This window comes from Natrix helvetica, assembly GCF_964273705.1.
Source record: "Natrix helvetica genome assembly, chromosome: 1".
NCBI classification, from domain to species: Eukaryota; Metazoa; Chordata; class Lepidosauria; order Squamata; family Natricidae; genus Natrix; species Natrix helvetica.
Genome location: NC_138548.1, coordinates 251,841,409 through 251,913,497, shown reverse-complemented (window position 1 = coordinate 251,913,497; position 72,089 = coordinate 251,841,409). Strand labels below are relative to the sequence as shown.

The following is a 72,089-nucleotide window of genomic DNA, read 5'->3' as shown; positions in this document are numbered from 1 at the left end:
TGTAGACACTTTTAGAATGTTTTCTTTAAAATGTTTATTCATTAATTAATAACTCATTGTGATAATAATAATGGAATAATAATCTCAATTAGTAAAAATAATTTGGATATAAACTGTAAATTGGGACCTGGGGAAAAGGTTTATCAATTTCACTAATACATTTTTGTTTAGATTTTGTTATAAAGATGTAATTTCTCTTGGGCATTTATAAACTTTACTAACAAACTTTTGTTTAGATTTTATTATAAAGATGTAATTTTTCTTGGGTCAGAGGGGAGGAGATGTGATGTAAATGGCAATTTTTTTCTTTTTTCTTTAGATAACTATAATAATAATAATAATAATAATAATAATAATAATAATAATAATAATAATAATAATAATAGTAGTAGTAGTATGTTAATGGATAACGTTTAATGATATTTACATGTCTTGGCATTGGTAAAAGCAATCAGATATAAGCCTTAAATAGTGAGTTGAGGGAAAAAGGGGAATATGCTATAAAAGGGTAATTATTGGAGGTTTATAGGAATAGCTAAGGAATGCCAGTAGGTGGTTGTGTTTTTAAATACAAATGATTCTAGATAAAAGCATGTTTAAATAATTATAGCTAAATGAGAATGATGGTATATTGATGGCAAAATACATAAAGATTTTCAATTTTAAAATGTAAATTAAAAATATGAAGGATGTATAGTAACGCACGAAATTTATTTGGAAACAATCGACATGCTTTCTACAAGATGTAATGAAGGATGTTTTTGTATTTTTTTTTGTTTAATTAAAACAATAAAAAAAATTCCAAAAAAGAGAAGAAGACTAACTGCTGCTCTTCCTTCTATATGTTCTAATAGTAAAGCAGCTGTAATGATCTGAGGTGAATCATTACAGTTGTAGAGAGAGAGATTTTGTAGTAAGGGGCAGAGAGAAAAATTGGACCAAATTCTGGGATTGAAAAAAAAAGGTTTCTGCCCCAGATTACGGAGTAACTTTGGCAACAATTACAGCATATTCAGATGTTAAATCAGAACGGAAAGCAAATGGCTAAGAGAACTTGAAGAGGTTTAGAGAAAGAGGTTCGGAATTGCGGTAACTTTTCTAGGGAGAGAAAGTCACTGAGAAAATTAGAAAAAGTAAAATAAGAACAAAGGAGCTATGACATGAACTCTTCAGCATTGAAAAAGTTTCATCCATGAACTCCAAAACCCAATCTGTGGAAAAATCCAGATTAAAGTACCTAGCCTCTAAATAAACACATATAGTGATACGTGGTCATATCACTCAGAACACTTAAACCAATGTTTCCCTTTTTGTTATTATTATTTTATTAAAAATATTTTTTATTAAAAAAATGCAAAGATTAAAAAAACTAATGCAAACTAAGGAAATATAAAAAAGAAAAAAGTAGAAAGGGCAAAGAGAAAAGAAAAAGGGGGAAGGGAAAATGCATTTTAAAAGAGATAATAAAGAAATATAGAAGGATATGACCCCCCCCCCTTTCATCAATACAAGCACAAACACTATCTTAACACCTTCTCTAATGCTGCAACTAAAAAAAGGTCACCCCAAATCTCATCTTTTATCTATTGGCAAATAATACAGTCGCATTTTGCAGTCAGCAAAAGATACCAGAAATGACAACTCCCTCTCCCTCTCCCTCTCTCTCTCTCCTTCTCTCCCTCTCTCTATCTATCTATAATCCCTTATTATATACCCTTCAAATAATGTCCGACAAAATTTATTTCTTATTATCTCTTTTTCCTCACCTCTCAATTTTAATACCCTAGCTTGTCACTTTCTCTAAGAATACAACAAAAATTCTCTTCTTCCCATATCTTATCTACAACAACTCTTAAAAGCTTCATCATTCAGTCATAGTCAAGAAAAGCTGTTAGGGAGAAAGAATCATACACAGTCTAGCCTTAATCAAATAAACCAACTTTGTAAACATTTATTTTATTTTTAAAAGTCTTGATATTTATCGTTTTAAGTAATGCCTTTTCTTTCTCTCTTTTCCTTTTCTCAGGAATTATTTCATAAATATAATACATCTCTTTGGATTTACTTTGGATTTATAATACATTTACTTTGGAAGCAAGAAATTTGTCCAAGTCACTTTTCTGAATTAAAACATACTTCTCCAAGTCACTCTTTTGGCTTATTATTTGGGTGCCCTTTTTAACTGATAAAACCTCAGTCAATTTTATTTGTTACTCCTATATAACTTCCTTGTCAGTATTATTCTTGCTTCCTGTCAATTTTAAATCTGAATCCAAACCAGCCTCATTGTCTGTTATATTTTCTTCTATCTCTTTTTTAAGACCATTCTTACTGTATGAGACAGTCTAAAAAGTAAGTTCTAGGTATATTGTTATGAAACATCCTTGAATGTTTCCAGAATTAAAATAGTTTTTTTCCCTATTTTAGTGAATCTTTTCCTTTAGTTATAATCTTTAATTTTTTTTAGTTGCTTCAAGTAATGAGCCTTCATAGTTTTCTCTTAGCATGTTTTTCTCTCATCCAGAACATTTCCCCAGTAAAATAGTTCCTGTAGTTTATTTAAAATCATATTAAAATATACATAAAGATATTCTTATTATTTAATACATATTAAAGATATATAATCTTTATATATTTCTAATATGATTTTAAACAAATTACGGGAAATATTCCAATTTTTCTTTTTCAAAGTTTTGTTTCCAGTCAATCTGGACTGGATTGTTAGTCCAGTTAAAAAAATTCCCCAAATCCCCATTTTAATTATGCTTTTTCCACTTATTTCCAAATAAAGAGCTTTTTAAAGGTTTAAACTTGCATAAATCTTTCACTGAGTGTTGGAGGAAAATCACCCAGTATAATAAAACTTGTCATTCTGGAGATTGTTAGTATAAAAAAAAAGAATTTACACAATTCCTGTAAATGTGATTAAGAGGGAAAGTGGGAAATATACCATCATTTTGGGCAAAATTGACTCTCCCAGTTCCCAAGCCTCTAAAATCTACCAGAGGCCACTGTTTTATGTAGGGACCATCTGTAAGGAGTACTCTTGGCAATCCCAAGTCTTCTCTTTTGTCCAGAGAGAAGTTTATAGACCCAATTCCTTCACCAGTTCCATTTTCTGCTGCAATCATGAGCATTGCTAAAAACAAAGCTGTCTTTTAATCCACTATTGCTTCTTCAGAAGTCCTAAAATATTTTTTTCCCAATGTGTGCATGATGGAAGTTGTATGCAACCCATCTGGTTGGGGGAGGTTCTTCCAAAACAGGGCTGTTAAACTCCTGGCCCACGAGCTGGATGCGTCATACGCTGGCCACGCCTGGTTTAGCGAAGGGGGGGGGGGGAGTCCTGATATGTCATGTGATGTTGCCATGATGACGTGAGTTTGACACTCCTGTTCTAAAAGCCAGAAAATATTATTGAAACATACCAAGGTTATTCAGGGTTTATCCACTGAGTTGTCTCTCTGAAGATGCTGCATGTTTTTCTACATCTCCATAAATAGGAGATACAATTTGGTTATTTGGAGACTCTGTGCTACTGGGTGATAAACTGACTCCCTCAGGGGAGTTTCTGATAAGATAATGTTATCCTGGCATTTGAGAGAACAAACATAAATGTGCTGATAGATTATACTACCAACAGCCCCTTTTGTAAAAGCGCAAGTAACGCAAGTGAGAAGAAAGACTCCAGAACAAAAGCTCCCTGGTTAGATCTGCATTCTGGTACCATAAACAAATACCAGAATAAGACACATGAAACCAGGTGGATGGATGCTTTCCCAAAAGATGACTTCCACAGAGATTTGCATTCCAAATAAAACAGTAGTGGAACATTTTATCTCTGTGCTTCTGGCATCCCCGCCATCTGCTTCCAACTTGCTGCTTGTGGGAAGCTCTTGTTCCTACAAATGTTAGGATGATAAGAACCTGAGCGGGAAATTTGACACTTGTGTTTCTTTTTTTATTTTTATTTTAAATTTCAAGTGCTCATTTTATGTGCCTTATAGGTGAGAAATGCAGAAGCTTCATCAGCCTGACACCCCCAGCAGTTCAAGGTAATTATATACTGTCAGTGTTTCAAGTTCTTTCTATATTTATATCTAGCGTTCTGAATCACAGGGGAAAACAATCTTTTCACACACACACACACACACACACACACACACACACAGAAAGAGAGAGACAGGTTTTATGAAACATACATTGCCTTAGAAGGATGTTCAGAATTTTTGCTGAATATCAAATCGGGGCCTGGATGAGACAGTCCTTCATTCTCCATGCAGTCAGTCTACATGTCAGCTTAGAGATAAATCTTAAAGAGGTCCAACCTGGCTTTCTAATTTGGAAGCAGGAAAAGCAATACTCTTCTGCAGGCTGAGTCCAATCCTCATGGCAAATTGATGGCAGAATGCTGATAATTACTGTATCAAACATCTGATGAGTTCCAGATTGGGGAAAGTGGTTATACTCACCCATCCTTAAAATCAATTGCCAGCTCCTCTGAAAAGAAATCAAATTTGATAACCACGTACAGTATGTAGCTCTATTGCTAATTTATAGAAACAAAATATGTCTTTAAAAAGGTCTTGGTGCAATGATTTGTGTGTGTATGTTTATATATGTTACAGGAGTTCTATGGTTGTCCATTGCCGCAGAGATCCTCTATATTATTTTACTCCTGATGGGCATCACTCTCATGTTGATTGAAATCTGTCGTTCCATCAGCGTCCTGGATGGGCTGAAGCTTAATGCATTTGCTGCTATATTCACTGTTTTAGCAGGTAACAGTTTGGTATTGCTTCTGTTGAGAGTTAAAGTAAGCCAAAGGAAGAAATGATGAATAGAAAGAAATTATGTTTTTATACCAGGCATAGAAAGATCAGTTCTTAAGGATGGGAAGAGTTATCTTCTTCTAAGATAAGTAGCTGCTGATACTCAAACTCTCCATATTAAAGGGTGTTTTTGTGTGAGGAAAAAACTGCCACCCATTTCAACAAAGGAACAAAATTTCTGGGAAGTGATCGCTGCAATGACAGTGAAGTCCAAACAAGATGGAGCGCCTGCTTTGAATGGTTCCTAGTTCATCTCCAGTTAGTACAATTCCTCACACACCAAAGGCATCGAGGTGGACGAATTAGTTCTCTACTTGTCATCTTCTGCTTATTTATCTCACCGTAATTTAGCTCTCTTCAAATATGTCTTCCACCCATCCCTTGGGAAATTCACTCAGTACTTTACATGCCCGAGAATCAATTCATCAAGGAGTAATTTGTTGAAACTATGATTGACTGTTACAGGTCTCCTTGGAATGGTGGCTCACATGATGTATACAACCGTATTTCAAATGACGGTAAATTTTGGTCCGGAGGACTGGAGGCCTCAGATGTGGGATTATGGCTGGTCTTACTGGTAAGTTTTGAAGCAAAATGCATCACAAAAAGTTGTGCACGAGTCAAACATTCTGAGGGAGCCATTAACATGATTAAAGCTATTTTTTTAATTTCTTATCTCAATGACAAAGTACTGTAGCCATGTCTGAGAATAGAATCATAGGACCTTGCAGGCTCGCTTCTCAAGTGTATCACACGGGTGCTTAATATTGATGGTGACATCTTAACAGCAACGGGTTGTGCGTGAAGTTCAAAGATGAAAAATATCTTGCCTTTCTCTGAGTACAGAGAGCTCTGTATTAAGCTATCTTTTTCCTATCACTGAGGTTTTGCAAAAGAATGATTCCTTTCTATACATATATTGACTCCAGGAATTTAATCAAGTTGCCCAAAAGAAATACAGTTGTGGAGTAATTGAAGGAGATGAGAAAATGAATCTCCCCTCTGCATAAGCTTTCTTAGTTTAGCAGCCAAGCCAATTAGAGATCTGCTGGAAGGGATATACTTTACAAATATATTCACAACCTATAAAAAGGTGTTAGCTACTCAGTAACCATTCTTCCCCTGCCCTATATACTAGTAAAAATGTGTTTGTGCAGCCATTTTAGTGTTAGGATTTGGATCCTCCCAAAGATTGTCAAAAGAAAGATGACCTTCAATACAATACAATACAATAGTAGAGTTGGAAGGGACCTTGGAGGTCTTCTAGTCCAACCTCCTGCCTAGGCAGGAAACCCTATACCGTTTCAGACAGATGGCTATCCAACATCTTCTTAAAGACTTCCAGTGTTGGGGCATTCACAACTTCTGGAGGCAAGCTGTTCCACTGATTAATTGTTCTAACTGTCAGGAAGTTTCTCCTCAGTTCTAAGTTGCTTCTCTCCTTGATTAGTTTCCACCCATTGCTTCTTGTTCTACCCTCAGGTGCCTTGGAGAATAGTTTGACTCCCTCTTCTTTGTGGCAACCCCTGAGATATTGGAACACTGCTATCATGTCTCCCCTAGTCCTTCTTTCTCTTAAGCTAGACATACCTAGTTCCTGCAACCGTTCTTCATATGTTTTAGTCTCCAGTCCCCTAATCATCTTTGTTGCTCTTCTCTGCAGTCTTTCTAGAGTCTCCACATCTTTTTTACATCGTGGCGACCAGAACTGAATGCAGTATTCCAAGTGTGCCCTTACCAAGGCATTATAAAGTGGTATTAACCAGCCTTAATTGCCTTCAACCAGCCTTAATTGCATTCGGTGGCATTGCTACTGATTGGTGGTTGAAATATCATCAAATCATCTCATTTAATGCATCATTTTTCATTAGTTGGTGGTCCTGTGGTGGATTAAAAAGAAACGCTAACCGAATGACAAAAAAATGTCACTGATGAAGTCTAGTGGCATGTCTACCTTTTCACTGGTGCCATGAACATGTGGAGCATATTTGCTTCTTCCCTCTGGAGAATTTCCCTAGAAATGTTCATGTGTGCTCATTCAGCCTGACTTTAGAAGCAATGATAGATAAAGGCACAAATGTGAAATCACAGTGAGTTTAATTGCAAAACAAGTCTAACAGGATGTTCTTACATGATGGAGAAACGTTTTGAAAGATAGGTTGTTAGAAATAAGTAGAGATTCTTGGGACTGTATAAAAGATCTGTTCAGTCTGAGGGTGGACATGTGTATGACTGTGTCCTGTCATTCCCCCCCCCCTTTTTTTTCCCCTCAAATTGACAGCTTGGCCTGGGTTTCCTTTGCCTGCTGCATGGCTTCCTCCGTGACCACAATGAACAGATACACAAAAACTATTTTGGAATTTAAATATAAACAGAAAAAACTGGAGAGAAGTCTACAAGCTAAATCCAATCCTCCTGTTCCAGAAAAGGCTTGGAAGATGTACGTTGACACCCTCCAGAGAACAACCGAGGACTTCATGCATCCCTTAACAGACATTCACAACCCATCCAGCCCTATGGGATTTGCAGAGTTAAATAATATTCCTGTGGCACATTGTGAAGAATATTGTTAAGAATATTCTTAACAAGGATTGTTGATTTTGTTTTGTATAATGGAAAGTGCCAATGTATGTATGTTGCAATTTTCTTTTGTATGTTAAGAATTTATCTTCTAGTAGAAAGCCATGGTGATGACCTACAAAGGAAACACTTTTAACACGTCTAATTTGAGGTGTTAAATTCTCTTTTGCTTTGACAGCACTAGTTAGTTAGGTAGGGAGAGAGATTGATAGCATAATCCCATACAGGTCTCCTCAGAGGAAAATTCCACTGATTCCAGTGGGATTTACAATTCATTTGCACACCAGGTTGCTCCAGCATGAGAATGTATCAACAACCATTTCTTGAGATCTGCTAATATCAGCTCAATTGACAGCATCCTCTATCCATACCAGCCCATCAGATAGGTAACTTCTGCCTATCTTTCCCTGCTGTGCATCAAAAGCAATGGTTTCCAACTTGTGCTATCAGCTTAATCTGTCAAGTTCATTTCATTGTTGGCACATGGTTCCACTTCTGTTGGCTACCATATACCATTACAGGAACACTTCTTTTCATCTGCTCATTGTTACTGCCTTTCATAACTATTTGTGCCAAGCTACCAATCCACTTCTGAAGGGACCTCAACCAGGGAACTGGGGATTTTTTTGTACTGATTTTATTCATTCCATCAGTGGTCCAGTGAAAACCAACCAATCCATCCTCCCTCCCTCCCACCCTCCCTCCCTCCTCCCTCCCTCCCCCCTCCTCCCTCCCTCCCTCCCTCCCTCTCTCTCTCTCTCTCTCTCTCTCTCTCTCTCTTTCTTTCTTTCTTTCTTTCTTTCTTTCTTTCTTTCTTTCTTTCTTTCTTTCTTTCTATGCAGTGCTTAGAATGCATTTTTGCAGACTGATTCTGCCCACAACCATCAATTCTTGACTAATTAGTAAAAATCAGATTATTTGGAGCAACATGCTGACATTTGGAAACCACTTAAAGAGCGTTGTAAACCACTGGGGAGCTGTATATAAATCTAAGTGCTATTGCTATTGCTCTCTCTCTCTTTCTATATCTCTCTCTTTCTTTTTTCTTTCTTTCTTTTTTCATTTCTTGTCTTTTCTTTTTTGTTCCAGATGTAACAATGAAAAGGCAAATCTTTCTTTTTTTTAATCTTTCTTTTTTAACCAGATTATATTGATAAAACTGTTCCACCAGTTTCATTTCCTAGCCTAGTCATTTGGAAAAAAGTAGTAAAACAGTATTTTTCAATTGTTTAAATTTCTTACTGGTCCGCTGATGGACATACCAGAAGGGCAATGTCTCCATGGAAAACTAATGTTCTATAGATCTCCCTGCTGGAAAAAAGGGGGCTAATGCTTGATTTCTTGACATGGCACAGACGATGAGAAGCAGGAGGGGGCTCATAGTAAGCATGGTTTATATCAGGCACCATTGTGACCAAAGTGGAGGAAACCAGCTTTATTTTTTTATTTTTTAAATCCCACCTTTATTATATTTATAAATAATTCAGGAGGGTGAGCATATCTAATGCTCCTTCCTCCTCCTACTTTCCTCACAACAGCAATCCTGTGAGATAAGTTGAGCAGAGAGAGTGTGACTGGACGAAAGTCATGCAGTTGGCTTTCATTCCTAAAGTGGGCCTTGAACCGAGACTCTTCTGGTTCTTAGCCTGGTGCCTTAACAAATAGACCAAACTGGCTGTTAGACAGTTTATGCATATGAGTCGGGCAGTTTAAGGTTATAATGCAGAAAAGTCCTTGTTTTTCTTTAGTGGGTCTAGCACATTTACAGTTAATTCCTCTCTGCACCATGGCATTCTATCTTGGCCAGGTAATGGCATTATATTGAAAACTTACAACTGTTATATTTGATGTGTATACCAGTGGTAGGATTTTTTTTTAAATACTACTGGTTCTGTGGGCGTGGCTTGGTGGGCGTGGCAGGGGAAGGTTGCTGTAAAATCCCCATTCTCTCCCCACTCCAGGGGAAGGTTACTGAAAAATCTCCATTCCCTCCCAATCAGCTGGGACTCGGGAGGCAGAGAATAGATGGGGTGGGGCCAGTCAGAGATGGTATTTACCGGTTCTCCAAACTACTCAAAATTACCGCTACCAGTTCTCCAGAACTGGTCAGAACCTGCTGAATACCACCTCTGATGTATACCAGTAGCAGGGCCGGATTTTCCTATAGGCTAACTAGGCTTCAGCCTAGGGCCTCAAGATCAAGAGGGGCCTTTTATTTTTATTTATTATCCGTGCCACATTTTTTATAAAGGTTAATACCAATTACAACATGCTTAATTTAATATATTGATATATATATCACAGTAATGATGTATTTTATTATCTCTCATGTAATTTACAAACTTAAAAATGGGAGGTGAAAGGGCCCCATAAGTGGAATAGCCTAGGGCCTCTTTTCATCTAAATCCAGCCCTAACCGATAGTTAATAATATTGAGAAAGTGCTACATATTTCAAAAAGGATAGAAGAGAAAAAGTTATTCTATGATTATTCATACATTTTGATGAAGCTAAATACAGAGCAAAGAAAACTTGTATGTTTTGTTTTGTCTTGTCTTGTTTTGATCTGTCCTTTTTTCCTTAAAACGTCTTTAGGGATTTCAGCTCTGGGTAACCTCAATAGATCTTTGTTATCAGAAGTGAAGTTTTATAATTCAGAATGGAGTTCTACTTCCAAAACCACCACACACTTTTAATAATGCCCAGAGAGGCACTGACAAAAGTTCCCTTCTAGCAAGCAATTAAGAAAACTTTCATATTTTAACTTTCCGGTGCCAAGGGATCCTTTCAGCAGGTAATTATTATCTGGCAAGCAAATCTCACTAACTGGGTTTTATACTTTTGGCTGTAGGCAAAGGTGAAATAAACAAAGGAAGTAATTATGAAGTATTTAACAGCTCAATCTTCTTGATGCCTTTCTTGGCCTTAGATTAAGAGTTCTGTAATTTTTGCTGTGAGTGACAGTTAAAGCAGCCTGTATTATTTGAATAGGAGGACAAAATCCTTAAATCATCAAACTTTACCAAAAATGGCCAAGGCCTTCTTAGCATAAGATAAAACCAGTTACAACTCTTCCTGAGCCAAGTTGCAGGAAGAGTTGTAACTGTAACTGAGCCAAGTTGCAAGACCCTTCCGTTATCAGTGTAAAATTCAGAGAAAACAGTGATTTGACTATAAAGGAAGAGAAAAATCCTATGCCCAGGTTACTTCTCCTTGGGTTTTGGAGAAGAGGTGGAGACAATAAAGGAGAATATTTGTAACTGAAGGTTAAAATAAGGAGTCCTCAGTGCTCTCTGATCTTAGTTGTTTACTTGCAAACGTTTCATTAGCCAAACTAGGCAACATCATGAGTACTAGCTTCAGGAAAGAACCTCTAATGGATTTCAGAACTCAGTAAAGAAAAGCTCATGGTTCGAATCCTACCTATGGATTCCATTTTTCCCATCTTTGCATCAGATGGGGCAAAATACCTCTATTGTATTTTACTCTTACTGCTAGATAACCTCAGATGCCACACTCAGATGCAGTTCCTCAGCCTGGGTCAATAAATGATGTACAGAATGTCAAAGAAACCATTGATCCGCAAGATGCAATAAAAAAAGTTTTATATATTACTCTTAAAAGCCTATTTCTGATATACTGAAATGCATTAAAAATTCCTACTTGTATAATCAGACAGTGTTCTAAATCTAGATGCTGGCCCAAAGGTAGTTTAGAGGAAATATTGTATGTCCCCAGATTTATGAGACAAGTGAAGCAAACTGGCAAACAGATATAATCTGAATTATTGCTTTAAATGGGTTTTACTTTCAAATAAGTATGTATAGAATTAACTAGACTGAGCTTGTAGAAATGTTGGTGAATTTATCATGCCAGATGACAATGAGATGGAAAAGAAGACATCACTGTGAATTCTGCTTGAAAAAGTCGTATCTGTCTGCTTTCAAGGCACAGTGTAAAACTTCTGTAATAAATGTTGGGGGGAAATTGTGCTTGATCTGCAAAATCCCTGCCCCTTATATTCAGTTTCCCATATATTTAGCTGGATCTCTGAAATAATTGGAGGTCCATATTAACCTAAACTGAACTTGGCACTTAAATGCAAATGTTCAAGTTATGATGGGTGTGCTTGAGGATTGAACTTTTTTCATGTCGTCTCCCTGTATCGTCTTTCTTCACTAGTGATGTTTGGTGGAATTTGATTCTTGCTGTGCAATAAAAAAAGCTGCACAATGCCTTGTCCCAATTCTCTGAGCTCTTTTTGCAGTTGGAAATTGGTAGGTGTTTTGCAGTATGGAAACATCGCCCTAAGAATGTATAAATCATGGCTGGGGATATAGGGTAAGACTGAGGTTGGCAAACTATTTTGTGACCTCAGTGTGAGAAAAGATTTGAAGTCTGTGTTCAGAGCTCACACTCATCCATTTCCAAACTGGATTTCCTCTGTATGTATTTTTTTTTCTTTATCAAATAAAGTCCATGAAAGTGAAGAGGATGGATGGATGAATGGATGATTACTAGCTGGATAAATGTCTTGTTTGGTAGAAGTATGTGTTTTTTTCCAAAAGAAGCAAATAAATTCTATTTCTTAATAGGTCTGTAGACAATGTAGTGGAGAGAGTAGCCAGAATTTGTAATGCCCTCCAGAAGTATTGCTAGAGGGAATTTGGGAACTTGTAATCTCATAATACCAACAGGACAGCAACTTAAAAGTGGGTAGGGCAAATCAGCCCTTTTCTAGCCACCACCACCCCCCCCCTCCATTTTTGGTTATTTTCCCTTTTCTACTTTTGATAAAATTCCATATTGCAATAATTTTTGCAATTGGGGAATAATGTTAGCAATCTGCTTCTCTGGATAATACAAATCCTGCAATTAATTCTTGGTTTGCCATGGATGTAGAAATTACGCAGCACAGTGTGTTCTATTCTGAAATCTTTTCAAACCTCGCTACAGGACGGCATGACGTCCCACTGTGCTTAAGAAGTGTGCTAAGCTTCAGTCACCTCCCATTATTGGAGAACTGGGGAAATTCCTATAGATTCGATTCCGTTTTCAGAATTCTTTGTGTGCGCACGTGGGGTGAGAGAAAGGGACTTCGGCTTAAATTATTATCTTTTCACCAGAAATGTCCCATTTCTTGATGCAAACAACTGCAGTGATATTAGGAGGAATAATAAATCAGAATGGAGATGCTAATTTCTTAGAAGGTTGCATATTTATATTCTATCCCATCCATTAAGGACAAAATGTACGTCATATGTTTGTTCAATCTGTTTTTTTTTTCTCCAGTTCTTTTTTTCTTTCTAGTTTTAGTTTATATTAGCAGTAATGTTAATGACCATTTTGCATGAGAAAACATCATGAAACATTTTGTTGTCCCCTCCAACATCATTTCTGCTAGAAGCTGATACTCAGGAGCAAACTTCTTCACCTGCTCAAATTAGAATTCTGGCTACTGTAGAAATGGAAAAACTACTCCCAAGAGCTTGTTCCTGTACCAGTGGAGCAATATTAGGAAACCCGAGACACATACACTTTTTACTTAATCTTCTTTCCTGTCATTTCATAATCATTTTGGCCATTGCACATTTTGTTAATTTCTGAGTACTGCAGCATGTCACTGGAAAAAGAGATACAATTCTTATTTTGCAATGATTTTATTCATATCTTTATATGGCACTTTAGAAAGATAGATGCAAAGGCTATGCACTCAAGATGCTTATAAAACTATAAGCATCTTGAGTGCATAGCCTTTGCATCTATCTCATACAGAAAAACTGCAAAAGATACTAGAAACTAAACTGATGGATAAGTGGATAATTAGTTCAACAAACATACGTTACATTAGCTTCAGCAAGGTGTATGATTAATCTGGTCATCGATTGAAAGAAAAAGAACTAATAAGAACTAAGTCATATATGCCAACAAATAAACCAAAGGACCAGAACATTTTTAAAAAAATGAATAACATGATGGGTTACATTTCTCATCCTTATTAAATCAACTGCTGAATCCAGAAAATGTTGATTAAGTTTCTTAGTCCCTATTTCAGTGTTCTCATGAATTGAAAGAGAGAGAGAAAGGAAAATGGATCTGGGTGACTTACTGTATTGTTGATACCAACCCCAAATTTCTAAGAACCTTTTCCAGCAGGTCTGTGTAGATAAAAATACAGGTAGTCTTCGACTTATGACCACAACTGAGCCAAGAATTTATGCTATTAAGTCAAACATTTGTTAAGTGAGTTTTGCCCCATTTTATGACCTTTCTTGCCACAATTGTTAAGTGAATCATTGCAGCTGATAAGTTGTTAAGTGAATCTGGCTTCCCCCTGATTTTGCTTATCGGAAGGTCGTAAAAGGGAATCCCATGACCTTGGGACACAGCAACCGTCATAAATATGAACCAGTTGCCAAGCATCTGAATTTTGATGACATGATCACGGGGATGCTGGAAAGGTCATGGTCATGTCACTTTTTCAGTGCTGGTGTAACTTTGAATGGCCACTAAATGAACTGTTGTAAGTTGAGGACTATCTGTATAAGGGATGAAATAATGTGCTGGGAAAACCCTAATATAAAGACCAAAGCATCCAGTGAAAATAATTGATGGGAAGGCAGCTTTTTTGTCTTTTCATCGACACTGGATACCAAGCTGTAATTAAATAATTGGCATCCTCACCATTGAGCCTTTTATAAAATTCCCCCCCAAAACACTACAAGCATCCTTATTAAATGCAATTAACCTCTGGATTTCTAGCCAAACCGTTCAGACTCTAAAAGAAAACAAAATGTTTTGCTAGACCAGTCTAATATAACTCATCTGGTTCAGCCTCTGTTTTGTCATGGTGATCAAGCCGGAAGCCAGAGTATCCACCCACTAGTATCTTTTGCCTTACACACCTTAGCAAGCGGTATTGAGACGCATATGATCTTTTACAGCGTGTGAAAAGTGACACACAGACCTGTGCATGTCATTTTGTGTTGAAATGAAGGGGGGGGGGGGAGAAATTGCATCTGTCCTGAATGTCCCATCCTTCCATTCCTAAGATGACATGCCTTTCCCATGGTGGCTGAGAGTACTTTTGCATAGATCCTGTGGGAATGAAAACTCAGTTACAATATAGGAAGCAGCTTTAACCACATAATGGCTTTGAAATCATCTAAGAAGCTGAATGTGTGTTCACACATCATGTACACATGTGGCCATTGGATTTGTTTTCAAGCAAGATTCCTTTCCTTTCTTGACTGTGGGTGAAAAGAGCAGCAGCTATTTAACCATCCTGCCTATTAATGTTTATCAATCCATCAGCTGGGGGAAGATTTCACTACTAGGAAAGGAAAAGCAACAGCTGTTTTCTTGGTGCGTGTTCATCATGACGGCTATGCAGTTTTCAACATAGGCAAAGAGGATCAGCCTAGAAAAATGATGATAGAAAAAAAGAAAGCATTCAGAACTTATTGAGAAAGGTATTCTGCTAAAAGGACTGTTCGTAGATTTACAACCTCAAGCACTTTCCCCTTTGCTGGATTCTCCGATCCATTTCCACAATTTCCCTGGGCCAAGAAAGTTTGGCTCACCGGAAGGTTGTTGACTTCTATCAAAATCCCTAAGAAAAAATATTGTTTACTTAAAACAGCTGCAGAGAATAACTCAGAATGAAACAGACATCATAATAACATACATGGGGAGACATCTAAAGGTGCTTCAATGTACTGCAATGTCTACCATCTACCATCTATCTATCTATCTATCTATCTATCTATCTATCTATCTATCTATCTATCTATCTATCTATCTATCTATCACTATCTACACATCTATTCTAGTTCCTTAGCCATCCATTGATCTATCCAAATATTGTCAGGCAAAGAGTCACTTAAAAGGGACACCACACATTAATTCCAGTTAGAAAGGATAGTCCAATCTGATTATAAGCAGCATGCAAGCATGGGCCTCTATGTATGAAAAAGAATTGGTTAGCAGAACAGAACAAAACCTGTATATTATGGGAATAGTGCTGGGTTCTAGCACCTGTTTCTCATCCTCATGTCTTCCACGCTATCAAAGCTGCATTTTCATATTTTTATTATAAGCTTGACTCCAGAGCTACCAATTCTATGAGGCCCTTATAGCTTATGCCAGTGATGGCGAACCTATGGCACGTGTGCTACAGGTGGCATGCGGAGCCATTTGTCAGGGCACGGGAGGCGCTTCCATGTCAGCTGGCCAGCGCACATGTGCGCACTGGCCAGCTGAGTTCACCCTTTTTTAAAGCCATTTTTTGCCCTCCCCAGGCTCCAGAGCCTTTATAGGAGCCTGGTGAGGGCGAAAAGAGCCTCCCCCGCCCCCTGGAGGCCCTCCGGATGATTCATGAGCTTCCCTGAAGCCTCCATAGCGCAAAAAACCCGGCCCTACGGGCAAAACGGAAGTTCAGGAACGGACTTCCGGTTTGCTCAGAGGGTCATTTTGACTGCTCCGGAGGCTTCAGGGAAGCGTCCTGAAGGTCCCTTTGGAGCGCTCAAAATGACCCTCCGAGCAAACCGGAAATCACTTCTGGTTTGCTCAGAGGTTCGTTTTGACTGCTCCGGAGGCTTCACGGAAGCATCCTGAAGGTCCCTGAAGCCTCTGGAGGGCTTCTGGGGGGGACAGGGGAGGCTGTTTTTGCCATCCCCAGGCTCCTATAAAGCCTCTGGAGCCTGGGGAGGGCAAAAAAAGCATGCAAAAAATTGGGGGGGCTATAGTGCGCGCATGCGCACTGGGTGGGTCGCACATTGCATTATGGGTGCGGCACACCCGCACACTACCCCCCTTCGCTCCCCCCACTTATGGTTCGCCATCGCTGGCTTATGCCAAGGTACCAATGGTTGTCTTTGCATAGGATTTTGCATAAGAGAGATGTTGCCCATGCGCTTCAATAGAATGAATGAAATGTAAAAGTTTCACATAATTTAGCATGTCTCTACAAGGAATATTTTCACTTACTAAATGCAAAGTAGGGCAATTCCTGCAACTGGCAGTAGTCTGGGTGTGATGGATTACTATATTCTGGAGAACGATTTTCATATACCCCCAGCTGCGCCAGTATTTTCAAACTCGATTTCTCCAAACAGACAACTTTCAAAATGTACATATTCACAAGAAGGAGGGAGGCACTACATCAACCTCCATGTTTCTTTACATTTACTTTAAGGGAAACTAATTTAACTCTCCCCTGTATCTGAATGAAAGGATTTAATTATAATTAATATATTAAACTTCTTTATGATATGATTTCAGAAACACAAAAGAAATCTTTGTTTCACTTTTGTTCTTCAGAAGCTTTATTTCCTGTTTTTTAAAGCATTTTTTCTCTGACTGTTCGGGTGAATAGGCAGGAAAAAATGCTTTAAAAAGTGAAAAAAATAGCTTCTGATGATTGCGCAGCTCACAACTGAGCCACCTAATCCTTGGAAGCTTTTTCTCCTGTTTTTTTAAAGCATTTTTTTCCTGCCGGTTCGGGCAAACACGGGTAGTCCTGTGCCAAGCCCTGAAAGGCTGCATAGGTCAAAACCAGAGGTGAAATCCTCCCGGTTCAGCTCGGTTTGGCCGAATCTGTAGGGATAATTGTCCCTGGTTCTGCAAACCGGTAGTAAATAAAAAGCTTCCGATGATCGCATGGCTCAGCTGTGAGTCACCCCTGGTGCGATCGTCGGAAGCTCTTTTTTTCACTTTTTAAAGCATTTTTTCCCTGCACAATTGTCCTGATCAGTTCGGCCGAACTGGGCCAAACCAGGTATTACCCCTGGTTTTGACCTAGGCAGCCTTCCAGGGCTTGGCACAGGAGTACCCATTCCACCCAGTCTGACCAATTTGATCAATGACAGAGAAAATAGTACAAATTCCACACTTCCAGGAAATTCATAGGACTGAAGCAAAAAGATATCAGAATAACAGAATTGGAAGGGACCTTGGAGATCTTCTAGTCCAACCTCTACTCAAGCAGGAAACCCTATACCATTTCAGATAAATGGTTGTCCAATCTCTACTAAAAATCTCCAATGTTGGAGCATCCATAACTTCTGGAAGCAAGTTGTTCCACTGATTAATTATTCTAGCTGTCTGGAAATTTCTCTTTAGTTTCAGGTTGGTTCTCTCCTTGATAAATTTTCATTCCTGCCTTCAGGTGCTTTGGAGACTACATTGACCCTCTCTTCTTTGTGTGTGTGTGTGTGTGTGTGTGTGTGTGTGTGTGTGTGTTGATGTCAATGCAATATTTACAAAAATCTCAAACTAGTCCCTTTTTTGTTGACCTTTCAAAAACCTCTGAAGAATTATGCCTGATTATGCCATCTGTATATTTTTTTAGTAATTACCTTTATTATTCTTTCAGTTGGTGTGGTTTATTTATTATTTTTTCATTTGGCATGGTTTAATGGCAAGTTATGATATTTTTGACTAATTTTGAACTTTATTGTGGATGTTCCAAATTGTTTTACTATAAACAACATAAGGTACCAAAAGTCTTTTTGTTTGCAGGGGAATGAAAAAGTGTTTAATAAATAGATAAATTAAGAAATAAATTACTCTGGGTGAGCTGCTGAACTGTTCTGATCTGGAAAGGCTTATGGTCAACTCACTGTGTAATCAAACATTTTGCTGTGCCAAAAACGCAATAGACTGCTTTTCTTGACCATCATGTAATTATTTTTTCCTGAACTTGGTGTTGACATACAGAAACTAATCAAGAAACAAATCTGTTATGTAGAAATTAAAGCTTGGAATGTTTTTCATAACAAACAATTAAAAAGGAAGGGAAACATCACCTTGCAAATTCATGAATTGCAAACTGCTATGGACAACTATGGAAAAACCACACTGCCAAAACATCATTGAATTTATGGTTTATGTTTACATGCAAAAAAAAGGAGACTTTTGAAACAAGCCACGTATTTTAAATATGTTTTATTTCCATATGGGCCATTCCACAAGACAGCTCATTATACTTAGAGGTTCTAGATACAATGAATTAAAACTTTTTTACACATTTTTGGGGAGGTTATGAGCCAATAGCAGAAAACATTTATTTAAAAGGATTAAATGGTATTACAATAGCCTACAGAATGCTATTCTTTACTATTCTATGTATAGGAAGCTAAACGATAAGCTAAAGCTGAGTTGGAATGTACTGTATGTGCCTATGGTGGGTTGTTTCTCTAGTCTAGGACAGAGATCTTCAGCTAATCGTAACTTACTTAAATCCGATTCTCATTCTCCTCGGTTACAGAAAGCATAACATAAATTGGCTACACTAAATGTGCAGGCTTGTACTACTGTATTTAGATGCTATTGAAACAGGACAAATTGTTTCACAAAGTCCATGGGGAAGGATTGAATAAGAAGAAAATATATTTGGCCAAGGGGAAACCTGTCTTGAATTCTCCTTTAAAAAGGGAAATTTAGATAGGGAAAACTCATCTGCTTTTGCTGGTGCCCTTTTCTCAGCAAATCTAAGACAATTGTCTAATTTTGCAGACAACTTTTCTGGGAAGAAAGAAGATCTAATCTTTCTTTCCAGTAAATACAGTATTAATAAATTGACTAGTAAGCCTCTGTGGAGATCCAGTAATGCTTGGTCTGGATTTCTAAATATGTATAAAAGGCTAAAGAGGAATCTTTACAAGAACTTTCAAAGATGCTTTCCTTTGCCAATCAAATGTTCCCTTTTCCTGGCTCACTATAGATATGATGCTTATTCTCAGCCTCCGTTTCTGAACAGAGCTGGAGACAGCACCAGAGTCAGGAGCCGTTTTCTTGCTTAATAATTTTCTCAGAGCACCCTTCACCTCCTTGTTTCTAAGGCTGTAGATGAGGGGATTCATCATGGGGGTGACCACCGTGTAGAATACAGACACAGCCTTATCCTGGCCTGTGGCAGAACTGACCGAGCTGGGCCTCATGTAGGCAAAGGGTGCTGTGCCGTAGAAAAGGCTCACCACCAGGAGATGAGAACCACAGGTCGAGACAGCACGGCGTTGGCCCTCAGCTGAGCGAATGCACAAGATCGCAATCCCAATGCGAGCATAGGAGGCACCGATGAGGAGGAAAGGCACCAGCAGCAGAATGGAGCCAAAGACAAACACAACTATCTCTGCCTCTGAGGAGTCAGTAGATGCCAGCTTGATCACAGCCGGTACCTCACAGAAGAACTGATTGATGCGATTCTGGGTACAGTACGGCATGCGCAGAGCAAAAGCATTGACAATGAGGGAATTGAGGAAGCCACTCAACCAAGCAGCTCCTGCGGTACAGCTACAGAAGTGCCAGTTCATGATGGTGGTATAGTGTAAGGGGTGGCAAATTGCCACGTAGCGGTCATAGGCCATGAGACCCAACAGCACACATTCTGCCATACCAAACACCAGGAAAATATACATCTGGAAGGCACACCGGACAAAGGATATGGCTTTATGCCTAGAGAGAAGATGTGCCAACATCTGTGGGATGGTCACTGAGGAATAGCAAAGGTCCAGTAGGGACAAATGGAGGAGGAAGAAATACATTGGCGTTTGTAAACGATGTTCAACCCCAATTAACATCACCATTGTGCAGTTCCCTAGTAGGGTAACTAAGTATATGACCAAAAAGAGAACAAAAAGCATAGTTTCGGTCATGTCCCCCTCTGCCAGGCCCAGGAGGACGAACTCAGCCACGGAGCTCTGATTGCACCGCTCCATCACGTGTGCCAGCCAGGCAAACCCTGCAGAACTGAAACAGGAAGAAGAAGAGTTAGAGGGAAATCATATCACTTCCCCCTATATTCACTCATTTTGTACATTGGTACATTGGTTAGGTCACCTATTTGGACAGTGTTTTGTCCAGGGATGACTAGAATGTGTGTCAGGCATCTCCTAATAAATGGTTAGCTCCCACACATAGGAACTTCAAAGAAAACATAGTCACTTTAAGATAGGTGGACTTCAACTCTCAGAATTTCCTAGCCAGCTTTGCCAAGAATTCTGGGAATTGCAGTCCAGCTGGCTAAAGGTACCTAGGTTGGGATGCTCTGCCTTAAATATACTTTTCTTTCTTTCTGAGTACAATTGCATAGAATGGTAACTGCCTGGTATCTCTCTGAAATAAGTCATAACTCCTTGACTTAGAGAAAGAAAAATAGACCTTTCCCCGACAAAGCAGGCTCATCCTCACCATGATATTTTGTTTATACTAAACATACAAGAACTGGCATAACAGTGGTGTAATATGGAGGAAATTCTGCCTCCTGCCTTCCAGGTGTAATTCTGTCCACAACTTTACAGTTTACAAGCCAGCTTCTCCCTATCAGTCTGGATATGTGCCATCTTTGCACAATCACTTTGTAATCGGAAACATTGGCTGGGCAATTGCTTGCTGTTATTGATTTCTCTCACAATCTAAGCAACAGGATAGCTTATTTAAGGAAACATCTGCAGACAAACAATTTCTTCCCTCCCCCCCCCCCCCCGCTTATTTTCCCACAAAAACCACATAAGCAGAGAGACATCTAAAGGTGCTTCAGTGTATTTCAACAAGCAATGCTTTTGCTTTATAATATAAACTCAGTCAATCAATTGCCTACTCTTGCTTGAAGTTTATTTATCTTCTAGTTCTAAACAAGCACTCTTGGTATATCTGGTGACATATATCTAAAATAGAACCATTTCTAAATCCAAATAAGGATCTGAAATCCATGTATTAGCAAAATAAACAATGTGGGCTCTCTTGATTTTCAGATCTTTTACAAATCGCCTCTTTACACATTTTGCTTATTGCTACTCACATATTCGGTACTCTCTGCATGGATGAGGAAAATGGAGAGCTGTCCTAGCAATTATTTTGTAAATGCAATAGCAAAGGATGATCTACTTTGCCTTGAAATAAGATGCACAATGGGAAAGTTTGTTACAACCTGAAAAGAGCCAACTGTGGGAGAGGGAAGCCATTTTGTTTAATGGCTTAGAATAAATTCAGACCAAAAGAGAGAGATTTTCCTCTCCATGCCAGCAAAAAGCAAAGGAGAAAGAGAAAGATACACACAATTGAATGCAGAATTCCAGAGAATAGCTAGAAGAGATAAGAATACCTTCTTAAATGAATAGTGCAAACAAATAGAAGAAAACAATAGAATAGGGAGGACCAGAGATCTCTTCAAGAAAAGTGGAGATATGATGGGAACGTTTCATGCAAAGATGGGTGTGATGAAGGACCAAAAATGGCAGGGACCTAACAGAGGCAGAAGAGGTTAAGAAGAGGTGGCAAAATTACACAGAAGAGCTATACAAGAATGAGCTTAACAACCCTGATAGCCACAATGGGATGGTCACTGACCTCAAACCAGACATCCTGGAATGTGAAGTCAAATGGGCCGTAGGAAATCTGGGCAACATCAAAGCTAGTGGAGGTGACAGTATTCTAGCTGAGCTATTCAAAATCTTAAAAGATGATGCAGTAAAAGTGCTACACTCAGTTTGCCAGCAAATTTGGAAAACTCAACAGTGGCCACAGGATTGGAAAACGTCAGTTTACATTTCAATTCCAAAGAAAGGCAATACCAAAGAATGTTCAAACTATCACACCATTGCACTCATTTCACATGCTAGTAAAGTTATGCTCAAAATCCTACAAGCTAGGCTCTAGCAGTATCTGGATCGAGAACTACCAGAAGTACAGGCAGGATTTTGAAGAGGCAGAGGAACTAGAAATCAAATTGCCAACATGCGCTGGATCATGGAGAAAGCTAGAGAGTTCCAGAAAAACATTTACTTCTGCTTCATTGACTATGCGAAAGCCTTTGATTGTGTAGATCACAATAAATTATGGTAAGTTCTTAAAGAGATGGGAGTACCAGAACATCTTATTTGTCTCTTGAGAAACCTATATGCGAGTCAAGAAGCAACAGTGAGAACTTGACATGGAACCACTGATTGATTCAAAATTGGGAAAGGAGTCTGGCAAGGCTGTATACTGTCACCCTGCCTATTGAACTAGATGAATCACAAGTTGGAATTAAGATTGCTGGGAGAAATATCAACAACCTCAGATATACAGATGATACCACTCTAATGGAAGAAAGTGATGAGGAACTAAAGAGCCTCTTGATGCGGGTGAAGAAGGAGAGTGCAAAAGTGGGCTTGAAACTCAACATTAAGAAAACTAAGATTGTGGTATCCCGCTCTTTCAATTCCTGATGAATAGATGGGGAAGAAATGGAGGTAGTGACCGATTTTATTTTCCTGGGCTCCAAGATCACCGTAGATTGGGGCTGCAGCCAAGTAATTAAAAGATGCTTGCTCTTGGGGAGAAAAGCTATGGCAAATCTAGGCAGCATACTAAAAAGCAGATACATCACCCTGCCAATAAAAGTGCATATCCTGAAGGCTATGGTTTTCCCAGTTGCAATGGATGGCTGTGAACGTTGGACCATAAGAAAGGCTGAGCACTAAAGAATTGAGGCCTTTGAACTATGGTCCTGGAGAAGATTCCGGCGAGTCCCTTGGACTGCAAGGCAATCACACCAGTCAGTCCTAGAGGAGATCAACCCTGACTGCTCTTTAGAAGGCCAGATCCTGAAGATGAAACCCAAATACTTTGGCCACCATGAGAAGGAAGGACTCACTGGAGAAGAAGCCTAATGCTGGGAAGGATTGAAGGCAAAAGAAGAAGGGGACAACAGAGAATGAGGTGGCTAGGTCAAGTTACCGAAGCAGTTGGTGTGAGCTTAAATGGACTCTGAGGGATGGTAGAGGACAGGAAGGTGTGGAGGAATGTGGGGTCACGATGGGCTGGACACAACTTCACAACTAACAACAACACAGTTTCTCTAGAGAAAGAGGCCTCAAGATAGCAGTCTCTGACAAGCTACAGGAGATGAAGGAATAGCCATCTTTTTGTTCAAACCATGATTGGCACTTTCAAAAGTATAATAGGTTTGCATACTTCCTATTCTAATTGTTTTTGGAAATTGCTTGTTAATTTTGATTCAGATATTAGTAACTTTTTGATCAACAAGTTTTACAGCAACAGATGAGTTTCCTTCATTCTTTGGCAAAGTAAATTTTTGGACAGATTGAAAGATATTTGTCAACAATGAATCCAGAAGTGAACTATAAAAGTGTCTGTCATTGCAGATAGGCAGCCTGCAAGAATGATACCCAAAAAGATGCTGTTTGGACATATAAATGAAATTGGCTAATGCCTTAATAATTAAAAAGGTCATACAAACAATAACCAAAAGAATGACTTGGAAAACTTTTCTATAGTGGGCTTACAAAGAGGCTGTTAATACTATGAAGAGTTTTGTGAGAACAGACAAAGATAAATGAAATCAATTTTTAGAACATTACTTGAAAGGACTAAAGACCAAGATTGTTAAAAGGAAGATATATAATATTGTCTTATTTGATCAAGGTTTGGTAATCCTTAATAGACATTTGCTGACATCAGGACTAAAAGGCAACATTGTAAGGATTTGTTTATAGACAAGAGATAAGTTATGGAAAGAAGATATCATTAGTTTTATTTTACGAAAAGGTGATATGTTATTAAAAGCGTTTATACTTATGATGAAGGAGACAATCTTTTATTTATATACTTCGTTTCTTTTTCTTTACTGTAATCTTATATAGTCATTGTTCTCTATTTTTCTTTCTATTTTTCATTTTACATATTTTTTTAGTTTTCATCTTTTTAAACTGTTACTTTTAATAAAAATACTATTAAAAGTATTGTTAGCCTAGTATTGTTAGTCATAACCACTACTATATTACCATTTCCACCAATTCCAGATACCTTCAGCATTTTTTTCTACCTCTGATGTCCCAACTTATCTTAACCTTACATAAAAGCACCCAAAACAAACCAAAAGCCTATAAAATGGCAAAATGAAAAAAGGTGCCTACTAGAATTCCTGTTCAATAATAGGTTGGAAAAATAGAGTGCACCGGAGTATAGGGTTTACACTTAAAGAATCCTGCAAAAGCGTCTATGGAGTTTCTCAGTCTATGGGACTTCCAATAAAGGAGAACGTTTCATCTCTCAAAACAACCTTCTCCATTGATAAAAGTTGTGATAAAATATCAAGGTCAAGCATTTCCTACTTGGTACCTTCCAGTTATGTTGAAACACTTACAGAATTCTCAAGCAGGGCAATTTCAGCTCTGCCTTCTCAGCTGATCTGAATTTGAACAAGATTACGTTGGTGTTTTTTTTTTTTAAGGAAGGGAGGGGGGTTAATACAAACCTCTGGTTTGCCATCAATGGATTCCAACCAAAGAATCCAATTCTGGAACAGTTGAACTTCATAAAAAAATATTGTTGCATTTCACTTCAATAATAGTTATTTAGTGACCCTTGAATTAAATTAGTGACACTGAATAGGTTTATTCTACTGAGACTAACAAGTAGATAATCAATATTTCAGGGCACCATTTTTTCTGACTCTGCTTCTTTTGGACCCATCTACATTTTGAGTTGGGATACTGAATGTCCTTCTCCTTTGCATTGATGAAGTGTTCCAGATGTTATTTCTGTGAAAACAGTCCATACAACCAATTGTGGATTTATAAGCTGCATTCTTTGTGCTCCATACTATGGGATGATTAGAATAGAAATTCTGCCTTCACTTCTATTAGATCTCATTCAGTTTGATGAAAGAAAAGTTACTTTAGAAATTATCTAAAATCAAAATTAAACTCTCACAGGTGATGGTACTGTGCTCATTCAGTCAGTTGGCCACCAAGAAATGTGTGAGAATGTTTTCTCTGTCCTTGTGCAAATTTCTTTCCAGGGCGTTGCAGTCCTCCATATCATCAAGCTTGGGGGAAAAAACTCCCTTTGAGATTTTTCTATAATACTGCTGATACAGATGGATTTTGATTTTGAAATGATTTTTTCCTTCCCAAACAGAAATTGGCTGAAATCAACTACTCAATTTCTTTTTTGTCATTTGCACCTAAAATAAGGTGACCAGACGTCCCGCTTTTGGCGGGACAGTCCCGATTTTTAATAATTTGTCCCGCGTCCCGCGGCATTTTTAAAAAGTCCCAATTTTGGGTAAGGTGTGCGGCCGTGCATGTGGCAAGAAAACATCACACAGCAGTTTGCAACTGCCGTGCAGTGATTTCTACTGTCACAGGCTCTGGAAGCTGGGGAGGTCATTTGCAGGCGGCTAGAACTGGCCGCCCACAAAGGACCTCCCCAGACTTGTTTTGATGAGCGCAAGGCGGCTGACGGTAGTTTGCGCTGGCCATGCCCAGTCAAAGCTCCCGCTGGTGCCCCTGCCCATGGCATTGGCGCCTCCCCTTCCACTCCGAGCACCTGAGCTGGGCCCCGAGTTACCCCTGCCCCCTCCTCCTCCGCCGTGCTTTTGAGGAGCCATGATGCCACGGGAGCCAGTAGGAAGGTGGCAGAGGGGGCGGGAGCAGGAAAAAAAACACCTCATGGCTTCTTAAAAGCACGGCAGAGGAGGAGGCAGCAGGGGTAACACGGGGCCCAGCTCAGGTGCTCCGAGCGGAGGGGGAGGCGCCGCTGCCACAGGAGTTGAAGTCCACAAGTCTTAAAGCTGTCAAGTTTGAAGACCCCTGGGTTTTTTTCCCCTAAAGGGTTAGGGGTGCAAGGATATAGACCAAATTTTTAATCAAGAGTCCCCCCCAGTCAATGGTGTCCCGCTTTACCAATGTTAAAATCTGGTCACCTTAACCTAAAAGGTGTAAGAGCTAACTCTGCCACTGCAGTTTGGAAAAAATATCCATAGTTTAACTTGCACAATCGCTACAGTTTGTGGGCTGCTTTTCCTTTCCAAAAACATCTACGAGTTTAATTAAACTTCTGGAATAAACCAGTTGGCAGGAGACACCACCTTATCGGTGGGCTGACTGCTTGCTTCCAAGTAATTTATTACCTTTATTGCAGAACTGTAGTTGGATATCAAATGGGATTAATGTCTGTAGTAATTGCTTTTTGGCCTTTTATCATTATAAGAGGAAATACATAAGTGGTTTTTTTCTCCTTTGCATTGCAATAAATGAGTGGACTACTACATGTAAGCTGTTTATAATATAAAGCAAGCAATCAGGAAATGAATGCAACGTGGATTTAAATGGATTTGTGTCATAGTCTTTTTACAAGATAAAATCTTATAAGAATGGGTTGCACTGCAGAAAAAAATAGGGTTTGTGCAGTTTTGAAAATCTCCATATGCACTGACAGATGCTGAATAAATAGTCAGAATGTGTAATATATTGCTAATTGTCCTGCTAACTGACCTCTGAGTAAGTATGTTTTGAAAAGAAAAATAAATCTCTCTGGCAAGTATGATGGACCTTCTGTGTGACTTTAATTTGTTGTCTTTTTTGGTAGGGAATTTTAGCTATTCTATTTCTTGTACTCTCTCTCTCTCTCCGTGTGTGTGAGGAGAGAGAGAGAGAGAGGGCAGACAGACAGACAGACAGACAGACAGAGAGACAGACAGATTGCAAGTGGACTTTGCAGAACTCTTTTACTGGAGCTAGACCAGGTTGGAGAATGGAAGATCTAAGAAATCTCTTGATAAAAAGGATGAGATCATTTGCAAATTATAGGCAGCTATCCTAGGCTATTCTATCAAATTGCTTAACTGTGCTGCCAGGTTCCCCCTATATATAGTGCTTTCCTACAAGAAGACTGTGGTAGGTTTTGTTAGATACTCCCTCCCCCCTGGTGTTACAGCAAGACAATAGTAGTTTCCACTCAGGTCCTCTCTTTTGTATGGGAACAGAGAGGCCCCTGATTGGCTGGAGCGCTGGACAGCTCCCCTTTAAAAAGGGAGCTGCCCGACCATGCATTCAGTGGATGCCTGTCCTTATACCAATAGAGAGCTGTTGTTATCGCTAGCCTTTTGTGCCTTTCATTACCCGATCTAACAGGTTTTATGAAAGGGAGAATCTGTTTTAAATACTGTATTTTGTGCTTATTTTCACATAGAGAATTATAATTGTGTTGCTTAATTTTTAACCCTGTGTTATGTAAACCGAATAAATCAAGTTAAAGTTTGATTCAATTAATGATTTTACTCTGGGTTTTGCCCAGAAAACTCTTCATTCTTTCCAAAGCTGCCGTTTTCTCTCTTTTCCTGCTAGACAATATCTTTTTTGGGTTTTCTCTTCCATGTGGCATTTCATTCTGGAGCTACTGAGCATGCTCTGTTTATCCTAGGCTATTTCTTGTGAGGATTTCCAGGGATGGAATCCTTTCTTTCAATCACAAGTGGACAATCACTGCAGCCATCATCAGCTCATTCCCCTTTGGGGACGCTTGCTACTGATATACATTACTCAAATGCATGGAAATGTTGGCTTCCCAGTCTTGTCTTCCCAAGGTGGTGTGGAGAGACCTTTTCTAGGAAATATATTTCCAGCAATTCATTTCCAAGCTGGCAACAGAGGAACATAAATCTTTTTCACCACATCCTGTGTGGAAGATGTCAAGTAAACAGAGACAGAGCAAAAATTCTGCTCTGGTATCTCTATATTTTTATATTTAATGGGAATATAAGTAACTTGTTACCTCACCTAGCATAGACATGCAACTGGCTCCTGTCTTTGCTGGATATGGCTGGATGTATCGTTAACTGAGATAAATGGATATTTAGCTCCTATAACCTCAGGCTCCTTACTAAGCAGCATATCAGGGTTCATAATTTCTGATGATGTCACTTAATTTTTTGCATACCTCTCTCATGCAAAGGATCTGCTCAATGAAAACATCATAACTTTCTTGTGTTTTCAGAACTATAACCCAACTGCAGTGGTTCTGGGTTCTAGTTTTTGCCCTCAGTTCTATGCTCAAGACTTCGTAGAATACATTTGTAAGCAAAAGAAGGTACAAAATATGCTTGTTCAGGCAATGTCTGGATTATACATTTGTTTAAGCATCCACAATATCAGTAGATGAAATATAAACAATTGCATGTGGAAGGATTGTTTATCCTGAATGTGGGAAGATTTTTTTTCTGTCATTAGGGTGGAATGAATGAGAACAGGTATATTCTATTATATGGTAATCCCAATTAATTGAATCATCCTTTGGTTTATCTTTCAGAATGTGCACAAGTATTTAATACAGGAGGAACAAGACTGATTTTGTGTGGGAAACACCTGGACAAATTAGAAGTTCTCTGTGATGCTTTAAATAGTGCGGCTGATCCTACTGCAGTAGGACTCTTGTATATCCTTAAATATTTATATAAAGGCAACAAAAGAGACACTTGCTCTAGAATGGCCAAGCAATTTTTTCAGGGTTTCTGAATTAAACATTTCTTCCCAACAAATTAATTACTAACAGGACCAATTGTTAAATAAGTAAGCTCCCCGTTAGGAGAGCGAGTGTGCAGAGAAGCGTAATGAGAGTGGTATGGAAGAACACGCACAAACCAGCATACAGGGACACCGAATAGGATAAAATAGAGTAGTTTACTATGTGGAAATATATAGGTATTCAGAGGTCAAATTACAGTCCAAGTCATACACGGCTCAGTCAGTCAGTTATCAATGTTCTCAGTTAAGGAATGATCCTTTGAACACTGGAACAGTCCAGTATCAAATAAGTGGTTTAGCACACAAAGCAGCTAACAGTAGCAAAAAAACAGTACCTCACAATACACTGATCAGCGTCTAACAGAGAGCTAACAGTCATTCTGGCTCCCTCTTATGGCTGCTTGAGGTAACAGCAACCAAGCACATTACAGCAGTACTTAAAGCTACAGTGCTACCATTCTGGTTTATATATTGCTAACCCAACTGTTAGCTTACATTCCTAACACCAATCATACCTATTTTCACCTTCTTTTGAACAAATCCGGGTGACACACTGTCTCCTTTGCTTTCCTTAAAATTGCTTATTGGTCTTAGATGCAGGGCAGGGAAGGAAATTGCTGGGCCATTGCCTATATTGACCTAGATATCACTTGCTATTCAAGCTCAGGAAGGCAAATGTTTTTTTCCCCTGCTTCTATTATAAAAAAAACTTGAGGGATCAGCCTAAATTTGAGAAGGTAGATGGAAGGCTGAGTCAACCTTGAGCCTGGTGAGATTTGAACTGCCAAATTGCAGGCAGCTGGCAGTCAGCAGAAGTAGCCTGCAGTACTGCATTCTAATCACTGTGCCATCACAGTTCAAAATAAACTGCTGTGGATAACTATGGTAAAACTACTCTGCCAAAACTTCATCAAAAATATGGATTATGTTTAAATGAAAAACATTTAAAACAAAAGAAACCATGTATTTTAAAAATTGTTAGATAGGGATGGATGTGAATGGATGAGACAGAACTTAGGCTTCAGTGATAACAACAGCTCTTTATTCAATAACTATGTACAAATCCAGCGCTGGTTTGTCTGACAACTAGCCCTTTTATAGGGAGTTGTCAGATGGCTCAGCCAATCAGCTTTGAGTATTTTCCTGCCAGAATGGAGGACCTAGGTGGAGCCTATTGCTCTAGTCTCAATATGTAACAAATATGTGTTTTTTATTTCCATATGGGCCATTTCATGAGCCAGCTCAGTATACATCATAACTTACAGGTTCTAGATGGGAGGAATTAAAACTATAGATATGATGCTTATTCTCAGCCTCCGTTTCTGAACAGAGCTGGAGACAGCACCAGAGTCAGGTGTTTGGAGGAGCCGTTTTCTTGCTTAATAATTTTCTCAGAGCACCCTTCACCTCCTTGTTTCTAAGGCTGTAGATGAGGGGATTCATCATGGGGGTGACCACCGTGTAGAATACAGACACAGCCTTATCCTGGCCTGTGGCAGAACTGACCGAGCTGGGCCTCATGTAGGCAAAGAGTGCTGTGCCATAGAAAAGGCTCACCACCAGGAGATGAGAACCACAGGTCGAGAAAGCACGGCGTTGGCCCTCAGCTGAGCGAATGCGCAAGATCGCAATCCCAATGCGAGCATAGGAGGCACCGATGAGGATGAAAGGCACCAGCAGCAGAATGGAGCCAAAGACAAACACAACTATCTCTGCCTCTGAGGAGTCAGTAGATGCCAGCTTGATCACAGCCGGTACCTCACAGAAGAACTGATTGATGCGATTCTGGGTACAGTACGGCATGCGCAGAGCAAAAGCATTGACAATGAGGGAATTGAGGAAGCCACTCAACCAAGCAGCTCCTGCGGTACAGCTACAGAAGTGCCAGTTCATGATGGTGGTATAGTGTAAGGGGTGGCAAATTGCCACGTAGCGGTCATAGGCCATGAGACCCAACAGCACACATTCTGCCATACCAAACACCAGGAAAATATACATCTGGAAGGCACACCGGACAAAGGATATGGCTTTATGCCTAGAGAGAAGATGTGCCAACATCTGTGGGATGGTCACTGAGGAATAGCAAAGGTCCAGTAGGGACAAATGGAGGAGGAAGAAATACATTGGCGTGTGTAAACGATGTTCAACCCCAATTAACATCACCATTGTGCAGTTCCCTAGTAGGGTAACTAAGTATATGACCAAAAAGAGAACAAAAAGCATAGTTTCGGTCATGTCCCCCTCTGCCAGGCCCAGGAGGACGAACTCAGCCACGGAGCTCTGATTGCACCGCTCCATCACGTGTGCCAGCCAGGCAAACCCTGCAGAACTGAAACAGGAAGAAGAAGAGTTAGAGGGAAATCATATCACTTCCCCCTATATTCACTCATTTTGTACATTGGTACTGCTTGCACAGTGTTTTGTCCAAATTAGTGACTCCAGAGTCAATGTCAAGAATCTCCTGACAAATAGTTACCTCCCACACTGAATCTCTTGAAGTTAATGTATAATATGCTATTGTTTGTTTTCCAGTCACCACGGATAAAGAGGTGATTGTGCCTCTTTACCAGTTTTTAGTTACCCTGTTTCTCTGAAAATAAGATCTCCCCAGATAATAAGCCCAATCGGGCTTTTGAGCACATGCGCTAAAATAAGTCTTCCCCCCAAAATAAGTCCTCCCCGATAATATTGCAACACAGCAGCAGCCATGAGGTGACCACGCTCGCTGCCTCCTGCACCTCAAAAATAATAACACCTCCCCGAAAATAAGACCAAGTGCTTATTTAAGGGGTCAAAAGAAAATAAGACCCTGTCTTATTTTGGGGAAAACATGGTAATTCGCTTGTTAGCCTGTGTATACCTTAATTTATTTTTCTGTTCCTGTCCCCAAAACACTCAGATAGCAGCATGGCCATGATAAGCATGAATGTTTAGACATGTACCTATGCTGATCTTTAAAAAGGGAATAAAGCTAACGTTAAGATAGGTGGACTTCAACTCTCAGAATTTCCTAGCCAGCTTTGCTAAGAATTCTGGGAATTGCAGTCCAGCTGGTTGAAAGCTGCCTAAGTCGGAAAGCTCTGCCTTAAATATAATGTTCTTTTTCTGAGCACAATTGCATAGAATGGTAGCTGCCTGGTGTGTCTCTGAAATAAGTCACAACTCCCTGGCTTACAGAAAGAAAAATAGACAGACTTTCCCCCAAAAAAACAGGTTCATCCTCACCATGATAGTTTGTTTATACTAAACATACAAGATCTGGCATAACAGTGGTGTAATATGGAGGAAATTCTGCCTCCTGCCTTCCAGGTGTAATTCTGTCCACAATTTTACAGTTTACAAGCCAGCTTCTCCCTATCAGTTTGGATACATGCCATCTTTGCACAACCGGAAACATTGGCTGGGCAATTGCTTGATTTTATTGATTTCTCTCACAATCCAAGCAACAAGTTTTATTTAAGGAAACAGCTGCAGACAAACAATTTCTTCCCTCTTCTTCACCCCCCCCTTTTTTTTTTGTACAAAAACCACATAATCAGAGAGACATCTAAAGGTGCTGCAGGGGATTGCAACAAGCAGTGCCTTTGTTTATAATATAAGCCCAGAACTGCAAGGGCAAAGTTATTGGTACAGTTGTATATCAATGTAAAGCAAGTGACTCAGTTGCCTACTCATGCTTGAAGTTAATTTATCTATTACCTTCTAATTCTTAACAAGCACTTTTGGTGAGATATATGTAAAATAGGGGTACAACAATTTCTAAATCCAAATAAGGATCTGATCTCCATGCATTAGCAAAATAAACAATGTGGGCTCTCTTGTTTTGCAGGAGCTCTTTTACAAATTCCCTCTTTACATATTCTGCTTATTGCTTCTCGCATGTCTGGTACTCTATGCATGGAAGCAGAAAATGGAGAGCTATCCTAGCAATTATTTTGAATTGCAATAGCAAAGGATGAGCTACTTTGCCTTGAAATAAGTTGCACAATGGAAAGGTTTGTTACATTCTGAGAACAGCCAACTGTGGGAGAGGGAAGCCATTTTATATTTATATAAATTCATTTATATATTTAGAAAGTCATTTATAAATTCAGACCAAAAGAGAGAGATTTTCCTCTCCATCCTAGAGACTTCCATGGCTCTCTTCTTGAAGATCTACACCACAGAAATCCAATCTGATATATATGAGGATTATATTTGCACACTGCCCCCAGCATGTCTGGTTATGCTGACTTGAGCTGATGGAAAATGGAACATCCAGACATTTACCTGTACCACTCAATTCTAGAAGTGAGGCAATGACAGGTAAAGTATAGGAAATGATCACATCCTTTCTAGAACAGACCAAAGATCTGCCTACGTGTCAAAACCACAAAGGTCTCTTAGATGTCTTAGTAAAATCCAATCATGGAACAAAGGCAGTAATCTTTCCCCTGCCTTCCACAACTGAGTAATTAGCCTCTATACACTCTATATACTCTTTATATACATCTTGCCACTGGTTATAACAGTGAATTCTTAACATGGCATGTAGACCGATATGCATTTGGAAGGAAATCCCATTGAATATGGTAAGACTTAATTCTGATAATATCAGAGAACAACAGATAACAGAGTTGGAAGAGACCTTGGAGATCTTCTACTCCAACCCCCTGCTGAAGAAGAAAACCCTATACCATTTCAGACAGATAGTTGTCCTTTTTAAAGACTTCCATGTTGGAGCACCTACTATTTCTAGAGGCAAGCCATTCCACTAATTAATTGTTCTAACTGTCAGGAAATTTCTCCTAAGTTAATATAAGAGCTATTGTGATATGATGTTAAAGTGCTGGAGTAGGACTCAGGTTCTCAGGACAGGACTCAGATTCGAATCCTCCTTTATCCATTGAAGCCATCTAAGTGCCTTTTCACTCTCACTCATCCTGGGGGAATCAAAAATGTTATCTTCAATGAAAGATTATGGTCTCTACCTTAAAGCAACCATCCCTATCTTCTAAAGGGTAGGATATCAAGTCTAATCATCCCAAGCATATCAAGTCTAATCATCCCTGGCCATGCTGAGAGGGCAGAGGGAAGCTCATTAGGAAAAAGTAATATATTAGGATGCATGGTGTGAAGTTATTCTTTTATTTATCTTGAACGTCCTGTTCATGGATATCATAGGGAAGTTTTAAAGTCTACCATGTAGAAGAAGACAAACTGGCTTCTAGCTATTTTCTCCACATTGAGAACAAAATTACCTCCTATCTTATCACCTAAAGAATAATGGTAATAATAATAATAATAATAATAATAATAATAATAATAATAATAATAATAATAATAACAACAACAACAACAACAACAACAACAACAACAACAACAACAACAACACTATTTTCACTTTGCTTTGAGTGTCTTTTCTTCCACTTTCTGCCATATCCTTTTTGAGATTGGGTGATCAGAAAAAGCACAGGTTATCAAAATACAACTCCAATTAGTTTGATATAAAGATCTAATGTTCAACTGTATTTTAAAATTCTTTCTTTTTAATTTCTAGAATTGTTTATTTCATTATAACCGTATGCACCATAATTCCTAGATTTCTGTCCTGGATAGGGAAAACGGACAAACTTATTGCTTTGTGAATAGAATTACTTCTTGTCTTTCTTTTCTTTGTACTTCCTCTCCACAGTTGCTAGTTCAGAAGGAGAAATTTATTGTTTTTGTGTTATTCATTGCATTTCTTCCCTTTACAGATAACAGGAGCTACTATGGAATGTAGGAATAAGGTTTGGTTCTCTTTTTCTCGGATCACATCTCTGCCAAATTTTAATACAAATTTTATCTCTACTATCATTGAAGTAACTTTGATTATTTCATTTACAGGATTTAAATCAATATCTAGTTTAGACCAATATGTATTCAAACAAATGCTAAGTTTAGACATAGATTACTTTTTCCGAGAGAGAAAAAGAGAGATTAAAAAAAAATCCAAGAAAACTTTTATAGTGCTATTAAATAGCACAGATCATATTGATATGGTTTTTATTGGTCGCAATGCAAAATCTGCATTTTGCAAATCTCTTAGATTTATATGAGCCACCAGTTGCTGGAAGAATAATAACACAATATGGCACGAGATGCAAACCGTGTTTGATTCTGGGGGTCAGAAATTTACTGAACACTGAAAGATCTGAACATCTACACAGTCACCTTTTGATTTTCTGAAGCAAACATTGTGGCCATGCAAACTATTCCCCAATCCCTCCAGACACAAAATGATTTCAAAATGAGAGTTGAGAATCTCAAGGAGTTGCATGCTTTTCTTTGGCTCTTAAAACAAGCTCTGATCATAGACAGAAGAATTGTAATCCCCTTGTGCAGATGTCTTTTCATAAGGTATAGTGGCACCCACTCCTATTTCAGCTGCAAATTGTAAGTCTGCTTCTATTAGAAAATTACATATGAATTTGATCTTCATGTTGATGGGTCAAATATGCCAATGAATGAATCAGATAATGCCTGATGTGTAAAAATTACTATCTGTTCTATTTTCCACTTCCCAAATATAATAACCAATTTCTTAGAATTCACTGGGAGAAATAAATGAAATAGCATTTGAGGAAGAATCTGTATATTTTATAGCAATAACGAACTGCTTTTTAGAAAAAGCACAGAAGAACTTTTAAGAACGTTTAATGGCATACCAGGACAAAAACGAATTGGTTTTAAGATATTTACATCCAGTTAATATGATTACTCTTATATATAAAATATTTTCTTCCTGCTGACACTTAAAATATACAGATTGATGATATTTTTTAAAGGATTTTAGGGTTTATCAGAAATCTTAAGCTATTCACCTTTGCTTTATGATTAATAGAATCAAATTCCTTCATTCTTGGTAAAAACATGTTTAAATTCACACAATCAAGACATACAATCCTATTACAGTAAAGGGAATCCATTAAATAATACTTATTGTCTGAACTATTACTGAGATAATCCAATGGTCAAACAATGCCTAAAGAAAATTAATACACAAAACATACTGAGCCCAAATATGAATTTACTTGCTTTATTTTGGTTTTCCAGGTATACAGACTTCATGAGATCCAGAGATGGAATGATATCAATGCCAAAAGTATTTGATCTTTCAAATATCAAATAAAAATGGAGTGATCATTTAGCATGAAGTCCCAAGGTGTCAGACACAGCCCATTATAAGATGAAAGTGCTAGTTGGGAAGTCCCAAAGTGTACATATACCTTTGTCATGAGCTGAAGGACCAAAGCATCTCTTGGGGACTATAAGAACAAAGAAGCATGAACTTCGTTCTACCTTTGACTCATATCCACAGCTAATAATGATGACAAGCTATTTTGAACTCTATAGACGTTGGTTGACATAGTATGTGGATTTTGACGGTCTAATGTAAATTGCTTATCAAAAACGTGCTCAGGAGGCTACTTTTCTGAATCATTTCCATGTTTTGGAGGTATATTGTTATTGTACATAAAATTAGAAATAGGCTGCCATTTATATAAAGGTCCTCTTGGAATCTTTTCGCAGGAATTCTTGAAAAGGGCACTTTTATAATATAATGTTTTGCCTAATCTTGTTGATATGATTTGTTTCAACAGATACCTTCCTTAGAAGGATTTTTAATTGACATCTAGGGAAGAAATGGCAAACTGGAAATGGTTCTATTAAAGACGAGCCTACAATTGTGATGGAATGAAGACCCTGTAAATAGACAGCTTTTAAGAAGATTTTGGATAACCATTTGTCTGAAGTGGTGTAGGGTTTCCTGCCTAAGCAGGGGGTTGGACTAGAAGACCTCCAAGGTCTCTTCCAACTCTGTTATTCTATTCTATTCTAATTATTTTTGAAAATTGCTTGTTAATTGTGTTTCAGATATTAGTAACTTTTTGATCAACAAGTTTTACAGCACCAGGTGAGTTTCCTTCAATACTTAGTGAAGTAAGTTTTAAGTACAAAAAATGTTTTTATTTTCTTTTATTTTTTGGAATAAACAACTAATTGGTGTTTAAAACTCTGATTTTGGAAAGTTAAAAATGGACTAAAGATCAAAGTGGATTTGATCTTTTAATATTTTAATATTTTAATATTTTGGAATTAATTATAAGAATGCTATTCTGGAAAAAAATGTTTTTATTTCAATTCTCTTAAAAAAATGATAGGATGAAACCTTTAGGATGGAACTAGGAGTTACCTGGAAAAAGAAAAGATTATAATTAAATCAGAAGAACACTTGACTTACTAATACAGAATCTAGCAAAATGTTTTAAAATTGGACACATTGAAATATATTTGTAAACAATGAAGCCAGAAGTAAAAGAACTGTAAAAGTGTCTGTCATTGCAGATAGACAATCTGCAAGAATGATACCTAAAAAAATGCTATATTGGACATACAAATGAAATTGGCTAATGTCTTAATAATTAAAAAGATCATACATTACTTTTCATCTTTTTAAACTGCTACTTTTAATAAAAAATACTATTAAAAGTGTCACTACGTTAATTTGTTTGTCAATTGAGCTTATATTCTGAGTTATACTGTAGAAATGTTTTTCTTATCTGACAATGATTTACTGCGCATGCTTCATAATGCGTCACACATTCTTCACACATTCTTGTACTTTCCTTCTGATCTTCGTTTGCCTACCGGAGGAGGTGGGCGATAATTGCTCTTGCCAAAATGTAAGGTCTAGATTGTAAGGATTTATTTTTATTTCATATTAAAGTTTGTTTTCATTAGAACATGTTCTCGGGTTTTGTTTATTGCTCATTAAGAGATATGCTTCTCGGAAGGGCTGCGATCCGCACCACGTTCATTGAAGGTGGGGGGGGAAACTTCCCATCCTTCACAAATAGTATTGTTAGCCTAGTATTGTTAATCATAACAACTATTATATTGCCATTTCCACCAGTTCCCAATAACTTCAACATGTTTTTTTTCTACCTCTGATGTCCCAACTTATCTTAACCTTAAATAAAAGCACCCAAAACAAATCAAAAGCCTATAACCATGATGGCGATCCTATGGCACATGTGCCATGGGTGACATGCGGAGCCACATTTGCTGGCATGGCAGCCCTCAGCTCCAGTATTCATGTGCACACTGGCCAAATGATTTTCCACCTTCTGGAGGACGGGGGTAAAACTGTTTTCAACACACACACACACACATGGCATCAAGAAAGCCTCTGGAGCCTAGAGAGGGCAAAAAAACAGGCCCTACAGGCCAACCTGATATTTGTTCCCAAACTTTCGGTTGGGTGGTCAGGCCACTTTTCCCCCTCCCCAGGCTTCAGGAAAGCCTCTGTAGCCTGGGGAGGGTGAAAACTCCCCCCCCAATCACATATATGCGCAGTTGAGTGGTGCACACATGCAGGCACGATACCCACGCACAATTTTGGCATGCCTTTAGAAAAAGGTTAGCCATCACTGGCCTATAGAATGGCAAAAAAAAAAAGGTGCCTACTAGAATTCCTGTTCAATAATGGGCTGGCAAAATAGAGTGCACCGGAGTATCAGGTTTACACTTAAAGAATCCTGCAAAAGTGTCTATGGAGTTTCTCAGTCTATGGGACTTCCAATAAAGGAGAACGTTTCACCTCTCCAAAAAAACCTCCACTAATAAAGTTGTGATAAAATATCGAGTTCAAATAAGACCACATTTCCTTCTTGGCATCTTCCAGTTATATTGAAACATTTCTGAGAATTCTCAAGCAGGGCAATATCAACTCCACCTTCTCCGCTGATCTGAATTTGAACAAGATTTTGTTGTGGGGGAGGGTTAATACAAACCAATGAGCCACTGGTTTGCCATCAATGGCTTCAAACCACAGAATCCAATTCTGGAACAGTTGAACTTCATTAAAATGTTAGTGTTGCATTTCACTTGAATAGTAGTTCACTCATATTTAGTGACCCTTGAACTAAATTAGTAACACTGAATAGCTTTATTCTATTGTGACTAATAAGTAGACAATCAGTATTTCGGGGCACTATTTTTTCTGACTCTGACTCTTTTAGACCCATCTACATTTTGAGTTGGGATACTGAATGTCCTTCTCCTTTGCATTGATGAAGTGTTCCAGATGTTATTTCTGTGAAAACAGTCCATACAATCAATCTGCATTCTTTGTGCTCCATACTATGGGATGATTAGAATGGAAATTCTGCATTCTCTTCTATTAGGTCTCATTCAGTTTGATGAAAGAAAAGTTACTTTAGAAATTATCTAAAATCGGGGGGGGGGGAATTAAACTCTCACAGGTGATGGTACTGTGTTCATTGAGTCCGTTGGTCACCAAGAAATGTGTGAGAATGTTTTCTCTGTCCTTGTATAAATTTCTTTCCAGAGCATTGCAATCTTCCATTTCATCAATTTGAAGCAAAAAAGCTTGAGGGGAAAAAAACTCCCTTTGAGATTTTTCTATAATACTGCTGCTACAGATGGATTTTGATTTTGAAATGATTTTTTCTTCCCAAACAGAAATTGGTTGAAGTCAACTACTCGATTTTTTTTTCCACAAATTTGACAGAAATTTTCAAAATGTCATTTGGACCTAGAAGGTATGAGAGCTAACTCTGCCACTGCAGTTTGGGAAAATATCCATCATTTATCTTGCACAAGAGCTGTATTATTTAGTTGTACAATTCCTATTTCGACTATTACAAAAACCCAAAATGATAGCACTGACAGAGACATAGCTGCGCACAAAAGTAGCAGTACGCACTAAATGTTATACTAAAATATATTGATATATTTTAAAAAATATTCTTATCTACATATAGAGATATTATGGTCAGCTTATAGTGGCATTCCCACCATGTAAGAACTGTGAAAATTAAGCAATTCCATCTTGTATTATCATAAAAGGTGCCAGTAACCTTGCTAATGGACTGGAGGCTCCTAACAATGATTTCCATTATAAATAGACATTCCAAGGGCAAGTTTAGAATTAATTCAAGGTTCCTGCTAACAAATAAATGAAGACCATTTCGTCCTAACATTCAATTATTCCACTGCTCCAAGCTGCAGAAGGACTTGGAAGCCCAGTGAAACGAAATAGGTCAGGTATGTGGCTGAGACCACAGATACTATATTTACTTTTTTTAAGTCTGGGGTGCAGCTGGGTACTATACATAGCTGCTTTTGCTCAAAGGACTAGGCTACAGCTTGTGGGCTGCTTTTCCTTTCCAAAAATGTCTACACGTTTAATTAAACTTCTGGAATAAACCAGTTGGCAGGAGACACCACCTTATCGGCGGGCTGACTGCTTGCTTTCCAAGTAAGTTATTAGCTTTATTGCAGAACTGTAGTTGGATATCAAATGGGATTAATGTCTGTAGTAATTGCTTTTTGGCCTTTTATAATTATAAGAGGAAATACATAAGTGGTTTTTTCCTCTACTCTTCCCCCCTTTTTTTTCTCCTTTGCATTGCAATAAATGAATGGACTACTACATGTAAGCTGTTTATAGTATAAAGCAAGCAATCAGGAAATGAATATAATATGGATTTAAATGGATTTGTGTAATAGTCTTGATTTTACAAGATAAAATCTTATAAAAATGGTTTGATTTGCAGAAACAAAAAATAGGGTTTGTGCAGTTTTGAAAATCTCCATATGCATTGACAGATGCTAAATAAATAGTCAGAATGTGTAATATGTTACCAATTGTCTTGCTCACTGACCTCTGAGTAAGTATATTTTAAAAAGAAAAATAAATCTGTGTGGCATATACAGTATGATGGACCTTCTGTGTGACTTTAATGTGTTATCTTTTTTGTTAGGTGAAGATGGGCATTTGGGCTATTCTATTCCTTCCACTGCTTGTGGTTGGAATTAGTGGAATTGTATACATTTATCGGAAAGTTACTCAGCTGATGACAAAGTCTGCTGTGCGGAGCAAAGTTGTAGTAGTCACTGATGCTCTGTCTGGTGTGGGCAAGGGTAAGAAGTGCAGCAAATATTTGTGTGTATGTGTGTGTGTGTGTGTGTGTGTGTGTGTGTGTGTGTGTGAGAGAGAGAGAGAGAGAGAGAGAGAGAGAGAGAGAGAGAGAGAGAGAGAGAGAGAGAGAGAGAGAGAGAGAGAGAGAGAGATTGATTGCAAAAATAGGAAATTTCTCCTGAAAATGTTATGAATGTTTACCTTGTGGAGACATCCAGGATTCTAAGAAGCATTCATAAAGGAAAACGTGGAAATAAAAGGAACATAAAATGCTCAGAAACCAGTATTATAGACCAGTCAAGGCTTCAGCCCTGTAAGTCAGTAGAGAAGCCATATAGATATGTACATTTGTGCAGAAAGGGCCTTCTTAAGTGAGCATATTAAGATTTTCTCCAGATTACTCTATTCTTATTTATCAACAAATTCCTTCCTATAGAACACAATCTGTATGTCCATTTGCTCAATCTGAAACATTGCCTTCAAATGGTCTGTAAGCATTCTGAACCTACTTAAACACCTTGGAACAAATTACATTGTCTGCATAATTACAAATGTTGCAATTGAAATAAATTAGAGAAAATAAATATAAACCATGTGGTATGAAGACACAAGAAGAGGAGGAGAAAAGGGGACTGAGTTGTGCATTGACAGTGTATTGACAATTGATCTCATGTGCAAGAAATTAGATCCTACATTGCTTTGTTGTTTTGTTTGGAGCCAACTTTCAGAATTCCATGTCATTAAAATTACTCACACTTTGCACAAACTGCAAAGTGCAATAAAAGCTCTATTTATTTTGAGACCTGCATCCACTTATATCTCTTACGATGCAACTATTGAACAGTCCATTAGAAAGAATAGTACTTAGATCTACAGTTAGTTAGAAAAGTGCCCCCACAAACACTATGTCTTAGGAGAGAGAAAAAAATCTATTTTTAGTTAGCTAGCTGTGCTGTAATGGTGAGAACCATTTGCACATACAGGACCTATGAAGTGGCAGCAATATGATATAAATAGCTTATTTCTGTAATCCCTAAATTATGCACTAGTGGTGAGTTTTAAGATCTTGCACCAAGCAGTTGAGATACTAAGGGTTATCTTGAAGCAAAATTATTGGTAGACCTTGTGGTGAAAACTTTGAACTTGCAGCCCTGGTTTGGTGAATGGAGAAAAATCAGAGCCACAAAAAATGTCAGAGGAAGGAAAAATGATCCCTCTTGTGGAGATATGCAGGAGTTTTGCTGCTCTGCTGCCTCTCCAGAGGGTGGGGGAAGGAAACAGGAGATGTCAACTGAGAAATCACCAGGGTCATGTGCACCATTGGCAAACAAACTAGGAGAAGTACCTCAAGTGATAGGACAAGACAATATGACATTTTCATCCCCAATAGTGAACTTTCCTGAACTCTTGTGTTTACTGGAGCTGGACCAGGATGCAGAGTGGAAAATCTAAGAAATACCTTATAAAAAGGTTGAGATCATTCCAAATTGCAGACAGATATCCTAGTCTATTCTATCAAATTGGTTAACTGTGTTGCCAGGTTCCCCCTAATATAGTGCATCCTACAAGAAGACTGTGGTAGGTTTTTTAAGAAAGGAAGAATCTGTTTTAAATATTTTGTGCTTATTTCCACATAAAGAATCATATTGTGGCTGATTTTGTGCAACCCACTAAATTTAAAATTGTATTGCTTAATTTTAACCCTGTGTTGTGGTATACCCAGGAAATCAAGTTAATTCAGTAAAGTTTGATTCAGTTAATGATTTTACTCTGGGTTTTGCCCAGAAAACTCTTCATTCTTTCCAAAGCTGCCCTTTTCTCTCTTTTTCTGCTAGACAATATCTTTTTTTGGTTTTCTCTTCCATGTGGCATTTCATTCTGGAGCTACTGAGCATGCTCTGTTTATCCTAAGCTATTTCTCGTGGGGATTTCCAGGGATGGAATCCTTTCTTTCAATCACAAGGGGACAATCACTGCAACCATTATCAGCTCATTCCCCTTTGGGGATGCTTGCTACTGATATACATTACTGAAATGCATGGAAATGTTGGCTTCCCAGCCTTGCCTTCCTAAGGTGGTGTGGAGAGACCTTTTCTATGGAACATATTTCCAGCAATTTATTTCCAAGCTGGCAATAGAGGAAGATAAATCTTTTTCATCACATCTGTGTGGAAGATGCCAAGTAAACAGAAACAGAGCAAAAATTCTGCTCTGGAATCTCTCTGCATTTCTATATTAAATGGGGAAAATTAAATAAGTCACTTGTTACCTCACCCAGCATAGACATGCAACAGGCTCCTCTCCTTGCTGTAGCAATGTGATTTAGTTTATAGTTAACTGAGAGAAATGGATATATAACTCCTGTAGCTGCAGGCCCCTAACTAAGCAGTTTCAGGTTTGATGACTTCTGATGATTTCATTTAACTTTTTTTTGCAAATCTCTCTCACCGCAAAGGATCTCCTCATTGGAAGCATCATGACTTCCTTGTGTTTTCATAACGATAACCCAGCCACAGAGGTCCTGGGTTTTAGTGATTGCTCTCAGTTCCATGCACAAGACTTCATAGAGTCCATTTATAAGCAAAGGCAGGTACAAATATGTTTTTTAGGTAATGTCCAGATTATACATTTGTCTAACCACCCACAAGATCAGTAGCTGAAATATAAGCAATTGCACGGGGAGGAAAGTTTATCTGTATGCTAATGGTGAATGTGGGAAGAATATTTTTTTCTGTTGTTAAGGTGGAATGAATGAGAACAGGTATACTCTATTATAATCCCAAAAAATTGAATTATCTCTTGGTTTATCTTCCAGAATGTGCACAAGTATTTCATTCAGGAGGAGCAAGGCTGATTTTGTGCGGGAAACACCTGGACAAATTAGAAGTTCTCTGTGATGCTTTAAATAGTGCGGCTGATCCTACTGCAGTAAGACTCTTGTATATCCTTAAAGATTTATATAAAGGCAAAAAGAGAGAGAAACTTGATCTAGTATGGCCAAGCAATTTTTTCAGGGTTTCTGAATGTTCTGAATTGAACATTTCTTCCCAACAAATTAATTACTCACAGGGCCAATCCTACCATAGGCAGAAGTAGGAGGGAGGTTTTCTTGCCTATTTTCATCTTACTTGAACAAATATGGGCAAGACACTGTCTCCTCTGCCTTCCTCAAAATATTTATTGGACTTAGATGCAGAGAAGGAAATTGCTGGCTCGTTGCTTGTGTTGAACTAAAATTCACTTGCTACTCAAGCTCAGGAAGGCAAATGTTTCCCTGCTTCTACTATAAAGGAACATGAGGGATCAGCCTAAATTTAAGAAGGTAGATAAATACAAGTGCTTGAAAAAATTATAGGACAAAAGAAAACACATGAAAGCTTATAAGACTACATTCCAGCCTTCCTCAGTCTGGAAACTTCCAGAAGATTTAAATTATAATTTCTACCATCTCCACCTTTGGATAAGGAATGAAGGCAGTAGTGTTCTAAGAACTTAGTTTTTGAAATAGTTGGAATGCTGAAGAAGGCAGTTAAAAGATTAACTTACTGTCCTATGAACAAAGGCAAATTATGAAATTTGATTCCGTTCCTTTAATACTCACATGCAAATAAGTAAGATATGGACCTTGTGTCATTTATGTATTCACTTGTTTATTTATTTATTAAACGTATAAGTCAGCGATGTTGCCAAAGAGACTCTGGGCAGCTTGCAATTAAATGATGGCATTTAAGCATAGCCCAGCATAGTCATGATAGCACAATGCATGATTTTGCCAGCTTGCTGGAGAGGCACTTGTCTGAAGATAGTAGGAACCTAATAAAATGCACAAGTAAACAAATAAAGCCATTAATCACTAATCTTGTTCATGTACAATAATAATAATAATAATAATAATAATAATAATAATAATAATAATAATAATAATAATAATAATAATAATAATAATAATATTTAATGCTTCTAGACCGCCCCCTCTCCCGAAAGGGACTCGGGGCGGTGTACAGTTCATACAAAATACAAAATATACCAAGCTACAATAAAATTAAATATGTACAGTTGACAATTGACATGGAGGAGGTTAAAATGCAGTTAAAAGAACTGTACAAAGCAGATATAAAATAAATTCAAAACCCCTAAAAACAAATACAGCAAATTAAAAAACCCCTAAAATAACCAGATATAATACATTTGCCAGGAGGGACAGTTGAATTATGCCAGGCCTGCTAATCGGGACAGGTGGGTCTTCAGTTTTTGCCGGAAGGAGCGGAGGTCAGAAGTGGTTCTAATGTCGGGGGGGAGGTCATTCCAGAGGGTTGGGCCCATCACAGAGAAGGCCCTACTCCTCGGCGTCGCCCGCTGGCATTGCCTAGTGGACGGCACCAGGAGAAGTCCCTCCCTGTGTGAGCGTATTGGCCGCAGGGATGTATGTGGGAGGATGCGATCCCGCAAGTAACTAGGTCCCGTTCCATGGAGCGCTTTAAAGATGGTAATCAGCACCTTGAAATGCACCCGGAAAACCACAGGCAGCCAGTGCAGCTCGCGCAGGAGAGGTGTTACGTGGGAGTACCTCGTACTCCCCATCACAGCCCGCGCGGCTGCGTTCTGAACTAACTGCAGTCTCCGGGCGCGTCCCAAGGGCAGCCCCATGTAGAGAGCGTTGCAGTAATCCAGGCGGGACGTCACCAGCGCATGAGTGACCATGCGTAGGGCATCCCGGTCCAGTAGGGGGCGCAATTGGCGCACCAGGCAAACCTGGTGGAACGCCCCCCTTGCCACGGCTGCCACATGGTCATCCATTGACAGCCGGGCATCAAGGAGGAAGCCCAAATTGCGCGCCCGTTCCACAGGGGGCAATTGTTCGCCCCCTATGGCCAGCGATGGGATCAGCTGGCTGAACCGAGGTGCCGGTAGCCACAGCCACTCAGTCTTGGAGGGGTTGAGTTTAAGTCTGTTGTCCCCCATCCAGACCCCGACGGCCTCCAAACACCGGGACATCACTTCGACAGCCTCGTTGGGGTGGTTTGGAGTTGAAATATACAGCTGAGTATCATCAGCATAGAGGTGATACTCAACCCCAAAACCACGGATGATCTCACCCAGCGGCTTCACATATGTGTTGAACAGGAGAGGCGAGAGGACCGACCCCTGTGGCACTCCACAAGTGAGTGGCCTCGGGGTCGACCTCTGTCCCCCTGTCAACACACATTGCCTCCGGTCGGAGAGGTAGGAGCCGAACCACCGCAAAACGGTACCCCCGACTCCTATCCCCTCCAACCGGCGCAATAGGATACCATGGTCGATGGTATCAAAAGCCGCCGAGAGGTCTAATAGGACCAGGATAGAGGAACAACCTCTATCTCTGGCCCTCCAGAGATCATCAACCAACGCGACCAAGGCTGTCTCTGTGCTGTGCCCGGGTCGGAAGCCGGACTGGCATGAGTCTAGATACTCGGATTCGTCAAGGTGTCGTGGAAACTGCTGCGCCACCACATTCTCTACAACCTTCGCTAGAAACGGAAGGTTGGAGACTGGACGATAATTAGCTAGCTCCATTGGGTCGAGTGAAGGCCTCTTAAGTAAGGGCCTCACCACCGCCTCTTTCAAGGCGGTTGGTAAGGATCCCTCACCCAATGAGGCATTCACCAGGCCCAGCAGCCAGCCTCGGGTCACCTCCCAAGATGCCAGTACCAACCAGGAGGGACACGGGTCCATTAAACATGTGGTGGGTCGCAGCCGTCCACGCAACCTATCTAAATCCTCGGGGGCAACAGAATCAAACTCCTCCCAGGATGGTCTCACAAGACTCGCTGTTGGCGGCCCGTCTGGTCCACTGAGTGGGGCCCATCCGCTCCGGATCTGAGCGACTTTCTCCTGCAGATATTCCCCAAATTCCTCTGCTCTGCCCTGTAAGGGTGCTCCCTGTGTCCTCTGTGACAAGAAGGAGCGGGTCACCCTAAACAGGGCGGCAGGGCGGTTATCCGCGGACGCAATAAGGGTGGCGCAATATCTACGTTTGGCCGCCCTTAATGCCACAAGGTAGGTCCGTAAGTAGGATCTTACCTGTGTTCGATCAGATTCGGAGCGTGAGGACCTCCACCTGCTCTCTAGACGTCTCCTGTGGCGCTTCATCACCCTCAGCTCCTCGGTATACCAAGGAGCCCGGGTGGATCACTGCCGCAGGAGAGGTCACAAAGGCGCAACCCGGTCCAAGGCCCCAGCCGCCGCCCTATTCCAGGCGGCCGCTAGGTCCTCTGACCGAGCGCGGGTCAGGGCTACAGGTAATGGCCCAAGCTCCGTCTGGAACCTATCCGGCTCCATCAGGTGCTTGGGGCGGTACCAGCGTGGAACGTCTGGTCCCGCCTCCTCGCGGTGGGGGGTAGCGCCAGGGAAGTCAAGCCGGAGACATGAGTGATCTGACCATGACAGGGGTGTAACAGTAAAATCCCCTCTACCCAGATCACTCGTCCACTGCTCAGATACAAAAACAAGGTCCAATGTGTGGCCTCCTTCGTGTGTGGGGCCCTGAATTAACTGGGTCAGGCCCATGGCTGTCATGGAAGCCATGAACTCCCGAGCTACCTCAGACGCTGCTCCCGTCGACGGCAGGTTGAAATCCCCCAAAACCACAAGCCTGGGGATCTCAACCGCCGTCTCCGAGATCAGCTCGAGGAGCTCGGGCAGGGCTGCTGATGTATAGCGAGGAGCCAAGTATACAATCAGCAAACCCAACTGCCTCCCTGGGCCCCATTTCACACCAAGGGACTCACACCCGGATATCTGAGGAACAGTGAACTCCCTCGGCTCTAGACCTTCCCGTATAACTACCGCCACCCCACCACCCTTACCCAGGGCCCGAGGCTGATGGAATGCACGGAAACCTGGTGGGCACATTTCCACGAGGGGTAAACCACCCTCGTGGCCCAACCAGGTTTCTGTTATCCCTGCAAGGTCTAGCTCCCCCTCAGAGATCAACTCATTAATGAGGGGGGCCTTGTTGGTTACGGACCTTGCATTGCAAAGCATCAGCCGTAGGCCCGGGCTCTGTAGTTCCTGGCCACCTAGGTTGCGGGGGTTGGTGCAAACGACCGGGCATAGCCAACAACCACGGTCTCCCAACCGACCTTGTGATCTTCTCTTGTCCTCGCATCCCCCCCTCCCCGCGACCGTTGTAATCAAACAACCCTCTATTGGAATCACTTGTTCCCTCTCCCCCCCCCCGCTCCGCTCACTTCCTTCCCGGACTCACCTGTCCGTCTGGCACTGGCACTGGCGCCTCTCCCGGCCTGGTTATCACACACCCCCTCCCTGGAACCCCTTAATAACAATAAAAAACTTCTGGATAAAAAGCCCCTCAGCCTCCGTTTCTTCCACCTCTCGGGGTTCACAAACCCGTCATCAAGGCAGGCCCTTGAGAGAGCCAAGGGCCATACCTGCGAGAGAGGGGCCTCCCGCAGGCGGAGCAGGTCCAACCTCGAATAAATAGTTCGTTAAAAGTCCAATGGAATCAGGATGCTAATAAAGGTTGATAGAAAGTTGATAAAAGTTCATAAAAGTTGATGGCTAATGAGTCGGGGTCTTAGAGGGAGAAAGGAGATGTTAAAATATTTAGATAGAGAAGAAGGGGTGGGAATGATCGAATACCCCCAATTACATAAAATTGCATAAAACGACGCAGGTGACCACAAGGTGAGAGATTGTTCAAGGTGTTCAGGATGTTCCAGGGCAGGGTGACCCAAAAATGGGAGATTATTCGCGCTGGTTCAGGGTGGTTCCTTCCTAGAGGTCCACAGAGACTTACAGATTAGAGTTTGGTGTCCCCTGCTGGCGTTGACAAGGCCTGGGGGGGGGGCATAGGGGCGTTGGGAGCAGACAGGGTATGATGGAAAAAACAGCAGAAGTCCAGGCAATGGCGACCTTCCTTTCCCTCACCCGCCACCATAGCCACCTCTAGTTGGTCTCTCCCGGCTAACTCACCAACTCCTAGCCATAACTTGTTCTCCTTATTCTCCCCCCCCCCCCCCGGTCTTAGGTTAGTTGCCAGCAGCAATGCAAATCTCTTGCAAGTCTCTTGCGCCTCAAGCCTCACACCCATCTGTCCTTTTTTGGTTGTTGTTATTTTGTTGTTGTTCTCTCCAGCGCTGTTCATGCCAGTATCTTTCACCTTGCACCATTCACCCTGGGGCAGCCCGCAGTCCATCACGCTGCGTTCCGCTCCGTGCTGCTGTTCCGCTCCGTGTTACTGTTCTCGCTGTAGCCACCATTGCAGCCCCGCCTTCTCCTCGCTCCAAACAGCCTTCCTTCTATTTCTATTTCAGCGCTCTCCGCGCTCTCCGCCAGACTCCGGACTCCTCCGACCACCCTGGCAGCCCAAAATGGGCTCAAAACAAGTCAGGGTGGACAGGCTATCAAACCCTCGGGCCTCAGATGGCATGAGGTCCGGCAGCAGCCCTAATCCATCGGGGAGCTCCGCGGCGTTCTCCGGAGCTCAGGAGGCAACCGCCATCACCGGAAGCTCCTCCTCCTTCCTCAGTTGCCTTCCAGCTACTGCTTCCACCATGGGAAGAGCAGAAAAGATACATTAAATAAATAAAAAATACAATAAAAAGATACATTAGGAATACAGATCATATAAAAATACCTACCTAGAACAAGCATATCTTACAACTGAATAACTCTTAGGGGTTAAAGGATGGCAATAGATCCATGATGGCAAACCTATGGCATGTGTGCCAGATGTGGCACACAGAGCGATCTCTCTGGACACACAAGCTGTTGCCTCTACCATGTTCTGTTGTGCCAGCCAGCTGGTCTTCATGCGCGCAGAAGTGCCGGAAACTGGAAAAGCAGCTGCCTGGTGTGCATGCATGCGCTGGGAAGATGATCTTCCGCTTTCCAGCACGCGCATGCGCACCGACCACCTGGTCTTCTGGTTTCTGGCACACATGCACACATGAAGACCAGCTGGCTGGTGCGCATGCACATGCCAGAAACCTGAAGATTCGCCAACACTGCAATAGACCATAGGCTGTAATATACAATTTCAGAAAAATATAGATTAATATTCAGTATTTCAAACAGTATTCAGGACATACAGTGCAAATATTGCAATATTTTTAGTGTTAGATTAAAACTAACTTGTTTCCCAAGGCAGTTTAAAGTTAGTTTTATTGTCTCTCTTTGCAATTGTATAAGTTTGTTACCTCAGAGTATTGTCTTATATAATGAATGATCACAGGTTTTATTGGATGTTACTGGAAAACATCAAAATTAAAGTCAGTCTAGTTTGTTTTTAAACAATGAATGAACGATGCTGCCTTACACTAAAGAGCTAGTGCACATAATTCACATATTTTTTCCGTACAAATAATCACAACCAGTTATTTCCAGATTTAAGGCCAGACAATTATATACACTGATAAATAGGTGATTCTGGATTAAACAGAGTACTACCAAATTTTAAAAACTAATGCTTTTTTCCTAAGGAACTGTTACTATTTATACTTTTAATAGATGAATTCTACTTCATCTTTGGGTCTGATTGCCTCCTACATGGTCATGGTCATCTGATAAACCCCATTTATTCTACTGTGAGTCATATGACTGGGAATTTTGGGAGCAGAAGATCCAGAAATAGACAAAAATCGGCAAGTCACCAAACTGGGCAAAGTGCTTTATTGCCTCTAGGAATTATCCTGCTCTTTTGTGTTGTTTATGCTTCAAAAAGTACTGGGATATCTTTGTTTTATAATACAGTAACCCTCAAACCCTCCTTCTTTTGTAGACATTTACACCGAAGCTTATCCTTTTAGATCTCACGGATGTAAACTGTATCCAAGATGTAGCTAAAGAAATCCTGGATTGTTATGGATGTGTGGATATTCTCATTAACAATGCTAGCACAAAAGCCAAGGGGACAGTTCAAAACGTGTCACTGGAACTCGACAAAAAGATCATGGATGCCAACTACTTTGGACCTATAACACTCACCAAAGGTATAAAGAAGACTGCCTCTCTTATCTTATTATGTTTTAGGGATACAGGGAGCCCTTGACTTACCACCATAATTCTGTTGCTAAATGAGGCATTAATGAAGTGAGTTTCGACCTGTTTTACAACCTTTCTTTCCACAGTTGTTAAGGGAATCATTCAAATGGTTAAGTGAGTAACACAATTGTTAAATGAATCTGTCTTCCCCGTTGACTTTGCTTGTCAGAAGGTCACAAAAAGTGATCAGGTGGCCCTGGGACACTGCAACCGTCATAAATAGACGTCAGTTGCCAAACTGAGTTTGGATCATGTGACCATGAGGATGCTGAAACCATTGTAAGTGTGGAAAATGGTCACACACTGCTTTTTTCCCAAGCCATTGTAATTTTGAATGGACACTAAATGAACTGTTGTAAATCAAGGACTACCTGTACTATATATCTTTGCTCTTGGAAAGGAAGGAATCTTTAGTAATTTTATGTATATACATATAACAAACTATCTCAAATTTATTTCAGTTTAACTGTCATGCCTTTCCCCAGATAATCTCCACCCATATAGAGCTCTACCCAAATCTTCAGAGAGCCTAAGGCTCTCTGAAGGAAATAAAACATAACTGTAGGGCAGCATGCTTTAATTTCTGATAGCTGTTTCAACTCTTACTAGATTTGACTCAGTGTCGTGTAACTACTTCAAATACCTCTAGTGACTGTAATCTATCATTTCACATGGAAAAGTGGAGGATGGGGACAGAATTGGAAGTGGTTAAATAAAGAAAAATGAGGTAGTAACTTTAGCAGCTTGTGCTTACATCTGCCCTGATTGCAAACTCGGATGCATTTTGGAATTATTCCAAAGACTTGCTGAGTTTGATGAGAGATTTATTAATGAAAGGGATTTGGCAGAATATTGCTTGCTGGTAAAGCATTTTCCCCTAATAGTATATGTATCTAATGACTGGATTGCTGGGCTCAGCCTTCCTGGAGGTGTTTACTGTAACGGGTTAGATGCCACTGAGTCAGCCCTGACCCCTGGGGACTGTATGGAAAAATACCTGTGTCATTTTAACCTTTCTCTGGTGATAACTACAGCTAAAACAACAACTAAAACCAATCCAATCCATTCAACAAGTCGTTCAATTGTTGACTGATTGATAATCCACAGCTCTTCCATGGACCTTCCAATTCTAATATTAGCCATCTCTGGGGATGTATTAGTTACAATAAAAGGGAACATACAAAGGGGTTTATGTGGTCCAAAATTGCAGTCATCTTGTTCAGCAACATTAGCCTCTGTCCTAGGCATCCACAGAGTTTTGCAGGGAATGTCACTCCATGTGTACATTCTGAGACTGCTATGTGCTGCGGAAGCCAAATAACATGTGGTTCTGGATCCATTGGAGGTGTCTGCATCCAACTAACTAAATGAAGCTTCCCTTCCTTCAAAAAGACTCTACTCAACACTTGGGGGTGGGCGGTGGGCGGGGGAGAATCCATAGGATCTAGCTTATACATTTTGGTTAAATGTAACAAGAATGTCTGAATACACCAGTTCAAAAGCTGGGATTCATTCTATGTGCTCTTTGTTGCAATTCCTCATCCCATAGCTACATTGAGCACATTTACACCTTCCCCAATACTAGTCTATTTGCCACACGCCTCAAATATTTATGTGCTATTAACTAATCTCTGAAGCAAGAGTCTGACTCTTGGGAACTCTATTTTGGAGTTCAAGAGGAAGTGAACAGCATCTCCTGGTTTGGTTCATTAATTTTTCACTAACAACCTTCTGTGGACAATTTTGTTGCAGTTTTATGTCCTGCTTCTGAGGTCCTCAAAATGGTTTGAAATGAATACTAACTGTAGACCCCCAAAATAATTATGATTCATCTGTGTTTTTGTGAAAAAGTATCTCAGATGTGTGGTACAGTCAAGGTTAGAGAGATGTGGTTTATCTGGGAAAAATAAGACAGTGAGGAAATATACTGTATAAACTCACCCATTAGCTGTTGGACATCATACAGTATCACTCACCTTTTAAAGGCTGCTAGTTCTCAGATTACAGTACATCCTGGCTGTTTCAGATTGTATCTTGCCTGCATGTCCTGCCAGATTAATAATGTGCTTCCAGATCACATGGATCTGACTCAAATTTAGATCATAGTACATTTCCAAAGGTTTATTCTAATATATTCACACAATGCTTTTGATTGTCCGTTCCTCCATCTGCAATCCTGTATTTCCTCTACTGCACCTTCAACTTTCTTCCCACTATAGAAACTCTGTTTTAAAAGGCAAATGCAAGATAAATTCAATGGGTTTTTTAAATTTCTAGTGATATGAATCCTCCATCTAGAAGCATCCCAAAATCCTAAGTAGCAATTATAGCGTGCAGAGATCTCATTCTAAAATGAGAAATGATATGGAGTTTCCATACAAAGGTTATGTCTTATATCTGTCTCAGAACACAAACTCATCAGTTGAATGGTGCTAGTTGCCAACTAAAGGAAGAAAAACCTCCACCAGGTTTGCAGTCTTCGGAAGACAGTTCCTTCCTACTTCCTGTAGTTCTGCATTGGGTAGACAGTGTATGTTGCCTTTCAGCAATAATTAGTTGAAAGGGTCTGTGATTGGCAGTTGACAAGAAGATTGCAAAGGAGAAATGGACTAAATTAGCATGCAGTGGGAATTGTTTGCAAACTGAATGATCTATGGCATGGCCAAGCTCATTGTTTTAAACTGAAGGATGGATATATGGTTGGTTGTATAATTATTTACTATGTGTAAAAGAAAATATAGAAAAAAACCTTAACTGCAAGTAGCATGAAATGTCCAGAGTCACTTTATAGGGGAGATGGGTGGCATTAAAAAATGATAATAAAAATAACTAAAACGATGAAACCATGATCAGTAATAGGTTAATACCACAAATAGGTTAGAGAGGGACAGTATACTTTGCATGCATTTCGTAGAGTTTTTTTTTTACAAGACCATTCTTAGAAGTGGATGGCCCTTGCTCAAAGGTCATAATCTCCAAATTCTCCATTTTTATTTACTCAAAAGATGTCAAAGAGGAAGTACTTTTAGCCCGCCCCCCCATAAACCAAGATATTTAAAAAATGGACAGTATAGTCACTGCTTGGATTAACTTGTAAAGCAGGCTTGTTAATGACTTTCAAGTTTTAGATGACATGATTCATCCTAATAGTGATTGACATAAATATTGTGCAAGGAAAAAATACTAATCTTCCTGAGTGGGAAGCAATTACTTCTACTAAAAAAAAAACAATTCAAAAATACAGACTTCTGATGTTGCTGTGATTAGACACTAATCTATTTACCAAAAAAATAAAGACAGAAGCAAAGTTAGGAATTGTCATTTTTTAAAATGTTGTTGTTGTTGTTAAATTGCTAAACATTTTAAAAATGCACACAATGAATTGCATTATTGTTACCTGGATACCTAATGGCAGAGTGAATGTGAAGCAAGCCAGCTCTGCAAGATAGCCTAGCATTATTATGCCATACTTTCAGGCAGGGATAAATGGGATATTACTTCCTACAGCTGCTATGGTTGAGAAACACTGTCTGTAAGAGTTATCCAGGACTGTTATTCAGGTGTCTGCCATACTATTTTAAGGGAAATGTAATGAAACAGTTGAAATTAATTGTAGTATAAAGCAAAGACTCTGACAAGCTGAGCTCTGGTAACTACATGGCTATATCCCTGCACTTTTTAGAACCTTGATATGGAAATAATTTGCTGTTGCCTTGTTCTGTTTTTATTATTTATTCCCTAGATAGCCTATAATCATAGGACTTATTGATAGTTTCCCATCCAAGTATGACCCAGGTCCAAGCCTATTTAGTTTTCTGGCCCACTAGATTGCAGCAATGTTCATTCACAAAGAACTCGAGAGATTTTTAGGGTATCTCAGTTTTTAAAAGATTGCAGATTTTCTTTTCCAACCTATTGAAATGGGGTCTTTTCTCCCTTTGAGGAAATCTGGGTGTTGAGTAGTTTTATTGAAGATATGGCTGCTTAATATCTCATCTCATATTGTAAAGATGCATATCTTTATATGTATATTCAATCTCTTGTTCAATCTCCCAGAAGAAATTAGATTAATTGGCATTACATCGATGCAATACAATTCAAGGAAATTATTTATTTCTTTATCAGATTTATGCCCTCCTTTCCCTCCCCTCCCCAGGACATTCAAAGGAATTAGCAATTACCTAATTGCTTTTTAATTAATCAGAAACATTTCTGCCTTATCTGCATTGATCAGTAATGCATTTTTATTCATTCTAGACACAACATCAATTGCTATTTTAGTATCTACCGTAAATAATTTTCTCAGCTTTTAGTTCCTGAGGAATCGAGGAAGGTAGAAAAAAATTGTCTGAAACCTGAGTTTACCACTGAAAAATGCATATATAGCAAAAAAAAAAAAACTTTCATGGTTTCTATATAGTATAATGTAAGCTGATATCATACTGTGATCCTTTCATTTGCTATTGGTTTAGTGGATCAGGAATTCGTATTTTCATTTCTGTTAATGTGAAATGATTTTGTCCTCCCATTTTGTTTTCCAGCTTTTCTTCCCAACATGATCTCCAGGAGAACTGGTCAAATTGTACTAGTCAACAATATCCAGGGGAAATTGGGTGTTCCCTTTCGTGCAGCCTGTGAGTTTATGAATCCAAGTCGTTATTTCTTTTTATTTCTGGGCAATTAGAACAATATGAAACTTGAGGTCTTCCAATTAGAAGACCACTGGAGAATCTTAAATATTTTTGAGATTCTCTGAATCTAGCTGTTATTAAGAGAAAGACAAAAAAACTTTAGTTTCACCAAGTAGGAATAGCCTTCAATTCTCTACCACATGCTATCTTCAGTGGTCTTCCATATTTGTCAGAAGATACAGATGGACTTGATCATCTGAATCGATGTATTCCTCCATGTTATTACAGACAATGCCACTGAACAATCTTTTCAGTCATCTGAGTACTCCATCTGATGTAGGCAAACAATTTGTCTGATTTTGATTAGATGTACCATATAAACTATAGGGTATGGTGTAAACTCATGTCATTGTGGCTTACTCAATGAATCATGATTATACACAGTGCAGCTTGATGTATGAACCTTGTTATTACCTTCTACTAGTTCCTGCCTTTTAAGAAATTATAAAACTGGTAACTGCTGATAACTTTGATTATATATGGGTTATTGGATTGGTGGGAGGTTTTTTTTGGTTTTAGTCTTTTTGTTGAAACGACCTGAGATAATAGATAGTTTAAGAAGTACTTAAGGGACTTGTGGACAGTCTATCCCACATGTCCAGCTGTACACAATGTCCTTCTCCCACCAATGAATCAAATTTTACAAAAAGCTGGCAAATGTATTGTTCTTACTAAATACAAATCAAGGTAGGGAAATAGATTCCCTTGGTTTTATATTCCCTTCCACCAAACATCACTCTCTGATGTTTGGTGGGAGGGAATCCTCCTCCTTAATATGGGATAAGATAAATTATTGTAAGCAGATGCTTGGAATGGCAAGTTTAGCCACCTGTCAGATTACTCAATTGGTAGACTCTGGGAAGGGCATGGAGAGAAACAAGAGGGAGATTAGATGAAGCTCCTGGTAAGAACAGCTCCTCCTCCACACCTCAGAACCATCAGATGAGGAACCAAGGAGACCAATATTGAGTTTATGGCCGATAGCCTCAAAGAAGGAGCCAATGAGATGTTGTGATTGACCAGTACACAACAACAGTTACTAGTCTGACATCTAGCTTTATCCAAATAGAATGGAACAGAAAAATACCATCACACTCCCATGAGGTATTACAAATAACAATGGTAAACTGCATGAACACTGCAAATACAATTGTATAATATTGGTTCTAGAGACGCTGAATAATCAGATGATAGTCCCAGCAGTTGTGTATAGGTCCTCAGGAATAAAAGTTGTGAATATACTAAACAACTACAACACCATGTGAACCAGCAATATCCAGATGACAGAAGGCTGTCTGTCACCTGCTTTACACTGACCTTCTATGTGGCAAAGGGCTAGCACCTTTTTAAAGCATTGTTTATGTACTCCAAGACTCAGGTTGAGCATTCTTTCAGGAAGAGCTAAACCTGCGTTGTAAGGAGCCAGCATAAGACATGACAAGTGCTGCAGTAAGCCTTGGTTCAGCCTTATGGAGTAAAATGTTTTGTGGAAGCCAGGCTTCGAGCCTCTTCAGCAGCCTAAGCCAAAAGAGGCATGGGAGGTAATTTCCAGCAACAAGAAGCGGGGGGGGGGGGGGCGCTACCTGAAGCAACACAAAGAAGCCAATGAGACCCAGGCAGATCCCAACTGCTCATCACATTACCAACCATATCGCCAGTGAACTGTGGCAGGACAAAAACTGTTTAGGAAGACAAAAGAAAACACGGTTTTGAAAACTTGTACAGTGAAGGATAATATTAAACTACCTCAGATATGGGCCGCAGATGAAAGGGAAGAGGGGGGGGGGGGAAGCAATTACCAAGGTCTATTCATGGCATGAAGAAAATGAGGAAGCACCTAGAATAAGTATGTTTTGTAACAAACATGACTTATATTTTATTCCTTTCTTAGTATAGGTCTGTGATGGCGAACCTATGGCACGCATGCCACAGGTGGCATGCGAAGCCATATTTGGTGGCACGGCAGCCACCAGCTGATTTTTCACCCTTCCAGAGGGCCAGGGGAGGCCATTTGCGCCCTCCCTAGGCTTCAGGAAAGCCTCCAGAGCCTGGCAAGGGGTTCCACGCACATGCGCAGGGGTGCCGTGTGCGCAGGTGGGTGGGAAGGATTGAGCGGGCAAGCACATGCACGATGGCACACGCACACACACAATTTTGGCACACTGTAAGAAAAAGGTTCACCATCACTGGTATAGGTAATCAGATGAGCTAATGTGGATGAATGGATGGATGGATGGATGGATGGATTTTTGAATGGATAGGTATTTGGTATAATATGATAGTATGTTTCTTGCATGAATCTTTCCCTTTCTCTTAGATTCTGCTTCGAAGCACGCTGCTCTGGGATTTTTTGATTGCCTGAGAGCAGAACTGACGGAATTTGGTGTTTGTGTCAGTACTGTGTCTCCAAGTTTCATATGTTCTTATCATAATCAACTGCAGCCTAAGAACTGTGAAGGGGCCTCATGGAAAAGTAAGTCATTCACACAGGGATGAGGACCAGAACACAAGCAAAATTAAAAAATAAAAATACCCATGACAAAAATGATTTAGGCACATAACTTGCTGACAAAATTCAAATCACCAGTCTTTGGAGATTTAAAATACATTCCCTTTAAAGAATCTACTGTCATCAAGCTTTGATATTTAAGAACCATGAGTGATTATTTGTAGTTAGAATATAAGGCAGTTCGTTAACTAGAAGCATAAATTTTTGGTTTCAAAAGTAGGGAATGCTAATGTTAAATCTTGGCATTCATATATATGTATTTTTCTGTCCAATTAGTAAATATGGTCAAACCAGTTGTAAAATATTTACAAAAGACATTACTACTTGTTCCCAACACAGAAAAAAATACATTGGCCATGAACCACTACTGCATCATAAGTAACAAAAGGCCCTTTAAAGAAAAAAAAATGACTTTTCTCTGCCTTTAAAATGTAGAGTTAAAAGTAAGGGAGAATACATTCTTCATTTTGACATACTGGAGCAGTTTTAACATTTTTTTAAAAAGTTCTGAGTCTTCTTTTTATTGTGTAGTCTATTAAAAGCAACAAAAATTAACTATTCTCCTTGAAAATATTTCACCATTTTAAGATTCCTTTCAGCATTTTTATTTATTCAATACAATACAATACAATACAATACAATACAATACAATACAATACAATAGGAGAGTTGGAAGGGGCCTTGGAGGTCTACTAGTCCAACCCCCTGCCTAGGTAGGAAACCCTATACCGTTCCAGATAAATGGCTATCCAACATCTTCTTAAAGACTTCCAGTGTTGGGGCATTCACAACTTCTGGAGGCAAGCTGTTCCACTGATTAATTGTTCTAACTGTCAGAAATTTCTCCTCAGTTCTAAGTTACTTCTCTCCTTGATTAGTTTCCACCCATTGCTTCTTGTTCTACCCTCAGGTGCCTTGGAGAATAGTTTGACTCCCTCTTCTTTGTGGCAACCCCTGAGATATTGGAACACTGCTATCATGTCTCCCTTAGTCCTTCTTTTCATTAAACTAGACATACCCAGTTCCTGCAACTGTTCTTCATATGTTTTAGTCTCCAGTTTCCTAATCATCTTTGTTGCTCTTTTGTGCACTCTTTCTAGAGTCTCCACATCTTTTCTACATTGTGGCGACCAAAACTGAATGCAATATTCCAAGTGTGGCCTTACCAAAGCATTATAAAGTGGTATTAACACTTCACGTGATGTTGATTCTATCCCTCTGATGATGCAGACTAGAACTGTGTTGGCTTTTTTGGTAGCTGCTGCACACTGCTGGCTCATATTTAAATGGTTATCCACTAGACTCCAAGATCCCTCTCACAGTTACTACTATTGAGCAAGGTACCACCTATACTGTACCTGTGCATTTCATTTTTCTTGCCTAAATGTAGAACCTTACTCTTTTCACCATTGAATTTCATTTTATTAGATAGTGCCCAATGTTCAGTTTGTCAAGATCCTTCTGTATCTTAAGCCTGTATTCTGGAGTGTTGGTTATTCCTGCCAGCTTGGTGTCATCTGCAAATTTGATGAGATCCCCATTTATTCCCTTATCCAAATCATTGATGAAGATGCTGAAAAGTACTGGGCCTAAAACAGAGCCTTGGGGTACTCCACTGCATACTTCCCTCCATGTAGATGCAGTTCCATTGAGGACTACACGTTGAATGTGTTTGGTCAGCCAGTTACTAATCCATCTGGTAGTGATACTGTCCAACCCACATTCTTCTACTTTATCTAGTAGTAGGTTATGGTCTACCTTATCAAATGCCTTACTGAAGTCCAAGTAAACTATATTGATGGCATTTCTTTGGTCCACTAATTTTGTCACTTTGTCAAAGAATGCAATAAGATTAGTCTGGCATGATCTGTTTTGGACAAATCCATGTTGGCTTTTGGCTATTACTTTGTTTACTTCTAGGTGTTCACTAATTCATTGCTTGATTATCTTTTCCAGAATCTTTCCTGGTATTGAGGTTAGGCTGATAGGTCTATAGTTTACTGGATCTAATTTTTCCCTTTTTTGAAGATGGGAACCACATCAGCTCTTTTCCAGTCCTCTGGCACTTCCCCGGTGCTCCAGGGTCTCTGAAAGATATAGTTCAGTGGTTCTGAGATCTCATCTGCCAGTTCCTTCAGAACCCTGGGGTGTAATCCGTCCGGTCCTGGTGATTTGAACTCATCTAGGGTAGACAGATGCTCACTTACCATTTTCTTCCCTATTTCAATTTGTGTTCCTAATCTGATTTTTGTAGTGCTGTTTTTGATAGGTTGGACTGTTTTATCCCTTTGTGTAAAGACAGATGCAAAAAATGAGTTAAATAGTTCTGCTTTCTCCCTGTTGCTTGTCACCTTCTTGCCACTTTCTCCCAGCAATGGACCAATTGTTTCCTTAACCTTTTTCTTGTTTTTAACATGTTGGAAGAAGCTCTTTTTTTTGTTATTTTTTACTTTTGTGGCAAGCCTTTCTTCATTGTGAGCCTTAGCTTTCCTTACTTCATCTTTACAGGCTCGGGCTATTTGCTGATATTCTGCCTTAGTTATGTCCCCCTCTTTCCACTTTTTATACTTAACTTTTTTGTCTTTCAATTTGTCAGAGAGTTCTTTATGTAGCCATGCTGGTTTCTTTTGGGAACTCTTATTTTTTCTTCTTCATCGGTATTGTGCTAGACTGAGCTTTTGTAATCTCATTTTTCAAAATTTCCCAAGCTTCTTGAGTTGTTTTCCCCTTGAGGATTCTCATCCATGGAATTCTTCCCAAGCTCTCTCTAAGTTTATTGAAATTAGCTCTCTTAAAATCCAAGACTCTAGTTTGACTTTGTTCTACTACTTGTGTTTGCATAATGTACAATTCCAATATTGCGTGATCACTTGCCTCCAGGGTTTCTATGGCTTTAACACCTTCTATAATTTCCTCTCTATTAGTGAGAATTAAGTCTAATATGGCCGATCCCCATGTTCCCTTCTCTACTTTTGGGGAAACAAAGTTGTCTGCTAGGTTCGTTAGGAACCTGTTGGATCTTCCACTTGGTGCAGAGTTTGTTTCCAAGTTGATGTGAGGGTAGTTAAAATCCCCCATTACTATTGTGGTGTGCTTCCTACATGCCTTAGTTAGTTGACTAGCAAAAAGTCCATCTACTTCCTCTGCTTGGTCGGGTGGCCTGTAGTACAGACCTACGGCAATGTCATTTCCCCCTCCCTCAACTTTAATATTGACCCAAATGCATTCATTTGCAAGATAGTTCTCCTCATTGTGAATTCATTTTCTTTGATATAGTATTTTCCCTTCATTCCACCAAATTTCTTTCCTTCCCTGTTCCAGAGGTAGGTTCCTACCGGTTCAGACCAGTTCGGCTGAGTCGGTAATAACCAGTGGTGTGTTTCAAATTTTTTTAGTACCTCTTCTGTAGGTGTGGCCTACTTTGTGGGAATGGCTTGCCAGTCATGTGACTGGGTGGGCGTGGCCAACTTGTAAAATGTGTGAAACTCACTTAACAACACTCTTGCTTAGCAACCAAAATGTTGGCTCAGAAACTCTGGCATTTGTAGCACGTAAGTCTTAAAGCTGTCAAGTTACAAGACCCTTGCACCCCTAACCCTTTAGAAAAAAAAACCCAGGGGTGTTCAAACTTGACAGCTTTAAAACTTGTGGACTTCAATTCCCAGAATTCCTCCTCTCGCTCTTCATCTTGATGATGTGCGGACGTGCGGGGGGAGGGAGCTGGAACCGGTTTTAAACGGCACTGTAGATTTGTGGAACCTCTTCTATAGAAGAGATTAGAACTGGCAGGAACCCGCCCCTGGTAGTAACTCAGCCTGCCACACCCCCGAACCAGTTCTATCGTTGGGGCCACCATCTTGATTTTCAGTTCTGCGCATGCACACAACAATCTTCATTGCAAAAATGTATTTTTTTCCTTTTCTAATGTTGTTAGAAAACATTGCGCAGACCTTTTAAGGTACTTTTTAGGTGTTTGGCATGTGCGCGAACAAAGCGCGCACATGTGCACACAAAATATTTTGTGCACCGAACCGGCAGTAATGCAAGCAGCAACCCACCCCTGCCCTGTCCCCAGAATGAGCTTCATATTGTCTTTGAAATGAGACAAGACCATGCACATAGCAGCTAGTTATCTCTTTTAATACTTTCTTGTTTGCCCAATTCTCAGACTTCTTCCGAAAGTCAGCTTATGGTGTCCGCCCAACAGAGGTAGCAGAAGAAATTCTACGGACCGTTAACCGGAAGAAGCAGGAAGTGTTCATGGCAAACCCCATTGCAAAGGCAGCTGTTTATATTCGCACTTTCCTCCCAGAGATATTTTTTGCTGTGGTTGCTGCTGGAGTGAAAGAAAAACAGAAAATTGAAGTTGAAAACTGATTGCATCAAGTTCATTTCCCTTGGTAAAAGGGTTATGCCAATTCTCTCTCGCAGAGGCTAGAGATAGGCATCTTGGAAGTATGTTGTATAAATCCAAATGAAACAAACAACCCCCCCCCCCAAAAAAAACAAAGTTGTGTTTAAGGATCTGGAGGCAGTGGAATAGGATATGGCTTTTTCATCTATCATTAAAAATGCACTGCTGGGCTATGAAAGAGATCAAAATACATTTTTTTCAGGGTGCCAAGTGAGTCATCTGAAATGGGGCCACTAGTTTCCTGGACAATTTGCTATTTCAAGAGACTTAATAGAAAGCATGAATTGTCTGCGTGTTGGGTGAAATGTTCAGAAAAGGCGTGAAGATCAAGAGAATTGTAGACTAATAATGGAGAATGAGGAATGTCAGGAATAGGGGAGAATTTGAGTGATGGACATGTGGAAAAGAAATAGAGAGTATAGGAAGAATATAAGGTTCTGGTTTCACACCAGAGTGCATGGATCTTAGAAAGGAGATTGATTTGACATTTGGGAAATTCTCACAGGAAACAGAAAAAGGTTTCATAGCCTTTGCCTTTTTGTGTGGTTAATTGAACCTTTCAAATCTGCAGCAATGCTTGGTTTTTATAGCTTTTAGTTCTGAAAAATTAAGCAAATGCCTGGAGTGGGTATGAAACATTCCATGTTTCGAAATGTTGCATTGCTTTCATTCCACATGGGTAGATATGTCCAGTTTGGGGCAACTGCATCACTTTTTTAAAAATACATGTCCTCAAGATAGTGGTGGGGAGCATATGATGAAATGCTTATCATGATGCTATGACATACATTTCATGGTTTACCTGCTGGTGTCAGGTAAGACACCAGAACACAAATGTATAAGAACAGATTATGTATCATAATGTCGGCATGCTGTATTGTCATTTTTATATAACTTTGACTTGTTGCAGGCAAAGCACCAACCACCACTGGTAGATTCATGTCTTTGATGAATATTGACACTGATCTTCTCACACTGCCTCCTTCTCCTCATTCAATGCTACAGGTTCACAGAAATCTCAAAATGTAAAGACATTACAGCTCAAAACACAAAAGTATATTTTTGCTTAACATTTTTATCTTTGCTGTGCCATTATAGTAATAGTACAAAGGCGGCAGCAACGCTCAAATTATCTCAGAAAGGTACTCCACCTTGAATTTGGAATTAGGGACAGGCATCACAAATTCCAAGTCTTCTCTAATGTTTCAAAGTAGAATAGATTGTGAATGGATACTCTGATGAGGCTAGTTATAAATTCAGTACCTTGCTAAGCCTCCAACATCTACATTGACTGGTTATACTTATGAGGTGGTATGAAATTTAATCGATCAGATGATCAAACTATGCAGTTTATTGGGTTTTAAATTCTCAAGTGATATTTGTTGTGCTGCACCTTTCAGTCAGGCCCCCAAACCTGGACTGTAAAAAAAGGGGAAAAGGCACTAAGCTAGAAATAAGGAAGCTGTAAATTCTACTCTGGCCTTAGCCATGAAAGTTGACTTTAGTCCAGCCACTCTCTCTCAGTCCAGCCACCTCTCAGGGTTATTGTTGTGAGGAAAATAGGAAGATGAAGAAGTATTGTGTATGTTGACCATCTTGAGTTACTTATAAAGTAATAAAGACAGGATTTTTAAAATACTGGATAAATAAAATCAAGATGAACACTAGAAATCTCCAAAGTATTAGTGTTTGCTACATGTCTTTATTGCCATCTAGTGGTTTTTAGAATTTTTGGAGCCCAATTGGAATACTTCTGCAGCATACAATGTGTTCTGGGTCTGGCTTGACTTGCATTTTCCCTCAAAATAATTGTTCCCCACATAAGCCTATTATTTCCCCTTCTGCCCCCACCCCACCATTCAAACAACTCTTGTCGTTCGCAGGCAGCATGGCCCATAGTAGCTCCAATGGGGTGATCATGCAGGAAGTTTAGTTAGGTTAGGGGAAGCTCGAGACGGAGATAAAAACAGTAAAAAATGAAGGTAGATGAGTGAAGTCAATCAGGAGGTTTATAGCTAGAGACATTTTTTTAAAAAAACTGGAGAAAATAGGCACTAACTTGGTTCAGTTATTTTATACAGCAAATCTATGGAGGTTCATCTTAAGATACCCAGGTTGGGAAAAGTGGTCTATTTACCACAGAAATGAGAATGCTTATATTCTTACTATCTGAATACGTTTTGTAGAAAGACTATGCACACTTCTGCGAGTGTGAGGATGTCCATTGCTACAGAAAAAGTATGGGAAGTAAGTGGGAGAAAATTTACTCCTTGTGAAAGTGCTGCATATGTGCCTGAATGAGAGGGGGGGGGCACTGAACTGAAAGATGGCTGCTGTTAGGGTTTTATTTGGTGCAATGTCTTGTGATGTTGGCTCCCAAAGAGTTGTGCCTTTGGGAGATGCCTTCAATCTTTCTCTGCTCCACTGCCTGTTTATTTCTCTCCCAATCACCACTTGACATTTTGTTATTCTCATCAATAAAAGCAATTGAAAACACATTCACTGATTTAGAAATAGCCATGAGGGAAACAGTGGATTAGCATACTTAAAGTTGTGATCCCTTTTCTTCCACATTTCAGGGCTAACAATCTTGCCTTGGGGTGATATAAATAAAACTCCTGTTTGAATAATGTCTGTGAGTTCCTTTTTCTGCTCTGAGTTGCATTTCTGCTTTTGTCATGCAAGTTTGGTTGTTGCTAGTAAAATGTCTCAGGGGTGTTTTTATTTTATTTTCCTCTTTTAAACTGAGTGGGTCTAACATAGTAAAAAAATGGTTAAGACTGGAGCTAATCTAAGCTCTAAAGGGCTGCCATATCGGAACTTAGATTATGAGCTCTGCTAAAGAAAATTAATCTCTGAAACCCAACCTGCCCCCTCCAATTCCTAAACATGGGTAACCATCAGCTGTAAGATCAAATTGGCTGGGCTAATTTTAATGGGCAAATAGAGTCCTGAAAGTAACTTGAGCCAAGCAATAAAAACCTTTATAGGTTAAGCCTACAGAAAGCCAATGCAGAGCCCATAATTGTCATATATTTCCACTGGTGAGCCCTGGATTGTATATAGGCTGCTGCATTTTGAATCAATTGAAACTTCCAAGTGATTTTTAAAGGTGGGCCCATGTTGAATGCATTGCAGCAGTCTAAGTAAGCTGTAAAGAAAACCTGATTCACTGTAGTTAGGGCCTCAACTGGAGTCAGGTAAAGGCTCTGTTAACCATGCCTTCTACCTGTTATTTCAGCAAAAGCTACGATTCAGATAGATCCCCAAACCATAGAGCTTCTAGTCCATGGGTCATGCTACCATATTTAGCTACCCAAGAGCACCAATGGGCAAATTATAACACCAAACTTGCTAGCATTTAATTTTAGATTGTATTCTTACATTCAAACCTTCACAGCTTCTACACACCAAGACCTCAAGAGTACAACCATATACAATACAATACAATACAATACAATACAATACAATAGTAGAGTTGGAAGGGACCTTGGAGGTCTTCTAGTCCAACCCCCTGCCTAGGCAGGAAACCCTATACCGTTTCAGACAAATGGCTATCCAACATCTTCTTAAAGACTTCCAGTGTTGGGGCATTCACAACTTCTGGAGGCAAGCTGTTCCACTGATTAATTGTTCTAACTGTCAGGAAATTCTAAGTTGCTTCTCTCCTGATATGACTCAAGTAAAGATGTAAAACTGAGTATCATCAGCATACTGATGGAATTGAACCTTAAAATGACAGGTGATCTCTTCCAGTTACTTTATGTAGATATTAAATAGTAGTGGGAAGAAGACTAACCCCTGCAGCACTACAGGGGAACAACTATTTAGCCAACATCCTCTTTCTTACCATATAGTCCTGGTGATACCAGGATTTGTCTGCTATTAAATATGTGTCAAAATACATCTAACAAAATCCCTAAAGAATTTTAAAGAACAATGTATAAACTGATCCTGAGATTCAGAATAAGTGCCTGAGTTAATATTTAATTCATCAATTCAGATAATACATCCTATTCAATAATGTCCAAATCCATATTCTAATAATGTCGAAAGATTTAGCTGTTCCATCTAAAAAACTGTACTGCAATACCTGAAAATTTGCCGAAAAAGGAAAAGGCCAATTTTCTAAGGCAAAAGATGAATGCATTGGAAGCCTCTTAGTTTATGTGAAACATGCATTGCATAGATACAAGATGAAAAAATTGCCCCCTCTGTCCTGGGGAGAATTACTGTAAGTAAATTTTTGCAAACTTCCTATCTGTTGGCAGGCCTCCAGGGTGTGGTTAGTAGACAAAATTAGTGATTTGAGGAAATAATGCCTGAAATATGTTGAAAGAAAGCATGATTAAGATGGTGTGGGGACAGAGGATAAAAATATATATTTTTTCTGTCATAACATTGGAGTTTTGTAATATGTACTTTCATCCAATTATGTCAAGCATGACAAATGTTCTCCTTTTCATTTTATTGGAACAGTATCTAAACCAAGATTGTAATTTGGTCCACAAATTGAAGAAGGGAAGAGTTCCAAGTAATCCATGGTGAACTGAGCTATGTTTTGAATCACTAAATGTAGAGACAAGTCAAATCTATGTTCTGTATATACTCCTTCAAGATGATGTCAGGCATACATTTGAAAAACTTGTAATGAATTTCTCACAACTTCTAATGCCTTTTGGGTGGAGACCTTGGTGAAGAATTCAAATGCTAGGAAACCTAAGAGACAGTGCAACAAATAAGCAGAGAATGAGTATATTTAAACAAAAAGCAAAATGAAAAACAATGGTTATGTACGTCACTGAATTTGTTTATGTCTCATCATCTGCTCAAAACAGATCTCTTCCAAAAACAAAGATTATTCTTCAAAAGTGAAAAGTATAAAACCAAAATAACACTGATTTCCAAAAAGCAATGCAAAAGAAATTCAAAGAAGAAAAAAAGGAACTTTATCGTATTTCTACTCTTTCTAGTTCTTATACATCTAAAAAGGTACTTTATCACAAAAAGCAATTTTAAAACTGTTTTTAATCAACTCATTTCCAATCAACTGTCAGCAATATTCCTGCACATTCAGGTGATTTTGTTTGAAATTTGGTGAAATTCCTGCAGAAGTGTGGAGGCAAAATGATACAATATCAACCCAGTTTCAGAGTGGTTTTAAGATCAGAAAAACAACCACTCCAACCCCCTCTTAAACCTTCTAAGAAAAAAATCCAACTCCCAAACAGGCTTCCATAATCCTTCAGAAAGTTGAGTTTCCAATCTTCAAACTGCCCATCCTCATGTCACTTTAAACCAGTGTTGAAATCTATACTTTTTTCCTATCGGTTCTGTGGGCGATGGTGGTGGGGAGTCATGTGACTGGGTGGGTGTGGCTATATAGTCATGTGACTGGGGGGTGTCAAAAGACAGGAACTCACTTTAACAATGTCCTGCTGGGTAAAGGCTAATCATGCCTCAATCACATCACCCTGGAGCTGAAGGGGAGAACTCTTTATTATGTAAAAGGACTGCTTGGGCATCTTAATGGCCCATTGACAAAGGGGTTAGACAGGAAGCTGCAGGGAGTTACTCTGTCTTTAAAACATGTTTCTCCCTTTTCACATCCAGGGAAATGTAATATTCTGCCTTTTCAATATTTCCTAGGATATTTCATTTTTCTGGGAGAGGGCTGGGTGATAACTTTCTACAGTGTTAATGCTGTAAGCCAGTAGTTTTTAAATTTGGCCATAACCTGGGGCTAATGAAGCAATTTGTAATGGCTTGCTTATGAGTCAAGCATTCACTTTGGGTTTGCTGCAGTTGAGACACATATGTGTGTTATTGTTGTTTGTGGGAATAATGACATTATTTGAGACAAAAAAAGAGTAACAGGGACATACTATTTATTTGTTAAATTTACAGGTGAAACTCGAAAAATTAGAATATTGTGCAAAAGTTCATTTATTTCAGTAATGCAACTTAAAAGGTGAAACTAATATATGACATAAGACGCATTACATGCAAAGCAAGATAGTTCAAGCCGTGATTTGTCATAATTGTGATGATTATGGCGTACAGCTCATGAAAACCCCAAATCCACCATCTCAGAAAATTAGAATATTACATGCAATCAATAAAACAAGGATTGTACATAGAACAATATCGGACCTCTGAAAAGTATAAGCATGCATATGTACTCAGTACTTGGTTTGGGCCCCTTTTGCAACAATTACTGTCTCAATGGGGCATGGCATGGAAGCTATCAGCCTGTGGCATTGCTGAGGTGTTATGGAAGACCAGGATGCTTCAATAGCAGCTTTCAGCTCTTCTGTTGCTCTGTGGTCCGAAGTCCTCTTTTTCTGATGAGAGCAACTTTTGCATCTCATTTGGAAACCATGGGCCCAGAGTATGGAGGAAGAATGGAGAGGCCAATCAAGCACAGTAATCCCACAGTCATTGAACCAGTTTTTGGTGCTTTTGGCAAAAGTTCTCATCAGAAAAGAGGACTTTGGACCACTGAGCAACAGGACTTTGGACCACTGTGCTTCATTAAGACCAGGGTCAACGCAGCCATCTACCAGGAGATTTTGGAGCACTTCATGCTTCCTTCCACAGACAAGCTTTATGGGGATGCTGACTTCATTTTCCAGCTGCCCACACTGCCAAAAGCACCAAAACCTGGTTCAATGACCATGGAATTACTGTGCTTGATTGGCCAGCAAACTCATCTGACCTGAACCCCATAGAAAATCTATGGGGCATTGCCAAGAGAAAAATGAGAGACATGAGACAAAACAATCCTTGTTTTATTGATTGCATGTAATATTCTAATTTTCTGAGATAGTGGATTTGGGGTTTTCATGAGCTGTACGCCATAATCATCACAATTATGACAAATCACAGCTTGAACTATCTTGCTTTGCATATAATGAGTCTTATCTCATATATTAGTTTCACCTTTTAAGTTGCATTACTGAAATAAGTGAATTTTTGCACAATATTCCAATTTTTCGAGTTTCACCTGTATATGCTGCCCAGCTTGGCATTCAAGGCTACTCTGAGTTTAAGAACTCAATTTTGCTCTTTTTGCCTATGTATTGTGACATCACACATATTAAAAAGACCATGGCATTGTCCTCTTGACAAAAATTTTCAACCCTGCAGATGCCTTTGGCTGGGAAAGTTGCCAAAAGGCTGTCTCCCACCAATTGTTTCTTTTACATCTGTCAGACAAGTTTACCAGTTCATTCTTTTATTAAACCTTTTTTATTCCCCTACTAACAAAAAGAATTCCCAACACGTGTTCTATAAAGCAAAGGGTTAGAAAGCAAATGGGAGAGAGCTGAAGCCTGCGTTAAGCCAAAAAGCAGGCCTCTTTATCAGGTACCATCCACCTTTCTCCCTCACTTTTAACTGAAGATTTTTGCAAAAAAATCCAAACCCACGGTGTTAGAGACTAGCTTTAATTATAATGGTTTCCACCAAGGTCCTCTGTTCCGGCGGGAACAGAGGTTTAATCTCATTGGTCGAAGGGTCTGACAGCTCCTTATAAAAGGGCTGCTGTCAGACTCAACCTTCGCTGGGTTGTTCTTACTTGTTGTGTTATAATAAAGAGCTGTTGTTACCGTTAGCCTGTGTGTGCCTTTCCATTACCCGATCTAACACAGAGACAAATTGGCTTAGTGCTGAAGTACCAGGCTTGGCCAGGAGATGGTGAGTTCTAGTCTCACATCAGGCATGAAAGTGATGTGATGACTTTGATGATGAGACGAGCTATATTATAGAAATAAAAGAATAATGCTATAATCTTAAAATAAGTAACTTTATAATTGTACTGCTATGAAGATCAGAAGTCCTCGCTGTGTGTTTTTTCCTTCTTTCTTTTCTATTCTGAAATAGTTTTTTTCCAATTCCCGCACTTTAAGCTTTCTTTCTTTTCTTCTTTTCACTTTAAATTAGCATGTATTCGTTACTGAAATATTATCAGTACTAATTACATTCATTATAAATTATTTGGAGCCAAGCATCGCTACAGAAATCAGGACTGTTGCTTGAGTAACCGCGATCAGCAACTGCAGGATTACGGAAAGAAAAGGTGTTTTCACCGGTTGCAAATTTAAGTCCAAGGATAAGAGGATATCTGAAAAGGATACATTAGTTCTAGAAAGAAATGGAGAAAATCAGAAAATGCAAAGACCTGCAAGTAAAATCAGCAAACTGTAAAATGCCTGTGGTAAATAAAGCAAGGTAGTGCCAATAGGCGTCTTGGGTGCAATTCCAAAACAATCGAACACCATCGCCATTGACAAAATCACTTGCACAAATCCACTTTATACGCAACAGTTTACCTCTCGAGACACCTTTAATACCATGCTGGTTTCTTGTTTTTCTTTTGGGAAAACAGAATAACAGAGTTGGAAGGGACCTTGGAGGTCTTCTAGTCCAACCCCCCCTGCTTCGGCATGAAACCCTACACCACTTACCAATACCATCAAACAGATCCCTGGGATAAAATCGCTAAGTGAATAAAAGTGCCAAATCTAATCTCAACATCTGACTGTCAGGGCGGCGAACCATAATTATTATTATTTATTTATTTATTTATTTATTTATTTATTTATTTATTTATTTATTTATTTATTTATTTAAACTTATTAGTCGCCCCCTCTCCCCACAGGGACTCGGGGCTACGTACACAAGCAACAGTTAGCACAGTGTCATACAGAGGAGGTAAAAAATAAATAAATAATAACAATAAATAACATTAATAGTTTAAAAACTAAAATTGACAATTAAAAATTACCTAGGGGTGGAAAAGTTGTCGAATTATGCCAGGCCGGCTAGCCGAAACAGGTGGGTCTTCAGTTTACTGCGGAAGGAGCGGAGATCGGTTATTGTTCTAATGTCTGGGGGGAGGTCGTTCCAAAGGGTAGGGCCCGCCACAGAGAAGGACCTACTCCTGGGCACCGCCCTCTGACAATCTCTAGAGGACGGCACCCGGAGGAGACCCTCTCTGTGTGAACGAATGGGTCGCAGGGATGTATGGGGCAGGACACGATCCCGCAGGTAACTAGGCCCTGTGCCATGGAGCGCTTTGAAGATGGTAACTAACACCTTGAAGCGCACCCGGTAGGCCACAGGAAGCCAGTGCAGCTCGCGCAGGAGCAGTGTTATATGGGAGAACCTCGATCTCCCCATAATTACCCGCGCGGCTGCATTCTGGACCAACTGCAGTCTCCGGGTGCACCTCAAGGGGAGCCCCATGTAGAGAGCATTACAGTAGTCCAGGCGAGACGTCACCAGCGCGTGAGTGACTGTGTGCAGGGCCTCCCGGTCCAAAAGGGGTCGCAATTGGCGCACCAGGCGAACCTGGTGGAACGTCCCCCTCGCCACGGCTGCCACATGATCTTCCATAGCCAGCCGGGCATCAAGGAGGACGCCCAAATTGCGTGCCCGTTCCACCGGGGCTAATTGTTCATCCCCGATGGCCAGCGATGGAATGTGCTGGTTGTACCGGGGTGCCGGAAGCCACAGCCACTCTGTCTTGGAGGGGTTGAGCTTGAGCCTGTTGTCACCCATCCAGACCCGCACGGCTTCCAGACAACGGGACATCACTTCAACAGCCTCGTTGGGGTGGTTTGGGGTGGAAAAATACAGCTGAGTGTCATCAGCGTACAGATGATATCTCACCCCAAAACCACAGATGATCTCGCCCAGCGGTTTCATCTATGTGTTGAACAGGAGAGGCGAGAG

The 72,089-nt window shown here is 39.7% G+C and overlaps 4 protein-coding genes across 4 annotated transcripts in view; 2 read left to right on the top strand and 2 right to left on the bottom strand.

Moving 5' to 3' along the window:
• Positions 1-7,405, top strand: part of GSG1L2 (GSG1 like 2) — a gene marked incomplete at both ends in the record, with an annotated part of 12,913 nt that extends 5,508 nt beyond the window's left edge. The window contains 4 exons of the mRNA XM_081938268.1: positions 4,008-4,055; positions 4,629-4,781; positions 5,298-5,409; positions 7,114-7,405. Coding sequence (XP_081794394.1) covers positions 4,008-4,055; positions 4,629-4,781; positions 5,298-5,409; positions 7,114-7,405 — 605 coding nt within the window. The remainder of the gene's footprint in view (positions 1-4,007; positions 4,056-4,628; positions 4,782-5,297; positions 5,410-7,113) is intronic.
• An 11,651-nt stretch (positions 7,406-19,056) lies between these two features.
• On the bottom strand, positions 19,057-20,130 carry LOC309397440 (olfactory receptor 2D2-like; the record flags this gene model as incomplete). The annotated part of the gene is made up of 1 exon (XM_081963467.1): positions 19,057-20,130. One exon carries the CDS (start codon positions 20,128-20,130, stop codon positions 19,057-19,059), a length of 1,074 nt encoding a protein of 357 aa, XP_081819593.1.
• A 9,942-nt stretch (positions 20,131-30,072) lies between these two features.
• LOC309397368 (olfactory receptor 2D2-like) lies at positions 30,073-31,020 on the bottom strand (the record flags this gene model as incomplete). The annotated part of the gene is made up of 1 exon (XM_081963340.1): positions 30,073-31,020. The coding sequence occupies one exon, from the start codon at positions 31,018-31,020 to the stop codon at positions 30,073-30,075; it is 948 nt and encodes a 315-aa protein (XP_081819466.1).
• An 8,873-nt stretch (positions 31,021-39,893) lies between these two features.
• On the top strand, positions 39,894-64,981 carry DHRS7C (dehydrogenase/reductase 7C). Its single transcript, XM_081936558.1, has 7 exons — positions 39,894-40,030; positions 40,536-40,695; positions 43,509-43,621; positions 50,475-50,685; positions 55,279-55,371; positions 57,746-57,901; positions 62,106-64,981. Exons 2-7 carry the CDS (start codon positions 40,542-40,544, stop codon positions 62,312-62,314), a joined length of 936 nt encoding a protein of 311 aa, XP_081792684.1. The 5' UTR covers positions 39,894-40,030; positions 40,536-40,541; the 3' UTR covers positions 62,315-64,981.
• The last annotated feature ends 7,108 nt before the right edge of the window (positions 64,982-72,089 follow it).

Coding starts and splice junctions, on each gene's coding strand:
- DHRS7C (XM_081936558.1), top strand. CDS start 40,542: ATGGGCATTTGGGCTATTCTATTCCTTCCACTGCTTGTGGTTGGAATT. Junction 43,622..50,474: donor GTGCGGCTGATCCTACTGCA/GTAAGACTCTTG, acceptor CTTCTTTTGTAG/ACATTTACACCGAAGCTTAT. Junction 55,372..57,745: donor TGTTCCCTTTCGTGCAGCCT/GTGAGTTTATGA, acceptor CCTTTCTCTTAG/ATTCTGCTTCGAAGCACGCT.